Raw genomic sequence first — 72089 nt, forward strand, 5'->3', positions numbered from 1 at the left:
CTGATGGAGAGGACTGCACATCATTTGAGTCTGATCACTGAGCTGGACGTGAAGACTAGATAGGATCAGGGTGTGTTTCCCTTGAAGAAGAATGAGTGTAGGAGAAAGAATGAAACAGGTGTTTGATGACCAGAAGGATAGACTACGGCAGATACAACACTATGTATTCCCCAAATCCCATTTTTCTTCTCCCCCTGGACACAGAGCTCAGTTACGTATCCCAGTCTCCCCTGTGGTTGGTGGGGCTCTGTGAGTTCTGACTAAGGGAATGTGGGCAGAAGTATATACAACACTTCCAGGCTGGGCCCTTAAAAAGTCTTCTGAGTCATTCTTCTGGTTCTCTCTCTCCCCTCACTGGCTGTCCATATGTAGTGTATGCAGTGCTGGACTCAGTGGCCCAGGGAATTGCAGAGATCCCAGCAGGAAGGGGCCTGGGTCCCCGCATGGATCGTGCCCATGTGCACACACGCACACACACACACACACACACATACACATTGAACTATGGAGTAAGATAAAAATAAGCCTTTATTTTATTAAGCCACTGAAATTTGAAGATGTTTTTATAGCAGTTAGCCTGCCCTTACTAAAACAATTTAACTCCTCTAAACTGCAATTCTACTAAGAGTTGGTACCAAACTGTTTCACAATTACACACAGGCAACTCTTGACTTACAGAAATCCATATTTACAATTCTCTGACAACCACCCCCACCCCAATACTGGTTATGGTATTTAAAACCAGCAGAAGACAACCATATCTCCCAGGTCAGCTTCCACTTTTGTCTTGGCTTGGCACCACGTCCCTCCTTCAGTGCTTAAGAGCATAGACTCTGGAGCTCAAATTACTTAATGTAGTTCTCATACTCACCATGTAAGATATGTGTTCTTATCAACAGTTTGTTATATCTGAGAGAGCCAAGGCCCTGAGAGGCCTGGAGATTTGCTCAAAGTCATTCATCTGGTAATTTTGGAGCTGGTATTTGTATCCAGCTCCTCTGCATTCAAATCCAATGGTCTTTCTCTCGCATCACAACACACGGGGAAAAAAAGTTCGTCTGTGGCTTTGAATTTCTTTCACTCTGCAAATTTTATTAACATATGAGTTCAAACATGTGAGAATACCCAGCACGCCAAGCATGCAGAGATGATTCCAGGTCACACAGCCACTGGGCCATTCCAGAACTCAGATGACTCCATTCCCAGCTGGAAATGTTTTCCTGGAGTGGGAATAAAGAGCCCCTCTCATCTGAATTTCCCAGGAGAACAATGCTCCTACTCTTCTTTCTATGTGTAGAGTCTACAGTGCTTTTCTCCCCTCTGTTAGGCCTGGGGGAAGATCCCACCACAACATTCCCCTGAAAACTGCGGAAGTCTGGATCCCAATTGCTTTGAATGGTAAATATATATCTAACCTCCGGACACTAAGAAAATGAGCCAGCTGTTAAAATTGTCTTTCCCAGCTCCTGATCCAGTAGAACTTCTCTGTCCTGTGGTGACACTAGAAATACCACAACAGGTGGAGCAGGGTTCTCAGGGAAACCCAACTGTAAAACACACGACTTCAGTGTGCATCCGCAGGTGTTCTCAGCAGCCCTCACAGTGTGAATAGAACAGCATCCCAGGCCTGCGTAGAAGGAAAATCATGCCTTCTGAAACAGACGGATGCTAGAAGCTGGATAAAGCATCTTTCTGGGGTGTGTTGTCTCCCCCTCCCCAATGAAAAGCAATTTTTACACAGGCCAGGAGCCAGGGTTGGGTCTCAGAAGCCAGAGAACCAACGATCCTTTGCCTCCATGATGTAATGCTTCCAATATGAATTCTCATTGGCTGAAGGACTTGTCACTCACTCATCAAGCTTTACATGGATGAACTCTGTGGAATTTAGGTTTTTCTCCCATAATGGGAGGCTCAGTTAAGCTCTGGTTGAACTCAGTTGCTGTTTTTCTCTCCTACAGGTCACTTCTTAAGATATGCACACAGTTTGTGGGTTTTCTGGGCTTTTGTGCATTTTACTTTCATTAACCTAAAAGGTACTTCAATTAATAGACTTTCCAAAGCAGTAAATATTTTCTGGACATTAATGCTCCATCCTTTTCAGAGTCCTGCTGTTATTTTTATTACTTCCATTTTATCATTGGAAACAAAGAGTCCAGAGCAGAAAAACTTCCGGTTGCACTGATTCTAGGGAGGAGGCTGTTGGCCCAGGATACAGATTTGAAAAGCAGTAGAGAAAGAAAGGAGCCACAAGTCTGAGTGTGGCTCTGGCAATATTTTCTGGGCTGTCAATTCAACCACTCCTACTTGCACACGTCCCATTTGTCTTGTGCACAGTGACTCTGCAGCCTTGCTGCCACACCCAGGCTTGCGCTGGCCAGGGACCTGTGAGCAGGGCAGTGCATGGGCTTTAGGGCCGGCTGATCTGGGCTCCAATCCCAGCGGCCCTGTGACCTTGAGCAAGTCTGTATGCCGTGTGAGCTTCAGCTTCCAAGCTGTAAAGTGAGCCTAACAGTGTCTCCCTGGCAGAGCAATTGTCAGGATTAGAGGAGGGCGTACATGTGAGTCCCTAGCACAGAGTTTGCAGTTGAAAAACAGTAGGCTGGTTTCGAATGCTGTCAGTCCCAGGCAGCGTGCTCCAGGAGGGTTGGGGGTTCAGCAAGTCAGTGACAAGGTGTCAGGGAACACCCACGGGAGGCGGGCATGAGGCAACGTCCTGGTGTTGCCAGGGCCAAGTGCCCGAGGTGGCCTCAGGCAGGGTGAAGATCACTCTTCCAGGAACACAGATTCAGCATTGCCCATGTGAACTTCCATAGTGTCCCCAAGGCAGAGCCAGCCTACCAACATGGCGGTCACACTTCCCACAAAGGTCACAAAGGTTTTCCACCCAGGAATGAAGCAACAGGAACCTCGCTGACTCAGATTGCCTTGAGCACTTGAGATATCTCCCTGGCTCATATGAGGGTTCCCTATGCTTTGAGAAAAGCCAGAAAGAAGTAAAGAGAGAAAACATTCTTGGTCTCTTATGATCCAAAAAATGCACTTCTTCAGTTTAATGTGGCTTTAGATCTGGATATTCAAAAACACAGCAGGCAGATGTGGACTGGACGTGCATCCCTCCTACGGTACGAGGAGAAGACGAAGCAACAGCACAGAGAGAAGCAGCGTTGGAGCTGGACAAGCCCCAGGAGGGGCCTCCTGGGGGACGGAGGGGCTGGTGGCAGGAGGGCATGTGTCCCAGGGGTGGGGAAGCGGGTCTGAGATTGGAGTTCTCAGCCTTCCCCCTTTCCTCTGTCCTCTGCTCTCCTTCCACCCTCCCTCCACCCTCCCTCCACACCCCCAACCCAGCCACCAAGACTCCTGCCCTGTCAACCCTGTACCAGCTCATTCGGCCCAAGGAAACTAAAACGTGCTCTAATCACAGAGTCATCTCAGAAACAGGAAATCTTGCCAGCATTTTGCCCAGGGTGAAGGAGGAATGAGGTAGAGAGTACAGCCTCAGCTGCTCCCAGCGCCACCATCAGTGCTCAGGGGCCTGGGACATGCAAATACCGCACCTCAGGGAGTACAGACCATAAGGATGAAGCTACAGCATGTCACGTTCACCATCAGAAACTCATCTGAAAATCCCAAGATGCTCTCTCTAATACAGTCAATCTGGAAGATACGGAGGAGCTTCGATAACTTCCCCAAATGGTAAATTTCGTCATGGTTCACTGCAAGGCTGTTTTCAATTTACAAGGCTGCTTATACTCGAGTTTTCCCAACATTTAGCACGTGCATATTTGAGTGCCTTCTGCCTCTAACAGTGTGTCTCAGAGGTTTACTACTTGGGAGGTTTACTACTTAATTTCTTGCTCAGAGGAGACACAAAGACCACAGTATCAGGAGCTCTCCATCATAAAAGCCACTGTGTACCCCCTGCCATTCTGAGCATGACAGTTACCACCTCGAACAACAGAATATTTTTTTTCTTTCACAAATTGGGACTCTGACAGTTGGAGAAGACTTTCTTAAGGCTGCACAAATACTAAGTGACGGTGATGTGGGGTCGGTGAGCCAAGGAGTCGAAAGAAAGATTTCTTAGACTCTCAAGATCTGGCAGTAGTGCTCTTTTATTTAGAGAATAGAATAGCATGGGGACAGGACCCATGGGCAGTCAGAGCTTCTCCTGCTGCCCCCGCTGGCATGGGGACAGGGCCCATGGGCAGTCAGAGCCGCTGCTGCTGCCCCGGCTGGCATGGGGACAGGACCCATGGGCAGGCAGAGCTGGTGCGTGGGGACAGGACCCATGGGCAGTCAGAGCTCCTGCTGCTGCCCCAAGTTGAGGGTTAGGGCTAATTTTATAAGGCATGGGTATGTGAGTCATCTCTTTACAAGACAAAGGAAAGAACACGAAAAAAAGTTAAAATGGTATCAATGCCGGTGGGGTCTGGTCGTTGGGTGATCCCATGACTTTTAGACAAGAATCAAATCGGATTAAGTAAAGGTCAGAAGCCACCACCCTAAATCAGTTACATGAGATTGCCAGACAGCAACCAACTTAAGTTCTTGCCTTCCCCATTAAGAGTTTCTAGGGATAAGGTCATCTCTCTTCTTCTTCCTGGTACAGAGAGGGAGGCACCTTTTACAGATAGAGATTTACCTTACAAATGTAAATGTGTCCCAACAAGGGCAAGTTCCATTCCCCAGAGCCTCCTTCCCTGTCCCAGCTTATCGAAAGCAATCAGCCCCAAACAATCCCGATGCCAAAGAGACACATCCTGGGGTGGCCAATTTCAGGTCCCTACAAGGTCATCCCCCCTTCCTTCACAAATGCAAATGTCTCTCAAAAGGGCAAGCAAAATTCCAGTCCTCGGAGCCTGCTTCTCATCTGCAGTTTTAAAATTAACTGGCCTAAAATCCTCATCAACGGAACCTGGATTTCAGTCTGGACTGTCTGGCTCCAAAGCCAAGTGTTTTTCCCCTACTTAGCTACAAATCCAGAGGCAGAGCTGTCCTGACGCTGTCAATGAGCCTCCACACAGAGCTGGAGTCCCCCGCCCAAGTCAGGTCAGTCTCACGGGCGCTAAGCCACTCAGTCCTCTCTCACTTTGCAGCAATGATGGGCAGACCACAGATTGTAAATCGGCTCCCCCTCCAAGCTTCAGCGCTGTTGTTGGGTGGGTGGTGGCCACACCCCAGAAGGAGAGCCAGCTGGACAAGTCGGCTGGCAGCTGGTATGTCCCCTCCCCTCTGCTTCAGCAGTGGGTGAGGAGCCCTTTAGATGGTCTGAATGACTGTCCCTTGTCATCTTTTGGCTGAACCTTTCTGTCTTCAGTTCACCTTCACCCTAATTCAGCCACCCTAAGCCTGAGTCCCCTCTCCTGTGGCTGTCTCCTGCAGTGCTCAATGTGGTCAGACTCTTAACTAAGTCTTAAACCTCATTTTGAATTCAGAAACTCAAAAGGCATGAGGATAATCTGGGAAAGGCCTTCCTCCAGGCTGTGTGGTGGAGGTAAGCACCCGCCCTTTACCCCTCCACCTTCATGAACTGAAGAGGAACAGTGAGACAGGTCACTTCCCCTAGGGACGGCATGTGAGAGCACTCCCACAGTACAGGACCCAGCAGCAGGGCAGATTTCTTCTGGGAGCATCTGCCCCACCCTCTCTAGGCCCTAAGCAGCTCTCCCAAGCCATTTCCCAGAACAATCCTTGTGGATTTGGGCCAGGGGTCATAGAAATCTCAAACAACAACCCTTCACCCCTTTACTAAGCATCAGCCATGTGATAAATGCTGCACCGGATATACACTAACCCTCAGCTGGCCCATTATCTGAGTTTCAGGTGTCACCCCACCCACTGAGAACAGGCAGATTGCTAAGGACACGTGGAAGAGTGCTCTGTGGCCCCTGGACAGGTGAGCTTCCCAGTGGGCTGGCCTTACACGTGCTGCAGGCCTGGGTGAGCAGCAAGTCTCCTCTGACGTTTGACTGCGACCCTGCTCCTCTCTCCAGGCCAGGGTGGCGGTGTTTCTGAAATGGACATTAGTCTCTGCTACATAGAGAAACAGTAAGTGACGTCACTTCACTGCTTTTCCCAGGGCGGATGGTAGCACACTGCGCACCAGAGAAGAACAGCCTTTCCCTTCCCATCTGTTACAATGTGAATGTTGAATGCCAATCTTGTCCTCTCTTCTCCCCGGTTAATTAGGTTCTGTTCTCAAAGCTTTGGGAAGGAGCTTTATTGCGGATGGTCAGGTCCAGCCAGCAGGCACTTGTGGGATCAAAGGATCTAGGGCAGGATGTTTTTCCTACGTAAAGGCTGCAGCAATTTATTCCTGGTCAGACTCCTACTAAACCACAGAAAACCACTGCCGCCTTCAGGGTATCAGATTGTAAAGGGCGCTCTTGTAAAGATCTGTGCTGGATCCTATACAGCTCTACACACAAGAATTCTGACTTATTAGCCCTCTCAACTCCCAGCAACAGAGGCGCACACACCTGTCCCTGTCTGAAGATCGCCCAGTGACAACACAAATTAAGGACGGAGCCCAAAGAATAGCTAAAGATCCCACCACTTCATTAGCGAATCTTTTCTAAAGACTTTTTCTTAAGTAAGTAAGACTTTTCAATCACTTTCCAAAACTCTTGACTGTGGCCCAAAGATGAACTCAGTTGACTCCTGTCGAGGGAGGGAGGGAGGGGGGAAGACCGACTCATATTCTCCCTTCCTCAGCAGCATGAGTATGAGCCACTCCTGGATATCATCAGCTCCTCACAGCAGCTTAGAGCCTTAGTGGCTTCTCAAATGGCTATTTTAGAGATAAGTAAGAAAAGCCTAGGGAGGTTGAATGACTACTCCAAGTTCATAAAGAAAGTCAGTAGGTAAGGATGGGAGTCCTGGCTGGGCCAAGGCACCTCTTTGTCTATCCAAGATGGATTCACTTGGGAGAACTGAGTGTGCCAGGCAACTGCAGAAATATGCCGGTAGTGCTCAGGGCCAGGGTTATTAACAGGGGAACTCTGGAGAGGGCCTCTAGCACTCTGATATTACAGAGACGCACGAGCTCTTGCGAGCTGAGCCATGTCTCTCTATACCACTGCCTCCTTGCAGGAGTTATAAGAATAGTTCTGCGGGCTGTCCACTCCAAGGCTCAGCTGCTGTTCCTGCAATTTCTCCTCCTGTGACCCCAAAGCTCCTGCTGGGGCAAGATTAGTACAGATATTCCCTTCCCAGTGACTTTGGAGTTATCTTTCCCAAGGAAAGGGTGGTTCAAGTATGGTTGGGGCCAACCTTACGGCTTGAAGTTAAAACAGAGCATGCTGGTGTAACTGCAATAAATGAAGTGAAGAAAGAGGCTCTGGCTTTCATTCTCAGCTGTAATTAAATTGGAAACAATAGAGAGTTTTGATAATGAGGCTGTGTCATTTCTTGGCCTCATAATGCTTAGGTCAAGCAAGAAACCTGTTGGTCAGGAAAAGCAACTATGCCAGAGATAGCTCATTGGCTCTAACTCCCTTGTCCCCAGAACTCAGCTCTCTCATGCAACCTGGCACCGTGCCTGAAAAGTTTCGTGGGGAAAAGTGACTTAACAAGTCATCTAGGCAGAGGGGGTCCTAAGTAATTTATTTCTTAACAAACATTTACTTAGCACTTACTAAGTTCCAGGTCTCATCTAAGTACTTTGCATGCACTAATTCCTTAAGCCTTAAAAGAGTCCTGCTGGGGAGATCCTATTATTGTTTCCATTGAAAAAATAACAGATCCCCTCTCACCACTCCTTTCAATACTGTCCCAGAAGTCCTAGCTAAAGTAACAGGAAAAAAGGAAATAAAAGGCATAAGATTGAGTAGGAAGAAATAAAACTCTTTGGTCTTTGTTTACAAATGATGTGATTGTCTAGTAGAAAATCTGAAAGAACCAACAACAACATAAACTCCAGGAACTGATAAGCAATTTTAGCAAGACTGCAAGATACAAGGTTAATATAGAAAGGTCAATTGCCTTCCTATATACCAGCAATGAACAAGTGGAATTTGAAACTAAAAACACAGTCCCATTTACACTAGCATCCTCAAAAGTGAAATACTTCAGTATAAGTCTAACAAAATATGCATACGGTCTATATGAGGAAAACTATGAAAAATGATGGAAACTGAGGCACAGAGAGGTTGAGTAACCTGCTTATGGGAGGAAGGTAGGACTTGAAACTAGGGAGTCTGGTTCTGACATCCATATAATAACCCCATGCTACTCTGTCTTGCTGTTGAGCTTTCCTGGCACCTGGGCCTGAGGTACCGAGGATTTACACATATGCACTGCCCTCTACTGACTCTTAGCTGTTGAGTACAAGACCTGGGAGGGGCACTGGGGTTCACTGAGCTCTGCACTCTCATTTAATAGTTGAGGATGCTGAGGCCCCAGGAAAGAACTTCCCAAGCTTACGAAATAAGCTTCAGATCCAATCTTGAAGCCAGAAAGAATACATACACTTGCAGAGCGTCTGCAGCACTAAGCCCTCATATTGGTGAGTGCAGGCTTGACCATACTGTTCAAGCCACAGACCATGAAATTTCAATGGCTTACCAGAACAACAGTCTACTTGATCTTGTGTAGTCTGATGTGGGCTGGACACAGGGCAGAGTTTCTCCATGCAGAGGCAGAGGCTGCTTCCAGGGGTGCATGTCCTTCTAACATCTCAACACATGTCCCTGTTATTCCAGAGGAAAGGATAGAGCCTGGAGATGACTTTCATCCTTCTTGCCCACATCCAATTGGCCAGAACCAGTCACATGGCCCCACCTAGCTGCAAGAGAGGCTAGGAAATGTAGACAAGGAAGAGTAAAGGGAAACAAGATTTGACAAACACATAAAACAATGTCTATCACTGCCCTTTACATATATTATCTCATTAAACTGTCATAGCAGCACTGCAAGGGGAGCATTGTCTGCCCTCTCATGGAGATTAAATTTCCCCTGATTTATTCTATTAATGGATGGTGGGATCAAAATTAAATTCAAAGTCTTTAAGAGCCGGCCCTGTGACACAGCGGTTAAGTGCACATGTTCCACTTCGGCAGCCTGGGGTTCACCAGTTCAGATCCCAGGGCAGACATGGCACCACTTGGCAAGCCATGCTGTGATAGGCATCCCACATATAAAGTAGAGGAAGATGGGCACAGATGTTAGCTCAGGGCCAGTCTTATTCAGCAAAAAAGAGGAGGATTGGCAGGTGTTAGCTCAGGGCTAATCTTCCTCAGGAAAAAAAAAAATTCAAAGTATTCAGGTCTCCAAACTCTCTGATTTTTTCACTACACCAAACTGGCTCTACAAGTATTCCTTAAGTCCCATCTTAGTGCTCTTTCACTGCTGCATGCCACTGTGTGAGAGCATAAATAGGCAGAAAATATCTCCTCCTCAGCCGTGCAGCCAAGGATGGAGTTATTCTCTCAAATGTTGTAAGTGAGAGAATAAAGCAGCACAACCTTTTTGGAGAGCACTTTGGTAGTTGAAATTATAAATATGTATGTTTTTGACCCAGCAATTACACTTTCAGGAATTTCTCCAATAGATAAATTTTCAAAAATGTACAACGATATTTTTGCATGAGAATATTTATTTCAATATTGTCTTTAATAGCAAAAGAACTGGAAAAAACAGAAGTCCAAAAAGAGAGGATTGCTAAAACACAGAGTGGAGCATCCATATAGCAAGATCCTCTGCATCCATTAAAAACAACACGAGCTCTCTCTACACACCAGTAGGGAACATGGCTGATGGAGACAGATGCGTGGAAACAAAACAAGAACATGTATATGGCGGAATCTTAATTGTGGAAAAGAGCACAGAAATGATATAGATAATATATATTATGCATAAAGTATCAGAAAGGATTCTCAACAAGTGTTAAAAATGGGCAGTTTCAGAAGAAATTTTTACTTAATAACTTTTGGCTATTAATTTTTACAATAAACACAAATTATTTATATAGCTAAAACTTTTTTAAGGTCTTTGTGTTTTAAATTTTTTAATTTATTATTTAATTTTAATTAATTAAATTTGAATAATTTTAAATAAATTTAACATAAACTTATTAAATTTTACTAAATAAATTTAAATAAATTAAAATTTTAAAAGTTTTTTAAATAACTAATTTTTTAAAAATATGCTGCTATAGCTCTGTAATTGAATGCAATGTTCTGATTAAACCTGACCTCTGATAATGTCTTACAGGTACAATGTGAAAAATATAGCTAAATTCCCTCCGTTGATTGCTAAGTGTAATAACAGCTGCCTTGGTCAGCCTGGAATTGCCGCAGAGGACAGCCTTTGGTGAGTCGGCAGAGCCTCAGAGCAGCCACATAGCAGCTCACCCTACTGTCCTTTAGATTGGCTACTCCCAGTTCGTACTTGCTCGTTGGACCTTTTGAAAACAGCCCCAAGGCTGCAAAAAGCACTTGGAACTTGGCTTAAAAAGAGCCCTAAACCCCATGTCAGTTCCAGAATAGCTCAAACCTATGCCAGGCTTTCTAGAATGATAACTACATGAAAGAAGAAATGGTGACATTAGGGAGGAAGCAAGAACATGAGTAGAAACTGTGTCTATTGGAGACAGTGAGAAAACTGGCATATATATGCAGGGATATATAGATATGTATTTTATATATATTTATATATAGGTGTGTATGTATGGGTGTGTGTATATACATATATAAACATACATATATACCATTAGGATGTTTAAATATAATATTAGGGAATTATAATCAGGTTAGTGGGACCCAATTTTGGGGGGACTTGAAAACTAGCTGATAAGCCAGGTTTTGATGAAGGAGGCAAGTGGGAGCCACTCACCAGCTAATATTGAATAGGGAAGTGAGATGATGAAAGTGGCCTTTGGGGAAAATTTATTCCTACTGTGGTGTGCAGAGTGGATTGGGGGTGGGGAGAGGAGCCTGAAAGAATCTATTGTTTTGAAAATGAGACACTGACCCCATGACTGAAAAGGTCTGACTCTGGTCTCATCACTCTCAAATAGTCCTTCTCTGCCAAGGTCCCAGTCAGCCATTCCTCTTATCGGTGTCCCATGACTTCAAAGCCAGATGATTGTACCGGTTCCCTACTGGTTGCCCTTGATGTCAAAGCATCTTCCCTACCACATTGCAGTACATTCAGATTAATCACCACCGAACATGGATTTAATCTTGGAACAAACTTTCCACGGCTCATCATGATCCCTGAATTAAATTGAAGCTTCTTAGCCAGGTGTAGATGGGGTCCTGGCGCAGAGTCTAAGCAGTACCAAGCACCACTGTGCATTTGGGCAGTTTCAGGGTCTGGCCCGCCATAGAGGAAAGAGAAAGTGACTAGCCTGAGTTGGAGCTGATGGTGGGTGGCTCCCAGTCCCATCAGGAAACTGAGACCACTTCTTAGCCTTTTGAGTGTTGAACTGGATCCCAGCAGACATCTCCCATACCAGGAGAGTTGAGTGAGCTGCGGGATAAGGAAAGCAGGAATCTATAAAGAGGAGCAGTTATGAGTGGACAGCGCAGGGCATTATCCTTTCCCCCACATCCACACCCCAATGGACTTGGCCAGGTGTGGGGTAGAGGAGGGAAGTTGAGAAGAAGAACAGAAGAGAAACCTCTCAGGACAAACACCTAAGAGAAGATAAAGCAGATGAATGGGCTGTGAGAGGACCATCAGGGCCAGATCCATCGGGTGCTGGTTACTATGTGGTGCCAAGTCCCTGGTTCCCTGGCCTCCTCAGTCAGGAGCTCTGGAAATGGGAGACAAACTGCATTTCTAACAGGCATCCCAGGCTCTGAGACAGTGCTTCAGCTGAATAGCAGGAAAGAGGGGTCTTCTGACTCTATCAGTTTGTGGGTTAATAACTGATCTTAATATGGGGGGACGGGGCATTTCTCACCATTCAAGTGTGACTCCACAACAAATAGAGTGTCTAGCTGTGTCAGGGGTCCCCAAAACCACCCTCAGTTTCAGTGATTTACTAAGGTGCCTCACAGGACTCAGTGTATAGTTGTACTCATGAGCACAATCATCAAAGGGAAAAGGCGCATGGCGCAAAGTCCAGAGAAAACCAGGCGCAAGCTTCCAAGACTCCCAGGCGAGACACACAGGATTAATTCCCCCTGTGAGATCTGCCCACCAGGGAAGCTCAGTAGACACTCCGTGCCCAGGGTTTTCACTAGGGGCTGATCACGTAAGCTGCCTCTGCCTGGCAAGTACCCAAATTCCAGACCCTGGAAAGAAAGCAGGTGTTTAGCATAAACCATATTGTTTCTATGAACAGCTCAGGCACAGTGAGCCACTCTTAGCAGTTCTGGGCCTGGTGAGACACTCCTGAAATCCAATTCCTAGGTGGCAGCCAAGGGCCAACCTTGTAAGCAGACCTTTCCAAGGACAGGATTTCAGGTCTGCCATGTTAATTCTTCTCTGCATGCTAGCCAAAACAATTAGACAAGAAAATAAATTAGAGCTAAAAAAGCAGCAAAGGAGCTAACATCGTTTTCCAACAATATGATTGTTTACCTGAAAAAGAATAAGAGAATTTAGGGCCAGCGCATGGTTAAGTTCACATGTTCCGCTTCAGCGGCCCAGGGTTTCACCAGTTCAGATCCTGGGCACCAACATGGCACCGCTCATGAGGCCATGCTGAGGCGGCGTCCCACATAGCACAACCAGAGGCTCACAGTTAGAATATACAACTATGTACTGGGGGGCTTTAGGAAGAAGAAGAAAGAAAAAAAAAAGATTGACAACAGATGTTAGCTCAGGTGCGAATGTTTAAATAAATAAATAAGTAAATAAGAGAATCAACTGAAAATGATCAAAAGTAAAATTTGTACTTGGAATTAGCTAGTTTATAACCCCCTCTCAGTCCTAACCAGCAGAAGGCCCAGCAGGAGAAGCAGGTGTTGGTGCAACTTCGAATCAAGTTAGAAGTTTTCATTATCACACAAGCCGGGACACTAATTAATTACCTAGTTGAGATGGAGTTTGTGATCAAAAGTCACCAAAGGACCTTTGATTCTCTAAGAGAAACTAGGGAAGCCACAGGGCCTGTGCACAGGCAGAGGCAGAGCGTGCGAGGCTGGAGAGGCTGTGCCTCAGCCACCCACCCGTGCTGTCCTTGTGAGGCCTGTGAAGAGCTGCAGCCTTCATGCGGTTGCATGCTACTGAACCTTTGCAGAGATAATCTATCTTAACTGCGATCAGTTAGGACCCCCGTCTCTGTCCGCGCTGACTTGGAGCGGGCAGCTGCAGAACGGGCTCCTACATCCCGTGCTCAGGCAGAGGGGCGGCGGTGCGCTGTTCCCGGGAGGTGCTCCACACCAGGAAGCGAGCAGCAGCCGATTATACACAGAAGCGACTGCAAACCGCTAACCTCAAATCCAGGGAGTCCCCAGCTCTTATCAGAGGCTCAGAAATGAACTGTTCAAGCCGTGCGCATGACTAAACAACCTCTTAAGTACTCTAAAATGTATTTTCGAAGACAGGGAAGAGAATACAAAAAAAATGCAAAATGTTTGTTAAAAGCTTGTTAAAGCTTAAATATGCCGCTAGAACTTCAACTGAAAGATGTTTTGGAACATAATTACAGATTCCTGATTGGGACATATACGAAAGGGACTTTTTTTCTCATCTTTAAATTTATTTATTTAAAAACAGAAAATCCACATACAAATTAGTGGGACATGAAACAAAAGTGACAAGTAGAAGCAAAGAAATTGATAGAAATTGTTTTGATATCAAGAAGCAAATTGTAATCAAAAGAAACTTCGGACCGTACTGAAAGCTATAATTCATTAAATAGGAAGAAATAGATTTCTAGCAGAAATAATAGATTACGGTTAACAGGCTCTTGCGTTTGATTATTCAACTAATGAAGAGAAGTGAATCATAGAATTCATTGGAAAAATATTTAAACTTTTTGCTGATTTGACAAAAAATATTGGCATCAACATAAATAACATAAAACTCTTAATACACCAGTACAACTGGAAGGACATCCATGACAAGTCATCTAACAAGCTCCGTCAAAGTAAAGAGTACTCAACAGTCATCACTTGCACCAGAAAACTTGAACTGAATAGTGATAAAGAATTTACCCCATGAATAAATATTAAAGGGAAGAAGGAAAAAACTAATTTCTAATCATTAAAACTCCCTTTCAGTGTTTCTTTTTCACAAACAATAAGAAAATTCAGTAAGGAGAGTGAATTTTACATTTATACATGGAAATAATTAACTCAATATCCTTCAACATACACTAATCACAACCAACTAGAGGATATATTAAACAGAGTAATTTGCAATAGAAAAAAGAAAAAGCCCTTAGAAATAAACTCAACAAAACTCAAGTAAAAATCTATATAAAAAATTAAAATGTTACTGTAGTACACATAAAAAATATCCTGAGCAAATAAAAAGGCCTGTCATATTCTTGGATTGGGAAACATCATAAATGTCATTTCTCCCTAACTTCCTATACAAATAAATAGCACATAAATAAACAATCCAAATGAAATAGTAAGAAGATTAACTTGATAAGCTGATCCTAAAGATCATATATAGAAATAAGCAAACAAAGTAGTCAAGATATTTCTGAAAAAGAAGAGTAATAAGGGGCCAGCCCAAGCCCAAGCAAATATTGACATGTTAAAATTAATAAGCACTGATGAAAAATAGGCATATAAATGGGAGAGAATTAAAAGTCCACAAATAAACCCAAGTGTAAATGAAAATTTAGTGTATGAAAAGGACAGCACTTCAAATCAGTGCAGAAAACATGGTGTTGGAACAATTGGATAACCATCTGTGGAAAAAATGAAGTGGAATTCACACTTCACATCTTACACTAGGATAAATGTAGTACGGATTTCAATTTTTAACCCAAAAACTTAAATTGTGAAAGTGTTGGAAGACTCCATGGGATAATTTTTTTAAAATAATTTTGGCATAAAGAATACCTTTCTAATTATGAAACAAAAAAGAAGCTGTAAAAGAAAAGATTGATCCATTCAACTACATACAAATGTTTTAGAATATGCCTGGCAAAAACTAACATAAATAAAGCTAAAAGACAAATGACAAACTGGAAAATACATGTTTCAACTCACATCACTAACAAAGAACTAACCTGACCTAATATATAAAGAGCCCCTTTTTAATAAAAAGGAAAAAAAAAATAGCACCAAAGAAAAACAGCAAAGGATACAGAGGTGGAGGGGGGTGGGGGTGGGAGTCCTCCAAAATAAAAGTAGATCTTAAACATGAAAGGATGTCCAAATCCACTTATAATAAGAGGAATGCAAATTAAAATTTCAATAAGATTTTTTTTCACCAATAAAAATGCAAATATCCAAAACCTCGTGATCTTTTATGGCAGCAAGGGTGTGGTACAATAGGCACGTATGATGGTTGGAGGCCATGTCGGTCAGTACCTCAGTGGAAGGAAATCTGGTGGTATCCATCCAAACCACTAAAGCTTAGGGCTGGCCTGGTGGTGTAGTGGTTAAGTTCACATGCTCTGGTTTGGCAGCCAGGAGCTCACCAGTTCTGATCCCTGACGCAGACCTACGCACTGCTTATCAGTCATACTGTGGTGGCATCCCACATATAAAATAGAGGAAGATGGGCACGGATGTTAACTCAGGGCCAATCTTCCTCAGCAAAAAGAGGGTGAGTGGTGGATGTTAGCTCAGGGCTAATCTTCCTCAAAAAAAAAAAAAAAACCCTACTAAGGCTCATATCCTTTGACTAGACAATCTTACTTTTGAGAATTTAACGTGCATTATACTCATTTGTGTATTACAATGGGAAAAGTGTGGAAACAACTAAACCGACCATTAACAGGGAATCAATTAACTAAATCATAGGTCATATATACAGTGGAATACTATGCAGTGACATGAAGAACAGGGAAGTTCCTCATGGACTGTTGGGGCACATTCTCCAAGATATATTTGTAAATAGATGAAAGAAGCAAGGTACAAAGTAGTACCTAAAATGTGCTAGAATTTGTTCTTAAAGTGAAGAAAAATCTGTTCCTTAATGTAGAGAAACCAACTCTGGAAAGACACACCAGAAATGAGAAATACTGGGTGCTTCTGGGAGGACTGGTGACTGGGAGGCAGGCATGGCAGGGGCCCTATTCATTAGGTACCCTTAATACCTTTTATTTTTCAACTCCATGAGTGCACTATCTTCTCAACAAATAAGAGTTAAATAAAAGTAAGTAAATAAGAAACAAATAAATAGGACCGCTCTGGAGAGGACAGGAAGTTAGCTGAGACCTTCCTTACACTGGGCAGCAAAAGGCTGCCTGCAGCGATGGCGATAGGGAGCCAGCAAAAGAGAGGGGCCACTGTGGGGTAGAAGAGGGGAAGGCGCCTGCAGTTCTGGAACCCCTGATGATTACAAAGGCCACTGGTGAGAGCTTGAGACAAAAGCTGGAGTTTTTTTATAATTATTATTGGGGCACACACTGTGGTTTTTAGCTGCCAGGCTGACAGGACCTGCAGAAAAACGAGTTCCCTGATATCCAGGAATTCCCTCCTCATCCCACTCATCTGGCGCCAAACTTGCCAAACAGTGCTATTTCCCACTCACTTGTTCCCTTCCTAAGGCTCTATTACAGATCAGGGCTGGCCTTCCCACTCTTCGAACCCACCAGGAGATCCAGCCCAGACTGAGTTCAGGAGAGAAAAGGGGGCTGTGTCTGTTGTTGCCCTTGATCGTGTTCAGGTGCTCACACGTGTGGAACCAAAAAATATTCATTCACCGAACAAGCAAATTGATAGCTGCAAACCCATTCTGTGTTTCACCCTCGCACCCTGTACTTGTCTCTTCCTTTATCTGGTGTGCTTTATACCCACGCCCTCATTCTCAGCTCCTTCTTTGCCCAAGCACATCAATTACCAATGGTTACATCAGAGCAGCATCAGCAACACCAGCACCCTCATCACCTCCATGGCCTTTTATGGAGCCCTCCCTCGATGTCAGTAACATTATCCCCAGGCTCCTAGGAGGACTGAATGACTCTGAGACCATCTCTAGGGACACCATGTACACCACGTCAGTGAAGAGACACAAGGAGAGCAGGTATCCGGTCAACATGGGATCACGATGTGCTCTAGATTGGTGACCTAATCCTAAACCAGCCCCAGCTCTGCCTTCAACAGGGTTGGCTCAGAAGCAAGTCTGCACACTTACAATGAGCCAGGGACAATAGAGATGGGGGAGGGAGAGGCTCCGACAAGGCATACCCGGGCTAGATTGTAAGCACGTCCGCCTGGAGGAGGAAGTGGCAGCTGCTGGCTGCCTGAATCAGAATCTTGTGAGGTGCTCGTGGAAAATGCATGTCCTCAGCCTCATCCCAAACCTGCGGGAGGAGACTTCCCGTGGGTTGGCTCCCTGAGTCTGTACCTTAAACACCTGGGGAATTCTAACAGACAGCTGGGGAAGCACTCCAAGAAACATGGTCCTAAGAACTCCATACCCTCTGCTTTTTTATTTTGTAACTTTTTATTTTGAAATGATTTCAAACTTTACAGAAGCGATTCAGGAATAGTACAAAGGACTCCCTGATACCCTTTATTCGCCAATTATTCACAGTTTGCTACATTTGCTTTCTCTCTATATACATATATAAATATATACATACATATATACATATATAATTATCATTATTTTCTAAACCATTTGAAAGTAAGTTGCAGAGACATCATTCCCTTTTACCCCTAAATACTTCAGCAATTTTTCCTAAGAACAAGGATGTTCTTTCATATAATAGTAGTGTAATTTTCAAATCCAGGAAGTTTAAAACTGAAGCAATTATCTATTCTTTAATCCATATACCAGCTTCTTGAATTGCCCAATAATGTCCTTTATAGCCATTTTCCCTGACCCAGGATCCAATCCAGGCTACACGTGGCATTCAGATGCCACAGCCCTGTAATGGGGCACATTCCCCAGTCTCTCTCCATTCTCCTAACTTGGACCCCTGTGTTTGGGCCTGCCTGCTTTCTCCCCCTCCCTGTGCACAGATCCTGTGCCTCTGAGGACAGAAGATGGACACACAGAAGAGGACAGGAGCAGGATGACAAGACCCTGACCCTGAAGACATCTAGCTGTTAGGTCATTCCTGACCACTCTGCCAAAGCAGAGGGGGAGGAGTAGAGGGGAAAGGGGCGGGAGGTCAGGTCTGTACCGGCTGCCCCAGGGCAGGCTGGTTCCTAGAGTGCCAGGAAAGAGGAGGACATGACTGTGCCCCAGAGACATCAGCAGCAACCACACAACTTAGCTCCCTTCAAACCAAGTGCTTTCATTCTAGTGGGGCTCCCAGAAGTGAGCCGGCCAATTTCCTTCTCATGAATAATTCAGCCTCCCAACCTCCTGCTCTGATCTTAAGGAGAGGCCATTTTTAGCTCAGCCTGAAACCACTGACTTTTCCATTTTCTCCCACACCTGGAAGAATACTCTGCAGCCATCACCACTCTGCCACCCCCACCCAACCCGCAACCCCCTCTCTCTTTTTTTCTCTTCCCTCCCACTCCTGCCACTGTTGCTGTTTTTCTCATCTTTCTTCTTCAAGACCAAAGCACTTGGATTCACCTCTAAAAAAATGCTTTTCCTGGCCTTGGAGTAGGCAGTAAAGATGGGGAGGGTCCATGGATGTGGAGCGATTATTCATATCTAGTTGCTAGTTACCATTACAGTGTCTCATTTCATTCAAACTCAAGCACAATGGAGCAAAGTAGGTAATAAAGAGCACCCCTCAGGAGCCTCTAAATGGGGGAGACCTTACATACGCCCGGACACAGATTGCTAGGGAGGCAACCAAGCTCAGGCTTCGGGCGAGAACCTGGGAGGCGCTGGAGCAATGCATTAACACAGTCATGCTTCTGGAAATTTTTGTAAAGTAAGATTCTTTATATTTTTTTCTTAAAAAAGGCCACCTAGATTTTATCAGCTACCACCCTATAAAACTGGTATCAATTCCTGTATACACAGATAAGATACGTGTGTGTATGTACATGATATATGTATGTGTGTGCAATAGATGCACAGACATAGATAGCTGTAGCTGTAGTGTCCTCCAAGGAGTTCTTTTAAAGACAATCAAAATTTAAATAAAAACGATTACTCTGACATTTCAGTTTGTTTTCAAACAGGGGGGCGAGGAACTATCAAGCCGATGGAAACATGACTATTAAAAACTTGTTCTGAATCTTTTGAGCAAAATTCCAGACTGAAGGAAGTTTTTATCCTTTTCCTTTTTTTTTTTTTTTTTAACATTACTGGATTCTTTCGTTTCTAATCCAAAAATCACTTCTCTGGCTTTCTCTTTACCAGACACAGTATAAACCCTCACAGTCAATGTGGTACAGAAATCTACAGCTAAAATGCACAGCTTTTGGCTGAAGGAGCAGAGGACAGAGTAGAACTCAGCCAGCGCCTGGCTGAGAAATAGCGTGCACACAGCACTTGTTGGTCCTGCTTCTCACAGCCTCTTCCAGAATGTTACAGTCAGGGAATGATTACCATTTGGTCAGCTGTCTTCCTATCTAAAATCATGTTCATCTTGTTCTTTTCTCCAATATGCAGCCTCATTCAAGAAAATAAAGACCATTTTTCATCTTGCAAGTTATTCCATTTCAAATATTCTCTTACTAAATAAATTGATTGTGTGAATAAAGTTGTTTTTTCCAACATTTCCATAATAATTCAAAGATACATCTTGTGTTTAATCTCCATACCTTTTCTTAGAAGAGTTTATGGAATATAAGCAAGATATTCTCATTGTTCCTCTTGATATAGAGTGCTTATGTTTACAAGCCAGGTAATAAAACCAGTGAGGGAGTGGGAACCCAGGCAAGAAAAAGACTCTGACAGGTTATGTTGAAAGGACCTTCCTTTCTGGGGTGCCCTAAAAGCCACACCACTCCCCTCAAAAATCACAAAGCTTGGGCCAGTGTGGTGGCATAGTGCTTAAGTTCAGCATGCTCCACTTCAGCACCCCATAAGTCACAGGTTCAGATCCCGGGCACAGACATACACCATGCATCAAGCCAAGCTGTGGTAGCATCCCACATACAGAATAGAGGAAGATTGGCACAAATGTTAGCTGAGGGCCAATCTTCCTCACCAAAACATAAAAATAGAAATAAATCACAAAACTTGACATGACCCTAAGCCATTGCAGGGCCTTTCCAAAGTAGAACTGAACTCCATTCCGGTCCAATTGCACACCCTTGGAGTTCAGGGACCAGTGATCTACGAGGTGACAACTAAGCATTTGGGTGGCTTCTGAGGAAGTTATCACTTACTTAACTTCTATAAAATGAGAAGCACAATCTGAAATATCAAAAGCAGCTACCATTTATGGAGCCAGGCTCTATGCTAAGTGCTTTTCATATATTCTCTCATCTAACCTTCAAATAAAACCTGGAGAACTATAATAAAAAAAACCTCAGAATATAACAAGTATTGGCAAAGATGTAGAGAAACTGGAACCCTTGTGCACTGCTGGTGAGAACGTAAAATGGTGCAGTCACTATGGACAACAGTATAATAGTTTCTCAGAAAATTAAAAAAGAAATTACCATATGACCTAGGAATTCCACTCCTGAGAACACACCCAAAAGAAATGAAAGCAGCAATTTGATCAGATGTTTATACACTCGTGTTCACAGCAGCATCATTCACACTAGCCAAAATGTGGAAACAACCCAAGCGTCCAACAACAGATGCATGGATAAACAAAATGTGGTCTACACATACAAAGGAATATTATTCATCCCTAAAAAGGAAGGAAATTCTGACACATGCTACACCATGGCTGAACCTTGAAGACATTATGCTGAGTGAAATTAGCCAGTCATAGAAAGACAAATACTGTATGATTACACTTATATGAGGTACCCAGAGTAGTCAAATTAACAGAGACAGAAAGTAGAATCATGGTTGCCAGGGGCTGGGGAGAGGGGAGAAGGGGGAATTGTTTAATGGGTACAGAGTTTCAGTTTTACAAGGTGAAAAGAGTTCTGGAGATGGGCAGTGGTGACAGTAGCACAACATTATAAATGTATTTAATACCATTAAGCAATACACTTAAAAGAGGGTAAGACAGTAAATTTATCACATGTACATTTTACCACAATAAAAACAAAATCCCATGAGTGAGTTGCTATTATTTTGCAGATGCAGCAACTGAGACACAAAGCTCGTGCTGCAGGTAAGAGGCAGAGCCGGACTCTCGCCAGGCAGGGGACTCTCAGGTCTGGGATTAACCGCCACCATGTACCATCCACCATGGACCACCTACTTGATTAAAAAAAAAGAAGAAGAAGAAGAAAAGAATATAAAAACAATAAATATGTAAAATAATAAATAAAAATGTCCACCCTTGCTCTGGGCACTTAGGGACCCCCAGGGGCCTAAAAGAGTTGACACGGCCCTCCCAGGGTAGCTAGTTACAATCAGAGCCCAATCCTCTACCCCAAATCAGTTGCAATGTCACCACAAATTAGTAGTTGTTTTACTCTATAATATGAAATGAAATTTGAACACACAACTTACAAAACCAGAGTAAATTCTAATAATTCTTCAACATTCCCTGATTTTCCAGACTTCAGTGAGGAGACAGCTGCCACACCTGTCATTCCCAACTTGGTCTTTCCATCCAACACATCCCCACCAGCCCCCTCCTGTAGTCATGAAAGGTGTCCTGAGGGCAAACAACCAAAGGGAAACAGAATCGTCAGAAAGCAACATAAAACAACTCTTCTCATCCCTGGTGACACAGAGTCATCACAAGGCTGTTTTCACCTTGATCCTCTTCAGCAGGTCAAGGGCACTTGATGGCTTAATCTATGTACCTCGATTGAGCAACGATCCACATCCGTCCTGGTGGTAGCAGTAGCTGAGACCCCTGCCATCCATTCACCACACAACAGCCATGCTTCTGTATTTTCAGGTCCTGGATACAAGCTTCACCGGCTCTCCACTTCTAGAAGAGGAAGGGGCTGGGGAGCCCCACGTCCATGAAGACAATCCACCACCCAGGGTCACGGAACACGGCAGCTAACTTAAACTGTGGTATTTAAAACCAAAGGAAAGGCGGAAGTAGCCAAGTAGAGAATGCTGAAAAATAAACATTACAAAACCTCCAAAACCAGAAGCCCGGAGGCATATTTTCTTTGGGGATAAGCCAGCTGTTTGTTCTTCCTTTGGAGGGTGTGATGTTTATTTAACTGGAAAAGAGAGCTTGACTTACTTGTGTGTGTATGTGTGTGTGCATATGCACGTGGAAAGGGGGAAGGATGGGGGCCTCTATAGCTAGTCTGGACGTCTGCTCTCAGTGTCAGAGACACGCCAGCACTCTAAGGGCAATGACAAATGAGCATGATCTGTGTTTCTAGAAAAGAAAAGAAGGAAGGGTATAAATAACCATTATTAAATGCCTACTCTGACTGGGCAGATGTAGGCCAATGACTTTACATTTTATGCAACAACCCAGAGTTAGAAATGCATTTTATTGTAGCCCAGCACACACACACACACACACAGAGACACATTTACATGTATATGTCATAAAAACAATGCTTGCCCTTACTACATTTGAGGTATTCTGATATTTTCTATCCTATTTTTATATATTTAACTTTTAATTGAGGTCTAACATACCATAATAAACTGCACAAATCTCAAATGGACAGCTTGGTGGATTTTTTTAGGGCTCGCTAATCTTTTTTTATATGTAGTTTTATTGAGATATGATTTACATACCACAAAATTCACCCATTTAAGGTTAATCTCCATAGTATATAAGGAACTCACACAACTGAACATCAGAAAAACAAATAGCCCAATCAAAAAATGAGCAAAGGATATGAACAGACATTTTTCCAAAGATACACAGATGGCCTATAAACACATGAAAAGATGTTCAACATTACTAATCATCAGGGAAATGCAAATCAAAACTACGCTAAGATACCACCTTATGCCTGTTAAAATGGTTATAATAACTAAGACTAAAAACAATAAATGTTGGAGAGGGTGTGGAGAAAAGGGAATCCTCATACACTGCTGGTGGGAATGCAAACTGGCACAGCCACTATGGAAAACAATATGGAGATTCCTCAAAAAACTGAAAATAGAAATACCATATGACCCAGCTATCCCACTACTGGGTATCTACCCAAACAATTTGAAATGAACAGTCCAAAGAAACATATGCACCCCTATGTTCATTGCAGGACTATTCACATTAGCCAAGACATGGAAACTACCCAAGTGCCCATCGACTGACGACTGGATAAAGAAGATGTGTCAATGGAATACTACTCAGCCAGAAAAAAGACAAATTCATCCCATTTGCAACAACATGGAAGGACCTGGAGGGAATTATGCCAAGCAAAATCAGCCATCTGAGAAAGACAAACATCAGATGATTTCACTCATATGTGGAATATAAACAAGCACATGGACAAAGAAAACAGTTCAGTGGCTACCAGGGGAAAGGGGGTGGGAGGTGGGCACAGGGGGTGAAGGGGAGTACCTGTGTGGTGACAGACAAGAAATAATGTACAACAGAAATTTCACAATGACATAAACTATTATGAACTCAAATTTAAAAATTTTTAAAAATAAAAAACTAATTTAAAAAGTCACAATGAAAAAAAATTTCACCCATTTAAAGCATATGATTCAATGGTTTTTAGTATATTTCCAGAGTTGTGCAAACACCCCATAATCTACTTTGGGAACTTTTAGAATTCTAGGATTTTCATCAGCCCAAAAAGAAATCTTGTACTCAATATTTATTCTACTTTATTTCTTTTTTTTAATGCTGATCACAACTCACCAAATTTATTTCATTAGTGGGTCGCAATGAAGATGATAAAACCAGTTTCAGAAGTTTTACTAAAATCTCTCTTTTACAGCTCACAAGAGGACTGAAAGACACACCTGAGTCCCAGGGGAACTGAGGGGCAGCACACCACAACAATGCTAAGCTTCAGCACTCAGCAGTGACAGAACTAGAAGTCAAAGCCAGTCTGGCAGGCTCCCCTCTGAGCTCTTCCCATTACGTTGTGACAGCGAGAGCCACTGTTGTCCCCTGAAGGTGAAGGCTGGTCAGGAGGACAAGCTGGCCCCACACAGAGCCCCCATTGCAGGGAGATGCTGGTGGCTTGGTCAGCAGGGTGACTCATTGCACAAAACAGATCACAATCAGAAATGTGGTCAGATAGGCTGAATTCAAACCTCACTAATGCAGAGCTCAGCGATGACATTCATAACTTGGGTGGGGCTGGCGTGACACTCACCATGGCAGGATTTAGGAGATGAGTTTGAGAAGCAAACTAATAACATAAAAAAGCCATCAGGGATACTGCTGTCTCAAATTCTTTAAACATGAAGCAAATGACCATGTTTCAGAAGCTGCAGACGATAAAAAGCATACCTATTTTTATAGCATTAATCTATTGTTATCAGTAAAACTTAGAGCAATTTCAATGACACACATTGAAAAATCCTACAGCACAATTGTTGTACAGCATGTTGTGATTAAGTACAGATGAAAAGTGCCTATCTTCTCTCACAGCCCACCTCCTCAACCAGTGGCGGGGAGCGGGTATGTATGTGTGTGTGCATGTGTGTGTGCATGTTTGTATGAGTGCGTAGTGTGAGTTTCTGTATATGTGTGTTTGTATGTGTATGTTTGTGTGTGTGTGTGTGTGTGTGTGTTAGGGGAAAAGGGAGTGCTTAATCGTCACCTCTATCTTGGATGATCTAGAAGCTGGGGATATGAAGCAACAGGCAGACATCCCATCTCAAGATATCACAAATTATGTGAACACAGATGCCACATACTAGCCCACCGGCTGCAGAGGGGCTCAGGCAAACGCTGGACAAATGGAAAACCCAGAGGGCCTGCCTTCTGGATCTCTGACAAACTGAGCCACCCTGAGGCGATTTGATCCCTAAGGCATCAAGGCTGAGGGCTGAGGGGAAAAAAGTAGGATGCAGGGAATAGAGAAGGTGCTGGCCAGCCTTCCACTGTAAATAAACATCGTGCCATTTAACAAGCACCTGCCTCTTGGTCTGACGGGTAGTAGAGGAGAGTGAAGGTCACCACAGGGAGGAAAGTGTATTTAAAAAGAGTTTTCCCTCCAGTCTAGCCCTATCCTGTGTCTAGACACCTTCGAGTAACTAAACCAGGTCCCCTTTCCGGATCCCAGTTTCCTGTTCTGTAAGTGGAATTTACTCATCCATTCCAACAAGCATTCCTTAGACACCTTGTAAGTGCCACCAACTGGGATAGAAAGCAAGAGCTCTTTCAGTTTCCCCTAGAAATTCTCTATTGGTCTGAAGTCTAGGGGAGCAGCTAAGATGTTTATACACCAACAATACCAGCTTGGATGCTGGGGAAGAATCAAGTCCAATCAATGCCTAAGAGCTGCGCCTATGACCCTGCAAACCCTACTCCCAGCCTGAACACATCTGCGCCTCAGGCTCAGATAAGCTTGCCTGTGTGCCACCTGCCAATCAAACCCAGGGGCCAGGGTCTCCAGAGAAGAGCAGGAATGCAATTGGTGCAGAGCCATAAAGGCAGCGTGTAACCAGAGCAGGGCTGGCCCCTCGCCGTCGTTGAATTTAGCTTCATCACACGCTTGCTCTAGGATGGGCTTGACATCTGTTTCATGGCCTCCTCCGTGGCCATGAGGGTTCCTGCTACAGGATGCAGCACAGGGTTAAAGGGCACAGCCCCATCCCATAAAAGAGAAGAGAGCTGGTCTTGGGAAGGGCTGGACCTCCCCTCCCCAGAGCACGGGACGCTGACACTGACAAGCAGTACAGGGCAGGGGGGCACCCAGAGTCCTTAGTACCCTCAGATCCAGGTGCTTTTGCTGCCAGATCTCCCCAGGATACGGGTTCCTTTGAACTTTCAAAGGTATGGAAGAAAGCCTGGCTTTTTATGAGTTCTGCTGCAGGCAGAGGAAGTGACTGCTGAAAACGCAGCCAATTAGAGGGAAAGGTCCACAAGCTGCTCTCCAGCAGGGCTTGCTGCAGCCTGCCCCAGGTCGGGGTGCCGAGGTTCCAGTGCCTACTCCTGGGGGCCAGGGGCGGTGGAGAAGGGGCTTCTGGACAGAGGCAGGAAGCCATTCCAAGTGTCCTCTTTTGGCATGAGTCCTCCTTTGGCCTTCTCACTACTAAACTCTGGAAGACAGTGGCTTGGCCTGGCTCCCTTATTCATTGGCCTGGCTCCCCCATCAATTCTAGTGGTGGGAGGAGATGGCACGGTTATTTCTTCTTGAGCAGGATTGTGTTCCCTGGTGCCCCTGTCATAGCCTGGAGCCATACAGCTCTCTGGCAGGGATCTCACCTGAGATTAAAGCCTTATGTGCCACGTCTGTGAAGGAGCCAACCCTCCCTGGGACCGAGAGGTTTCCTGGGACTTGGGACTTTCAAGACTAAACCAGGACAAGTTGGTCACTCTACCCACAGGCCCTTTTGCCTCCACTAAGAGACCCAAGGTCTCAATGGGAACAAACTAAACACACCGCTATGGACAGAAGATGTCAAGACCAGCCCTCCAGTTGCAGGATGGACCCAGCCTCTTGTAAGTTCCGGAGGATAGGAGGCATGGAGACTTCCAGACCCAGCCCAAAGCAAACCAGTGGCATCAACCCAGACCTGAGCAGGTCCCTGAGTCAAGCTGAGCCTGGACACTACTCCTGACCCTCCTCTGACCCAGCTGGGGCTGCACCCCGCAGTCCCCAACCCATCGCCGCCAGGAACCCAGGCCCCTAGTGCAGCCCTGCTCACAGCCACCTGGCTGCCCAGGTGTGGTGAGGACAGACACCACCCAGGGTGATGTCCACACAGCATTTCCAGCTCTGTGCATTAGGCCATAAGGAACTCTCTTCTGGGGTTTTATTCTTGCTGACATCCCATATCTCTGGCGGTGTGGAGTGGGGGTGGGTTTGCTGAGAGGCTTGTGGTTAACTTTGCCTTCCAAGGGACCAAGAGCCCAGGTGAAGTATATATAATGCATCTGAAAAGTGAAGGGAAAGCAGGCAAGTGTTCACAGTGGCCTTCTTCTTAACCCTCTGGTTTCTCATCTCCTCCTCTAGCTATCCTGGCCTGTGGGGTTAGGCAGTCCCAGGCCTCAGATACAGGCAGTGAAGGGGAGGGAGGGAAAGCAGAGCCCCAGGGAGAGGAAAAGGAAGTGGATGGGCAAGCAGAGAGAAAAGGCAGGTGTGAACTGTTGGGGTGCCCTGAAATTGCCTCAGTGGCCCCCAAGTCATAAGACTCAGCATTTCCTAAATGCCTCCATGGCTGAGATCTCTGTTAACCACACAGTGACCCTTTCAACATCCCCATGAGGGTGAATTGGGTTATCCCCATTTTTACACACAAAGAAACCATGCCTAAGGGAGGTTAAGCCAGTTGCTCAAGGCAGCACCACTGAGTCTCATCACAGCTTCGTATGACTGCAAAGCTCTCAGCAGCTCTAATAGACAGCTTTCTCTCTCCTAAACGTCTATCTGCGTAAGTACACAGAGAATCTCCCTGCCAAGGGAGTTTCCTATCTTTCCAACAGAAAGATCTATAGGTACTGTCAGAACTCAGAGAGAAGCACTTGCCTGGCCTGAGAGCTTGGAAACAGCCGCTTGGCTCCCTCTGCTGGCTCTTCTGAGCCCACATTAAATCACGTTGGGATGGCAACATGGACATAACAATGATGCTTCACAAAGAAACAAGAAAACGGCAGCCATACTGGAGATGGTTCTGTGTTTGGAATATATCATTCGGGAGGCGTAAGAAGGGAGAGGGGAACAGTTCCAAGCAGCTGGTTTCCTGAAGGAATGCTGAGAGAATTGTTCCCAAAATGCAAGTCATCTTTCAGACTGAAAAGTCTCAAAGGCAGGCAGATTGAGTTCACACTGTCTGAATTCAAAACACAAAGAAAAGACAAAATGAGATCTGATCCTTGACTAAAAACAAAAAAAATAAAAATAAAAACCACACACAGATATACAGAAAATGTTAACAAAAACAATATTTGAGCACTTACTATAAGCCCTGTTCTAAGAGCTTTACCTATATTATCTCATTTAATCTTCACAGCAATCCTATGAGATAATACTATTATTAATTAATTTATTAGATGTGGAAAATGGGATACAGAGATGTAAAGTAAATTGTCCAAGACCACACAGCCAGAAAGTGGCAGAGCTGGGATAGACACAGTAAGCAAAAGGCCTGTGGGAGACAGACTACATGCTGAGGGAACAAATAATTCTGCCCTCCCATCTGTGTGCACTGAGTGTTTCCAGGAGTGACAAGCTGCTTGGTCTGTCTACTGCTCCTTCCTTATTCTGATTCCCCTGGAAACCAAAACCAACAAAGCTTTAGGGTGAAGGTGGTTCCCGTCTCAAATTCTTGCTCCAGTGGGGACCCAGGTTCTGTGTTTGGAGGGATCTGACTTTGCCAGTGGTGGCGATGAGAGAGTCTTTAATGAAACAAACTGTCGCGTTGGAGGAACACAATGGAGCTCTCTCTGAACAGTGGACAAAAATGGTTTGGAACCATTTGTTCCAGGTAAAGGAACAAGCCCTCCCAGAAGTAGACTTTCTGCCCCTGCCCCATGAAAACATCATGTCCCTCCATGCGTGCGCGAGCAGCCCGCAGAGACAAAGGGGTGGGCTAAGGAACCTTGGGCTTGGGGCAACTTCACTGTAATAAGTCTCCTCTCATGGGTGGGAAAAGGCATTTGGCACTTCAGGGAAGAGAAGAAAGCCAATTGGCCAAGGTACAGAGACCTCTGAACCTGAGTCCTCAGATCCTAAGAGTCACTCGGAGGTCACATACCCCACTCTGTTCCGTCCTCAGAGATAAGGCTGTGCTTACTTGCCTAGCAGAAGCAGTAAAGGAGTTCAGGGGTAAAGTTTACCCCAACTGACCTTGGCCCTTCCACAAAATGTAAAGCCTGCTGGAGCACAGAACTGAAGAGAATAATGAGAAATAACCACGTGACTCCTGGTTACGGTGGGATGTTCTTGTCTTATAGAAGGACACTAAAGACTCTTTGAATCCCAGATTTCTACCCTAGCTACAGGGAGGAGTTGATGAACTGGGATGGAGGTGAGAGGGTGGCCACAGGGAACAAGTTTAAACCTTAAAACTAGACACCCTGAGGATCTTGGCAGGGTGTTAGCCCTTCATTTGCCTTCAGATGAGGGACTTACAGCCGACCTTCTGACAGTGTCCCCCAGGATTATGCAAGGACACAGCCAAGCTTTTGGCAGTATGCTGGGGCACAGATGTGCCAGGGAATTTCTGTTAACAAAGCACAAAGAGGAGAAGGAAAGAACAAACCATTTTTGTCCACTGTTCAGAGAGAGCTCCATTGTGTTCCTCCAACACGACAGTTTGTTTCATTAAAGACTCTCTCATCGCCACCACTGTCAAAGTCAGATCCCTCCAAACACAGAACCTGGGTCCCCACTGGAGCAAGAATTTGAGGCTCTGTGTCAGGAGGCAAAGCCGACAGCTCCAGCGGAAACCCAACTGCTCAGATCTACAAGCTCAGGAGCCAGCAGGCCACCTTGGCCACATCCCGCCCACTCAAGGAGTCCTTTCTTTCCACTTGTCTGAGCAGAGTGGGAAGGAGGCCTCCAGAAACCAGCTGGAAGGGAGTTTGCTGGGGCTCTGCTGTCACTGATTGATGGAGGCCTTTCAGGGTCAGAATGACACCATCCACCCTCAACCTACCTCCTACTAATTTATGTTCTCGAAGCTTTAAATCATGGTGACAGCCCTGCAGGCACTTCAACCCATCAGGGCTTCCAGGGCCCTGCAGGCTGGAGCACCAGCTATGCTGCCCTCGCAGTGGGCTCTGACAGGACCACACCCTGACCTGCTCCGAACCACACTCCCAGCTCCTGCAGCTCCCAGATGACCAGCAGAGCCGTGATTTTCCTTTCACTGACTTAGAAGCTCCCTCAACTGAAAAATATTATGGAAGTTAGAAGAAAATGATTGACATTATGACTCATCCTTACCTCGTATTATTACTAAGCTTCAGAGCAAACACCTGCTACTGTCAACAGAATAAATGCTAAATCACTAAGATACGGAAGTTCTTTTTTTAAACAAATTCTACACCTCCACTTAAATCTTGCCAGGCTAGAGGAATTGTCTGAGTGCCCAAGGCATCTGAGTGCTCATTATTTCCACTCCGCCTTTAAATGCTAGACCAAAACTTTGAAGTCTACTGCCTCCTGCAAAGAAAAGAAATAAAAACCACAGCACACTAGAAGGTCTTATTATTTGTGAGGGCACCACAGTAGCTCACTCTCCATATGGTAGCCATAGTCAAGAGCACAAAAAACAAAGCAGGCAGAAGCAGAAATCAGGCAGGCAATGAAAACCAGGCTGGCTAGACATTGGAGAAAGGCTTTCAGAAGCAATGTGACAAGGAAAAGAGAAACTTGCGGATGATTTCTTCTCTGAGATCAGAGCTGTGATCCACAGCTGAAGTTAAGGGGAGCCACACAATTTTCAGAGAGCCAGTAAGCATATATTATGCTCCCACTAAATGCCTGTCATTATGTTTGGAATCAGAGGTCGTCTTGGAGTTTATATAGGCTTTTCTAGAAAAAGAAATCCACTCTTATCAGTCTAAATCACCAGATTGCCTACGTGGCCTCTGCTATCCTGCTTCTCATGTTTCTGACACAGGGAGACCAGAAATGGGATCCACTGTGATCACTGATTCAACTGAAGGGAGAAACTCCAGAGCCTGGCATCACGGATGAGACGCCCCCTACTCACTTCACATACACGAGGCTGTCACACCACTGTTTCCTCCAAAACTCCAAACAGGAAGCAAGGGTGTGACTTTCTTCCCAGGGCACAGTGGGCGCCCACCCTGCCTGTGAGCACACTGCCCAAGGAGCTCCGTCCTAGGGACTGTAGCACTTGCTTGCCCCATAGAGTTTAATGCCGAGTTTTATTCTAATATGATCAAAGCAGTAGTTGGGGGTCCCATTGTAAAAAAAGGGGTCTGATTAGCACTATCTGAATTTATATTCCAGCTGGGGAAAAATACATCTGAATCATTGACAACTCCAAAATTCTAATGAGTCCATGAGCTATGGGAATTAGTAAGAGACGTATCATACCAAGAATAATTAAATGACCAATTGCAAGTGGCTGGGGCTTTAGAAAAAGCAGAGGTCAGAGCGAGCAGGACTGAGCGTGGCCTTCTCACTGCAGTGAATGGGCTGACTTTGGACAGGAAAAGGAAAAGGAAAAAGAAGAGGCACCACTGTCAGGGGACACTAGGAGAAAGAAGTGGCACTATGAAGTGGAAATGGAACTAATGGGTTCCAGAGGACATCTGATTAACCCAGCAGGCAAGGAAAGTTTGCTTGAGGGAAAGATAGAAGATGAGGTAATCAATACTGTCAGGGTCTTTGGAGATCTATGAGGGAAAAATCAAGATACTGAAATAGCTATTTTACCAAAATTAATCTGATATCAGAGTATAGACCAGATAGGAGTAAAGAAAGAAGAAGGCAGAGAAAGCTTCTAGGAAGCCTCTAATGTCACCAAGACCAGCCCTGAGGAACTGGACGCAGGAAGCAGTGGTCAACGAAAAAGGCTCCAACATCAGACAAGGCAAGATTCAGTGTCTGGGTGGCTGTAGAAGACAGAAGGAGGAGTGGAAATGATGTGGAGATTTTGAGCCTCTGTGTTTCATGATTCATGGATACTTCCCTCACTGCCCCCACTGTTGCATCCAAATTCTGCCCTGCAAGTGGACTAAGCTCTGAGGCAAAGCTTGGGGTAAACTGGACCTCTCTGGTGGCTGTTTTCATTAGGATAAATTTCAAGTATTCTAAGGGAGAACCAAAATAATCAGGATGTAAACAAAGCAGACATTGATTTCTCTCTCCCATAGTCATCCAAGCATGTGAAAGCCCAAGGCTAATATGACAGCTCATGTGTCTAAGACCAGGCTCCTCTTTTCCAGTTGCTCTGCCATCCCTGTGGTGTCGTCCTTGTTGGTATTCTCCAAACTGACTGGCTCCACCCTCAACATGGTCTAAGCAGCAGGGTGGAGGAAAAAGTAGAAAGAGATCACAGCCCTTCCCTTTAAGGATATCACATAGAAGTTGCATCTAATAATTTCGCTCACAGACCTTTGGCCAGGACTTAGTACTGCATGTTGCCACACCAGGGACAAAAGAATCTAGGAAATAGAGTCTTGATCCTGCGCAGCCCAGATGAAAACCCTATTACTATTAAAGAAGAAAGGAATGGATAGTGGGGGGGTGCATTTACTGTTCCTGAAGCACTCCACCTAAAGCAATAAATGACACCTTTTTTGAATAGTGTGGAAAGAATGGCCCAAGAAAATGATGGTACCTCAACAGAAATAAGAAGAGTGAGGAGGGGAGCTGGCAATTGAAGTGAGAAGACTAATTCATTTTGGAATGTTTTAATGAGCCTCCCAAGGGGCATTGGCTTGGGGCCATTTAGAGACCTGGCACTGTAGCCAGGGGAGAGGACAGACTTGGAAACCCAGGTGACACTCATGAAGGCAAAGCCCAGGAATGCCCTCCAATGGGGCTGAGAGGATAGGGGATGTGCCTACCTGGGACTATCCAACAGGCTTCAGTCACGGTGCTGTAGGTTCCCAGACTATCTCCAAAAGTACTCTGTAAATCCTCCTCTCCATTAGCATTCCTTGTTCCAAACGGAACTAGTGTTTTTTCCCCTGGGAGGAAAAGTGTTTATTTTTCCCACTGAGTCTATATTTAAACCCTCGATGGACAATGACTTCTCCTTACTAAGCAAGCTGGTACCTTCTTGATGCCAGTCCCTTTTAGCTTCTGTGTGCAAATTGCAGGGAGGGAGAGGGGCAAAGACAAGAAGGGAAGAGTCGACAATTTCCAAGTCACCTACTACAGCACAAGCTGCCTCTAATTTGGCAATTGTTAGCATTTTTGAGCATCCTGAATTTTTCATTTCCCGTTGTTCAGCCATCCATTTTTAAAATGTTTGCATCAATAAGTATGCTCAGAGGCCAAGTGGACTGGGCACCAGCACCTTCACCTCAAGGAAGAGCTGGATCTCTGGCCATTGGGAATGAAGTTGGCTCCAGAACATAAAGTGGTCCCCCATTCCAGGCTGCTTGGCAAAGTTCTAGCCGAACTGAGGAGCCAGCAGCCCGCCCCTATAGTAGATAGATGTAAATGTCAAGTGCCAAAGGGATGTGCACAAAATGAGGCAAAAAAAAAGACAATATTCCAAACCATAAATCCGTGGAAGGCTCTCAAAATCCCAACTGCAAGAGTACTATATTGATTGGTGACATTCTGAGCATCACAAGATAAAGTTTTATATTGGATTATTCCTGTCCTGGAGCAAGATCAGAAATGTCATATAGGATGTTTAGATTCACCTGGGGCACAGGGTAAACCAATAGTAAAACGAAGTCACAGTGATGCTTAGCAGTTTGGCCTTCTTGCCAACCAGTTAGGTACAGTTAGCAGATAAGTAAGGTAATGCCCATTTTTAATAGTTTTGTGAACTAACGAGGCAAAAGTAATAAAGAGGCACCTGATGTCTTTGCTTTCAGCGCAGAAGGAAACTAATACTTACCAAGCATATGTTACACATTAGACACTTTAGATATGCTATCTCATTTATCACCACAACAATCCTGAGAAACGCATTTTGTTATTCCTACTCTGCAGATGGGGACCCTGAAACTCTGAGGGTTAAGTCAGTCACCCAAGGTCACACAGCTAGTAAGTTGTGTGGCCAGGATATGAGCCAGGGTCAATCTTTACATGTAACTCACTTCTGAAGAAAAGAGGTTTAAGAAGAATCCATGCTGAATTTGTTTCAGCTTAATATTTACACCAAGTCATCTTAATAGAACAGCATAAGACAAAACTTAGGAGTGAGGTGTTGGATACCATCTCCTAGGTTGAATAGGAAGTGGTAACAACACACTGTCAAAAAGAAACGTGCAACGTAGACATGAGGAGGAACTATTTGTACGTAGCACATAAAAGGGTGAAAATGATTGTAAAGGAAATAAACCCAGAATTTTTTCTTAGAAAGTATTACATAAAATCTTGAAAGAAGGGTGTGCCTGTAAAATGTAATATCTACAGAGTAGAAAGATAAAAAGATCTATTTTAAAATTAAACTAAATGAAAAGGGGAAAAGTAAAAATATAATATTATATGTGGCATCAAATTAGCTTAGTAAAAGAAATACGAAACCTACCAGAATGACTAAAATTAGAGGACTAAAAATGCCAAATTCATTGAAGATTTAAAGCACCTGGAACTCTCATATACTGCTTGGTTGGAGTGTAAATTGAGCTTTCTTGAAAAAATTTTTGTTTAACGTTATCTACTCAAGCTAGACATACACCTACACTCTGATCCAATAATTCCACTCCTAGGTAAACACCCAAGACAAAATAAAGGCACGTGTCTACCGAATACCTGAGCATTCATAGCAAGTTTGTTTATAATAGCTAGAAACTGCGAACAACCCAAATGTCTCTTCACAGTGGATGGATATTTCCGATCTCTTGCCTTTAAGGCCATCCATGATTTCCTATTCTTTTACCGATCCAATTGTATTCTCCATTCCTATTACAGAAAAGCCTACAGTTCCAAACAGGCGAGGTACCTCACAATACTAGGTCCCCCTGGGTGTGGGAGGAAAACTACAGGAATATGCTGGTGATTCTGTACCTCAGGGCAGCCTGGGTGAAAGGAATGAATGAGCACAAGACCTGGGAGGTGGAGACAGAGAATTAATTACCCTGGGAAGGTTTGCTCGTGTTTACATTTCAAAGGGTAATAAAACCTGGATCCATTCACTTCCCTTCCAAAGGACTGTAATGATCCAGGGACACTAGTGTTGGGACTTAAAGAAGTAAGCAGTTCATTCACAAAAGAGCTAATACACATTAAAAAATGTCCAAGCTCACCAATGCTTAAAAGAAAAGAAATGCAACAAAATTCAGTACCATTTTTGTTTATCAATTTAGCAAAGAGTTTTTACATTTTCTAAAATCAATTGTTGAAAAAGTGGAGATCAGTCTTCTCACACACCAAGGGTAGAAGGCACGTTGGCAGTAAGTTATTAAATGTCTTAACTCATGCACACCCTTTGTCCCCTTTTAAAACTATCCAAAGGAAATAATAGTGGATCCGAGCAAAATCACAACTCCAAGGGCTTCATCACAGGGTTACTTTTGGTAGAAAAACCTAACAGTTCAACAATAGGAGATTGGTTAAATAAATTGTGGTATATGTGTATCTATCCATTTTGAAATACCATGGGAAAATATTTAATGACATGAAAAATGTTCACAATATATTGTTAAATGAAGAGCAAGTTATAAATATTATGCAAAGTGTATGAATATATATGTAAAGACGTGTATATACACATGCATAGAAAAACACTGGGGGAAAAAAAGACACTGGAAGTCTATATACCAAACTAGTGAGAAGATGGGATATTTAAATTTTCTCCCTTCTGCTTATCTATATTTTGCAAGTTTTCTAAAACAAATACTCATAACTGCTGGATTAAGAAAAACAGTAAATGGTATTATATTTAATAACATAAAGGAGTCAGTTGAGAACTGGATGCAGCCTCTGGTTCCCCAGGCAGGACCTCTGCCCACACACAGCTCCTCCCGCTACTTTCCTGGGGCCCAAGCCAGCCCTTCCTCCTCCTGACCCCTGGGCTTCTGGGTCTTGGCAGCCACAGCTAGTTGTGGGAGGTGGGGGTGATGCGAAGGGAGGGGGCTTCTGATGCTCTTGGGGGCCAGAGGGATGTGATCCCACCAATGTTTGCTGGCTCCCCAAGGCTCCTTACACACACAGCAGGTTTTACAGTATTAATAGATCAGTTCTCTGCGAGTTAACAAGGTGCATGTGAGCTGGCGGCCACCTCACCACAATATACTGCATTGTTTCTGTGAGAGTACATTCCAGGCTCCAAATAACTGACTTACTACTCACTTTTAGCACCTAACACACATGTCAGTTGGGAACTGCCAATTTCCTCTGTACTGGTCTGTGACAGAAACCCAGAGCCTATAAAGAAGAAGATCCGTGGCTGCATTAGGAAGGAATCAATGGCACTCACTGACCTTGTCCTCTGAGCCTAGTAGACATGGTAGCCCATTAACCACTGCCCTAATCACCACCTTGTCAGAGACACTTAATGCAACAGAGATACCACATGACCCCATTGGAGTTGTTGTCTCGGAGGGCCTTGTACCCTGGCCAGCAAAGCCATCCTGAGGTCAGCACCATAACGGAGCAGAAGGAGCTCAGCCTGAGCTAAACTATGCTATCAGCCCCTACTCCCAGCCCCCACCACTCTGGCAGGGTTGTGACACTTCCCTCCAAGTACTGGCTCTCTGAAACCACTCTCTCACCTCCCCTAAGTGGCTCCTGCAGGACCACCCACCCACATGAAAATAAAGTTTTTCTTTTTTCCCTAAAGAAGATAAATATGGAAATGAAAGGTGGACAGCAGTGTAAAATTGAAAAGGATCGGAGACAAGTGGTCTGTGCAATGGGGTTCTCTACCCACTGCCAGTGTTCGGTACAGCCCTGTAAACCAGTTGCTTAGAGTTTATTTTTCCCCATTGACTGTTAGTCGACTGGTCAAACCTAGGATCTTAAGTTCCTTAGTTGCTTGATAATGAATAAACCTATACTGACACAACATCATCCTAAGAAAACCCTAATTTATCAAAAAAGGGAGGGGCTGGCCCAGTGACCGAGTGGTTAAGTTCGCACGCTCCACTGCAGGCGGGCCAGTGTTTCGTTGGTTTGAATCCTGGGTGCGGACATGGCACTGCTCCTCAAACCACGCTGAGGCAGCATCCCACATGCCACAACTAGAAGGACCCACAATGAAGAATATACAACTATGTACCGGGGGGCTTTGGGGAGAAAAAGGAAAAAATAAAATCTTTAAAAAAAAAAGGGAAAGGAGTAATTATTTAGCCCATGAAGAAAGAATCCCAGAGGCCTCTTTTAAGTGTTAACTTGTCTCCTACAGCTGGTTTAGAATGGCTTAGTGAGATGAGACCCCAGGTGAAATCAGGGCCCTGGAACAGTCCTCTAGACTAGGGGGCCAGCAAACTATGGCCCAAGCGCCTTTTTGTAAATAAAGTTTTATTGACACACAGACACCCTCATTTGTTAACTATTGTCTACGGCTGCTTTTGTGCTACAAAGGCAGAAGTAAGCGGTTGCAATAGAGGCCATATGGTCTGCAAAGCCTAAAACATTTACTAACTGGCCCTTTAGAGACAAAGTTTGCCAACCCCTCCTCTGGATAGTGGAGAGCAGCTGGAGCCCATCCTGTTGCCAGAGCACAGCCCCCAACACCTGTATCACAAGAGGAGCCACGGCTCTTCAAGGAGAGATGCAGAGAGGTGCGGAGAGTGGGGAGTTTAAGGGAGAAACAAGTGGAAGGGAGGTAAAAACCATTAAAGAGCTTCAGAAAAACAGACAGCATCTCAAAAACTATATAAATTCATAAGAATGTATAATTAGATGTACAAAATTATGAGCCTAACCTAAAGTTTTAGCTGGTGCCTAAATCAGAGTACATTTGTTGCAAGCCAGCAGGTGTAATGAAACTTATAACAAGAATAATAACCCACCATGAATTACTAGAGTGACTAGCAAGTTCAAAGCACTTTCTTCCCATCTTTCGTCTACCTTCATAATGTTTATGAGAATTGTTGTTAGACTCATTTAACAGAAGAGAAAACAGATGAAGCTAGAACAAAATTGTATTTGAGGTCCCTTAATTTCAGATGACCATACACTGTTTTATCTAATAAGCTTTTTTGTGAGTGAATGGGGGGGACAATTAATAATTACACTCAGACAACAGGTGTACACCAGAACTGTTCTCAGGCACCCATTAATTCTCACTTCAAAAGCTGTACTCCAGAGAGAAAGCGGAATGAAGAAACTGCAGTTTAGATGATTTTCAGCAAGTCAAATACCACCAAACTTAATCTGGGGGACTTTGGAATGCAGAAGACAGAAAAAAAGAGGTTGTTGTTCAGAAACCTCCCAAGCTCAAAATCCTAGGTAGTGCCTGAGCTGCCCAGTTCCAGGCCTGGGGCCACAAAGCAATTAGCCCATCATCCTGTCATTGGACTTCCAAAGCAGGGAGAGGTCTGAGGATGGAAGGAAGCGAAGGTAGGGAAGCAATACCTGTAGCCAAAGACACTCTGAAATCCACAGGTAGTCCTGACCTTCACAGGGGCCCAGGCCCAAAGCTGAAAGTTTGTATTCTTAGACAAGTAGGTGGAGTGGTTGCAACTGATTCTTCAAATTCTTCCTGTGTGCTGGCAGAGAGAGGAAGGAGAGATGGGGGAGGGACAGGTGTTACTAACCTTTGTTGGCTATTCATCTTTGTCCCTTCCTGCCACAGTGGAGACATCCCATAAAGGTTTAATGAACCAAGAAGTTCAGAGAACCCCAAGCAGGATCAACACAAGGGTAAACACAACACACCTGACACATCATAGTCAAACTGCTGAAAACTCAAAGAGAGAAATCATAAAGGCAGCCAGGAAAAACAACTACCTAGATGAAGTAAGAAATGATAATAATTATAGCTGACTTCTTGACAGAAACCATGGAAGCCAGAAGACAATGGAGATACATCTTTATAGCACTAAAAGAAAAAAAGCTGTTGACCTAGAATCCTATACCAAGCAAAAATGTCTTTCAAAAATGAAGGCAAAATAAAGAGTTTTCAAACAAGCAAAAGCTGAGATCATGCGTTGCTGGCATACCTGCTCTACAAGAAATGTCATATTTTTTTCAGGCAAAAGGAAAATAAGACCAAATGGAATTTGGGACCTCAAAAAAAAAAGACCAAGTAATGTGCAGGTAAATATTTTAAAAAAAAAAAATCTTATTACTCACTGTGTAAGTTTTAACTATTTAAAGCAGGGGTCACAAACTATAACCCATAGGTCAAATCCTGCCTATTATCTATTTTTGTAAATAAAGTTTTATTGGAACACAATCACACTCATTTATTTCCTTATTATATACTGTTACTTTTATGCTACAATGGCAGGGTTAAGTAGCTGCGATAGAGATTGTATAGCCCTCAAAGACCAAGATATTTACTGTCTGGCTCTTTACAGAGAAAGCTTGCCAACCCCTGGTCTATCACAAAAAACTCCAAAGTATTATGAGGTTTATAACATATGTAGATGTAAAATATATGACAACAACAGCACAAAGGATGGGAAGTGGAAATGGAAGTGTTTTGTCACACAGTTCTTACACTACACATGAAGGTAGACTGCGATAAGTTAAAGCTGCATGTTGCAGAACCTAGAGTGACTGCTAGAGAACAAGAATAAAACAAAGAGGTGTTGCTAATAAGCCAAGAGCAGAGATGAAGTAGAACTGTAAAAGAAGTACTCAATTAATCCAGAAGAAGGCAGAAAAAAGGAAAGAAGAAACTTCAAGAAAACATAAGATGGTAGATTAAACATAACTGCATCAAGAATTACAAAAAAATGGTCTAAACACTCCAATTAAAAGAGAGATTGTCAGGTAGATTTTTTTTAACAAAGCAAGTCTCAATCTATACTGTCTATAAGAAACCACTTTAAATATAAAGACATAAACAGGTTGAAAAGAAAAGCAGAAGGTTGGGAAAAGATACGCCATATAGACAACACTCATTTAAAAAGCTGGAGAGGATCTATCTATAGCAGACAGAGTCGACTTCAGAACAAAGAATATTATTAGGGATAAAAGATGACCATTATATTATGACAAATGGATCAATTCTTCAAGAAGACATAACAAGGCCAAATATGCATGCCCCTAATAACAGAGCTTCAAAACACAGGAAGCAAAAGCTGATAGAAAGGAAAAATAGACAAATGTAAAGTTATAGCAGGAGATTAAAACATTTCTCTCTCCATAATTGATAAAACAAGTAGACAGAAAATCAGCAAAAACATAGAAGATTTCAACAACACTACCAACCAACTTGACCTGATTGACAGTTACAGAACACTCCATCCAACAATAGCAGAATACACATTCTTTTCAAGTGCGCATGGAACATTCACCAAGATAGACTACATTCTGGCCTGTTAAACAAATCTCAATAAATTCAAAAGGATTGAATTCATACAAAGTATATTTTCTTACCACAATAGAATTAAACTAAAAATCAGTAACAGAAATAAAATTTGATGATAGCCAATGTTGTCTAGAGTGTAGAGAAACAGCATTCTCATACATTGCTTACAGGAGTGGAAATTAGCATAACTATTCTGAAGGTTAGTTTGGCCCCATGTACCAGGAACTTACAATGTGCTTTAATCCAGCTATTCTATTCCTAGAAATTATGATAAGGAAATAACCAGAGATGTGGATAAAGACTTCAGTACCAGAAGGTTCAAAACAGTGTTGTTGCTAATAGCAAAGAAAAATGGGGGATGGGAGGTATCTTAAATGTCCAATAATAGCAGGTTAAATAAATTCTGATATAGTCATACAGTAGAACACTATGTAGTAATTTAAGATATTTTAATAGAAAAATATTAGTGTGGTAAAATGTTCACCATAAAATGTTAATGTTAAAGAAGTAAGTAAATTATGAAACAATACATAGGGTATATCCAAATAGCGTGTGTGTGTGTGTTTATGTATGTAAAAGACTAAAGATAGATATCACAATGTTAACCTCAGTTCTCTCTAATCATGGAACAACAGATAACTATAATTTTCTTCTCTGTGCTTCTCTATAAAATCCAGATTCTCTGAAATTAATATGTATTGCTTTCAGAATCAGGAAAACAAGTTTTATTTAAGAAACATTTTCTGTTATACCCAGTTTGAAATACCTTTTGTTTAGACTGAAGTATACTGCTACATTATGCATAGGTTTTGTTTCTTTTTGTTTAAATGACACAAGTAACTGTTCAGCATCTGCTAATACTATAATAACATCTGGAGTGGGAGTGGGTATGAAGTTAGGGAGGAAAGAGAAAAAAGAGCTTCTAAGAAAGAGAGAAAATCTCTTCTAAGGAGAGATGCCACCGGTGCAAAGGGGGACTTCAAAATGTAGACACACACACACACACAAAGACACACACAGGAGTGGGGGTGAGGACAGAGAGACTGAGACAAAGAGACAAAGAAACAGACTAGGACGGAGAGCACTCCTCGGCCAGCGGACCAGTTAAGTCCCTCTCCTCCTCCTGCACTGGTGCCTCCTCCCTACAGAATCGCCTGTGGTTTGTGGGACTAGCTTAGCTCTGACTCAGGCACTCCCACACATAAAACTCTACCAGCAGAGTCTCTCATTTAGGTTAAAGAGTTACTTTCTAGAGTGATGATTCTCTCAGTCCCATTTTAAAATGTGAAGAACACCTGGACCCAGTGAGTTGATGAGCCTTCTATTCTTCAGGGTGAATTGATTAAATCAACATAGTTAGAAGTCCTGCAGGAAAGACACTGAGTTAAGGGGGGGAAAGATACCAGGATTCTTGGGCCTGATAGAATCCTCAGGAAGCTTACAATCCCCTTTAGGATTAATTAACTTATGAGAAAATTAGCTGACTTAGAGTTATGAGAATTAGCTGACATAAGAAAAAAGAGCAAATAGGAGAGATGCAGAAGCATGGCAGGAAGGGGGAAGACGCTTGACAGAGGGCTGTGGGGGCCTTAAAACATTTCCACAAAATCTTTGAGACTCTTCCCTTCAAGGGGTGGAGCTTATTGCCCACCTCTTGGGTATGGGCAGGATGCATTTACTTGGCTCCGATGAACAGAATAGGGCAGAAACGGCAGAGTAGGATTTCAGAGACCAGGTCATAAAAGGCACAGTAGTGTTCTCCTCTCTCCCTCCCTCCCTCTCTCTCCCTCTCTCCATCCTTCTCTCTCTCCCTCTCTGTCTCTCTCTCAGACCACTTGCTCTGATAACAGCCAGCTGCCATGTTGTAAAGACACTCAGGCAGTGAGAGGCCCACGGGGTGAGTCAACAGCTGTGTGAGTGAGACTTCTTCAAAGCAGCTCTCTCAGCCTCAGTCAAGCCGTCAGATGACTGCAGCCCTGGCCAACAGCTTAACCTTGTGAGAGACCCTGAGCCAGAACCATCCAGTTAAGCCGCTCCTGGATTCCCAACCCTTGGAAACTGTAAGAGATAATATTTGTTGTTTCAAACTGATACATTTTGGAGTAAATTGTTTCATAGCTAGATAACTAATACAAAGGAAAGAAGGGAAAAAACATGAATGCTGATTTAGCCTGATTTCAGATTCATTTCCTCCCCCCCCAAACCCCACCCCCACCCACAACATCTTTGCCTGTGTTTAGGGAAGAGGCTGAAGGGAAGAAAGAAACTCAGTAATCTGATATGGGGTAGCCTGAGTAATGCATCTCACAATGCAACCACTAGCCCCACCTGTTGGAAATAGGAGCCAGACTCCTAACATTTAAAGCTGTGGGGGTGAGAGCAGAGTGGAGGGGTCCATTCACTCATTCAACAAATGTATACTGAGCATACAGTACCTGGCGCTGTGCTATCCACTAGAGATACAGGAAGGAGAACTAGACACAGGGCCTGCCCTTATGGCATTTACAGACTAGCGTATGAAAATCCCAGTCTCCTCCTCCTTTGTCTAGTCATGAGCATACAACAATCCAAAGATGGAGATATCGTCAAGATTTAAGGATGGAAGTCTCAACTGCTGGTTGCTCCTTAGTTCAAACAGGGCTCCACAGCAATAGAAAGGCAAGCATGTTTTATCTCCTAGAACAGACGTCAATCACATTCTGGAGGCAGAAACACTTCCAAGGACTTAGTGGGAGGAAACTAGCAAAAAAAATCCAGCATTCAGCCTGCTGGTTACCCTCTCTTCCCACCACAGCACCCTAGTTCACATACAGGGGTGTGGACTCACCATCCATCTCCTGGATGGGAGACACCCTCCCCAGCCCCATTCAAGTCTACACATCTATCACTGTTTCAGCTCAGGGTGCTGCTGGTGAATGAAGATGAAGCTGAAGCTGAACACTGGCAGGGAATTCAGCCAGCACATGACTGCCCACCCTGGCACTGTAAGCCAAGGCTGTCCCTCCCTGTCAGTCCCAGATGGAGCATCAAGACAAGGCTTAAGTCTTGGTGAATAATCCTGGGAAGCCCCTCAAGATGCCCACTTCAGTTCCCACCTTCTCCCACTGGATCTGACTTCCCTGGTTCCAAGTTCTGGCTCCATCACCGTGTTTCCTTCACTCCTTTTCTCCAGCTTCTTCCCCCAGATTCTTCCCCACCTGCATTTAGACGTTGGATTCCTGGGACTGTCTGTGCTCACTTTGCTCATCACTGGAGCTTCAGCATTGCCAGTTACGGTGATTAATAATTACCCACCAGGAAGCCACATGCACCAGAAGAAGAAGGGCTACTGGATTCCAGGGAGAATCTTGAGATTGCCCAAGAGCCCAGGAGATAAGCAGGCTGGAATGAACGGTAAACTAGACTGTGAAAGGTAAACTCATCACCCACGCTGCTATTGAACCAAAATGAATTTGCTCCCTGGTAAGTTAAAATCAGACCCTCCACCAGAAGTAGCTGTCACACAAAGCAAAGTATATTTGCAGCAAATAGGAGACCACGCAGAATCATTTCCAAAGTCATGGCTCTCTGAACAAAGGGAAGCAGGTCCTTTTATTTTGGATGGGGAACGAATATTTAGAAGGGAAGTTTTGTCACAACATGTAGAGGCGGATATTAGCTGGCGCAGGACAGTCTGAAAACGTACTCTTGCATACATCACATGTTATCTAATAAGCCCTAGACTCCTCCTGGGGCGGAAATTATAGTATTAAGATGAGGCAAAGAGCATTTTCTGGTCATCTTCAGGTCATTTGCACAGGCGCTGCCCTCACGGTGGGGCTCAGTCTGGTTCCGGCCAGTTGATGCTAGTATCTCTTCCGGATACAGCTCTGAAAAATAACCTTGAGAGAGTGGTAAGCACCTTTAAACTTCCTTCAAGCTTCTTAGGGAATGCACTGGTAACAATGCCAGGACCTTGTGCACCTGTATGTGGTCGGCGACGAGAAATACTGGCATTGTTGTAAAGGAGTTTGTGTAACTCAAAAACTGATGTTTCTATGACAACAGCAGAGGAGGGGAACCCCTTATTGTTGTCCACTTGGAGGAGAATTTCCCTTTATTTCCTAGTAGTGATGCCCACTGCGAGATATAAAAAGGGAAGTCTCTGGTACATCTATTACCCCTTCCCCCAAAATCTTCAGCCTTCTGGGGACAGCTCATCCCACACGTGTACAATCAGAGGATATTAAGACAGTTACTAGAAGTAACTGTCTGCAATGGACTTGAAGGGCCTTCTGCTATCATCTCTTATGCTACAGTGGCGCTACTAAAGACAAGGTCACTTGTTCTAACAGCTGTATCGCTTCCACAAACTACTACAGTGTACATCTTCTGTCCTTTTTCCTCAAGCTTCATAAAACTACATTAGGACCAGCTTCTGTAGCCAGTGCATTTAGGTGATCAAAATAGTTTGTTAAACACACCAATTCCTGAGAGTTCAGATTCTATGAACAGAAGTCAACAGACATGCTATGGTAGCTCAAGATAAGACCCAGCCTCCTAAGTACTCTGGAGATTGGTGAGTATGTAGGGCTCCCTAATCCCTACCTGTGAAGTACACAGAAATAAAACCCAGGGTTTTGGGATAACACGGTCCTCCTGCCCATGCCTGAGGGCTGCCTTACAGGTAAAAGATTTCAGACAGAGGAATCAGTCCTGCCTGATCAGGCACTCAGGCAAGTCTGGAAGAAACAGGAGCAGAAACTAAGTGCTGTTTTATACCAAAGAGCATTGTTAAAGTTTTGGTGTATCTATTCCAAAAGCAAACAGTGTAGTGACTCTCTGTTCTGGGTCCAGCATTGCCAGGCTCTGGGGCTGCCAAAAAAGCACCAGGGTTTCTGCCCTTAAGGCACTGTCTGCTGGTACTAAACATTACAGAGCTACCAAAGCCCAGAGGAACACTGAAAAGGATGACCACAACCACCTGCTTTGTAGAGCAGATGACAATTAAGCTGGACTTTGAAGGATGAGTAGGAGTTTGCCAGGAATAGAAAAGGGGAACAAAGCCACAAACAGGTGAAGAGACATGGCATGGTTGGAGGATTTTGGAGTGGAGTAAGCATAGTGTAATGGAGGTTGCTCTTAGACGAGGTTGGAAAGGAAACTGCCAGATGATGAAAGGTTTTATGTGCCAAGCTGAGAGGCTTATGTTTTGTCCTTTTCTGACAGTCTGGCATTTACTCTAATCATAAAATAAGGATCTCCTGATGCTTAACCAGAGCCTACGTTCTAAGCTTCATCTGATAGGTTAGGGATGAAAAGTGGCTTTCTTAACTCATTTCTTTTCTTTCTTTTTTTCTTGTTTTAACCTCTAGGGAATGCTTTAACCACCATAATTTCTTGTTCTCTCTTACTCTAACGTGAAGGTGCTTAACAATGGAATAATTCATTTCTTTTTTTCTCAATATTGCCCTTTTGAAAGTTTTTAGGTTTTATTAAAATCTGAATCCTTTTGGCTATTTTTATGCAGGGAAAGCCTGAAGGCATTCCAAAGCACAGCAGAGAAGCCAGTTTCCTGAGGACAAAAGAGACTGTGTTAGATATAATCATGTGCTCTGCACCAAGAGTGCAGGGAGAAGGTAAAAATGCAGAGTGCAGAGTCTGAAATGGAATTGAATTCTACTTTAATATAAGAAGTGAGTGACATCAGCATCATGACAGAGTGAGCTGTTCACTTAGTCTCTCCCATCTAAGTTGCAACCAAATGGACACTCATTAACCAAGAGAGGATTCCCTACAAAGCACAATGGGATGTCTGACAGATCCATGCAGCCACACATCTGAAGGTGGGGGTACTGGATCCCCAAGCAGCAGTGGAAGGAGATGAGCAGATCTCCTCCCCACCCCCAGAGGCAGCAATCTAAGTCATGGATCCTCACGCAGCAGCCAACACGTGACTGTAAGACAAGGTGGGGGAGCAGGCAGGCCTAAGCATAAAGACTTTTGTTTTTGGAGTGACTGCTAGGCCTGCAGGAATGCTCCACACTGAGTGATGTGGCTCAGCCACTGGGTGGGCACCCCCATCAAGCACAGCAGCTCGGGTGAACCACTTGTGAGCTCACAGTGAGCCAACATGCATGTGAAAGAAAGTACCCATCCCCTGTGCCTAGTGCACTAGCTTGGCCATTCCACAGGCAAGGCAGCAGATCCAGACCAGAGGGCCTGCATAGGCATGTGTGACCCACCAAGTGGCTGCAGTGGGTGGACAAACACAGATGACCCCTATCAGCACAACCTTCAACAGATGCAGTGGGTTCAGAAAACACAGCTCTTGCCCCTCCCCCAGTGGTAGTAGATGGAATCTACAACCCAATACTACCACTACACACTGGCAGAGGATCACTTAATCAAACACAATGAAGAACTTCATTAACACTCCAGAGCAGAAGGAAAATGATAAGTTTCCAGAAACCAATCCTGAAGTCACAGAAATTTATAATCTAAATGACAGAGAATTCAAAATAGTTGTCATAAAGAAACTCAACAAGTTACAAGAAAACTCAGGAAGAGAATTCAATGATCTCAGGAATTAAATGAATGAGCAGAAGGAATTCATCACAAAAGAGATTGAAATTCAGAAAAAAATCAAACAGACATTCTGGAGATGAAGAACACAATGAATGAGATAGGAAAAAAAAAATCTAGAAATCAAAAAAACAGAGCTGATGTTAGGGAGGACAGAATTAGTAACTTAGAGGACAGAAACATAGAAATGCTTCAAGGGGACTGATCTTGTCAAGATGGCAGCGTAAGCAGACTCTGAACTCATCTCCTCCCCTGAACACAACCAGATACAACTATTTCTGTAAAAATTACCCTGGATAGAAAACTGAAAACTGGATAAAAAGAAGTCCCACAACAAGGGACAATCCTGACTGAGGCAGAAGAGGCAGAAATTTCTGCTGGAGAGGAAAAATCCATCCTTTGGGAGCAGCGGAGCTTCTCAGCTGGCCAGGCAGAAGCCACCCTAAGGTACACAGCCCTCCCTGAAGGAGTGAGGTCCGGAGCAGGGGCTGATACTGCTATAAGCATCCTTCAGACTCAGCCCAACTGAGAAGGGCGTCTTACTGTCTGGTTTTGCTGGCTATTCACTGCAGTGAGGATACCCCAGAAAAGCTATCAGCCAAAAGCCAAAAAGATCCAGGTCTTAAAGGGCCCACGCACAAACTCACATGTTGCAGCAAACTAAAATCACCAGAGAGAAGGCTGACAGTCCTTTGGTGAAACAAGACTGACCTGGTGGGCTCTGGGGGCATCTTGGTGAGAGGAGGGACCTCTCTAGAGACTGAGACATTGGTGGGGGCCATTGTTCTGAACTGGTCCAGGTGTGCTGACATAGACATGGTGGGTGCTATTGAGGTTCATCCCTTGGCCTGTTAGCCCAGGGTCTGCCACACCCACTAGAGCACAGATTTAATCCAGTTCAGCCAGGGCAGGCAACTTGCCCTAGGGGCTGACCCCACATAACAGCAAGCCCTCAGGCTACTGTTCAGCCTGCATTGACTGGGTGCCTTGATCCTCTACAGGCAAGCAAGCGTGTCTGCCTCTGTGGGGCAGGGCCTGTGTGAGGACTAGGTGAAATGTGAGGGGCATTGGTGGAGAGGTGGGGGCCTCTGCAGTGCAGCATCGGGGTATGCTCCAGGGGGTTGAGAAGTTTGCACAGACCAGGACTGTGTTATGGTGTGTGTGGTCCTGTGGGGGGTGAGGCTTATCAGCAGCAGAAGACCTATGCTTCACAAATAGCCATAAAAAGGATCAGCCCCACCTTCCAAAGCCTGAAACAATTGAGTGCTCTCTGTGTAGGGCCAGCCCACACAGCTGCACTCCTAAGAGAACTGACAACAGCCTTTTAGGCCTGAGGCCAATCACAACAATAAGCCCCTGAGCCTAGCAACCAGCTACATTGAGTACCAACCCAATTAAGAGGAAAACTGCAATAGGAGTGTGCTGATAGACTTTGTAGTCAATTATGCTGAGGTTCCCCAAACTGGATTTATAAACAGCTGGCCAGGGAAGGAAAGACTAGACTCACTGGGTACCTGCATTGGGAGCAACCCTGCCACAGCAGAAGGACACAAGTAGCCCACAAAGAGTTCACTCCTGGATCTTCTGGACTAGTGACAAGAGGGAAGCACACTACTGGGCCTCATAAGACATCTCATACATCAGACCACTTCTCCAAGATCAGGAGACATGACTCACCTAATACATAGAAATAAGCACAGAGAAAGAGGCATAATGAAGAGACAAAGGAATAGTTTCCAAGCAAGGGAACAGGACAAAATCCCAGAAAAAGGACTAAATGAAACAGAAACAAGTGACCTACTTGACAAAGAGTTCAAACCAAATATCATGAGGATGCTCACAGATATTGGGAGAAGACTGGATGAACACAGTGTGTTCATCAGCAAAGAACTGGAGGATATTAAAAAAACCAATCAGAAATGAAGAATACAATATGGGAAATGAGAAATTCACTAGAGGAACTCAATAGCAGAGTAGAGGATGCAAAAGAATGGATCAGTGAGGTAGATGAAAGACTAGAGGAAATCACCCAAGCAGAACAGAAAAAAGAAAAAAGAATTAGACAGAATGAGAACAGTCTAAGGGAATTCGAGGACAATGCCAAGCATGCTAACATTCAGATTATAGGTGTCCCAAAAGGAGAAGAGAGAGACAAAGGGGCAGAAAATTTATTTGAAGTAATAATAGATGAAAATTTTCCTAACCGGAGGAAGGAAACAGACGTCCAAGTTCAGGAAGCACAGAGAGCTCCAAACAAGATAAGCCCAAAGAGGCCCACACCAAGACATATTATAATTAAAATGCCCAAAATTAAAGATAAAGAGAGAATCCTAAAAGCAGCAAGAGAAAGGCCACAGTGACATACAAAGGGAAGTCCATCAGGCTATCAGCGGACTTCTCAGCCAAGACTCGACAGGCGAGCAGAGAATGGCACAACACATCTAAAGTGCTAAAAGGAAAAAACCTACAGCCAAGAATATTCCATCCATCAAGGCTGTCATTCAGAATGGAATGAGAGATAAAGCGCTTCCCAGACAAGCAAAAATTAAAGGAGTTTATCACCAAGAAACCAGTTCTATAATAAATGCTGAAGGGACTTATTTAAGTAGGAAAGCAATGACCACAAATAGAGATTAAAAAAATTATCAAAAAAAACACAAAGCAACAACAACAAAAAACTTGTAAAGGTAAAAATATAGTAAAGGTAGCAGATCAACTCCTGTGAAGGTAATATGAAGGTTAAAAGACAAATGTACTAAAATCATCTATTTCAATAAGAGGGTAATAGATAGACACTCATTAAACAAGAGACTATAAATGATTTGAAAAACATAAAATGTGGAAGGAGGGGAATGAAAAAGTAGAACTTTTAGAAAGAGGTCAAGCTAAAGAGTCTATCAACTCGATATAGACTGTTATATACACAAAATATTAAATAGGATCCTCAGAAACCTATAATAAGCAAGAAAAGAGTAAGACAAAAGAAATCAAACATATTACTAAAGATAGCCATCAAAACACAAGGGAAGAGAGCAAGAGAAAAAGAAAGGAACAGAGAAGAACTACTAAAACACCCAGAAAAAAAGGGAACAAAATGGCAATAAATACATACTTATCAATAGCTACTTTAAATGTCAATGGACTAAATGCTCCAATCAAAGGCCATGGGGTGGCCACTTGGATGAAAAAGCAAGACCCATGTATATGCTGCATACAAGAGACACACTTCAGACCTAAAGACACTCACAAACTGAAAGTGAAAGGATGGAAAAAGATATTCCATGCAAATGGCAAAAAAAAAAGAAAGTGGGGCAAAATAGACTTTAAAACAAAAACTGTAATAAGAGACAAAGACGGGCACTACACAATGATCAAGGGAACAATTCAACAAGAAAATATAACACTTGTAAATATCTATGCACCCAACATAGGAGCACCTAAATATATAAAGCAATTATTAACAGACATAAAAGGAGAAATAGACAATAACACTATAATAGTAGGGGACTTTAACACTCCACTTACACCAAGGGGTAGATCATCCAAACAGAAGATCAATAAAGAAACACTGGCCTTAAAGGACATACTAGACCAGATGGACTTAGTAGATATATACAGAACATTCCATCCAAAAAACACAGAATACACATTCTTTTCAAATACACATGGAACATTTTCCAGGATTGATCACATATTAGGCCACAAAACAAGTCTCAATAAATTTAAGAAGATCAAAATAATACCATGCATCTTTTCTGACCACAAAGGTATGAAACTAGAAATCAGCTACAGGAAGAAAACCAGAAAAGACACAAAAATGTGGAGCTTAAACAAAATGCTACTGAATAATGATTGGGTCAATGAAGAAATCAAAGGAGAAATCAAAAAATTCCTGGAGACAAATGGAAATGAAAATATGATATGCCAAAATCTATGGGATACAGCAAAAACACTTCTAAGAGGGAAATTTACAGCAATTCAGGCCTACCTCAACAAAGAAGAAAAATCCCAAATAAACTATCTAAAAGCCCATCTAAAGGTACTGGAAAAAGAACAACAAAGCCTAAAATCAGCAGAAGGAAGGAAATAATAAAAGTCAGAGCAGAAATAAATGAAATAGACTAGAAAACAATATAAAAAATTAATGAAAGCAAGAGCTGGTTCTTTGAAAATATAAACAAAATTGACAAACTCTTAGCTAGAGTCATCAAGAAAAAAAGAGAGACGGCTCAAATAAATAAAATCAGAAATGAAAGAGGAGAGATTACAAAGGACACCTCAGAAATACAAAAGATAATAAGAGAATACTATGAAAAGCTATACACCAACAAGTTGGATAATCTAGAAGAAATAGATAAATTCTTAGAAACATACAAGCTTCCCAAACTGACCAAGAAGAAGTATAAAAAATTGAATAGACCAACCATCAGTAAGGAGATTGAAACAACAATCAAAAACCTCCCAAAAAATAAAAGTCCAGGACCAGATGGCTTCCCTGGTAAGTTCTACCAGACAGTCAAAGAAGACTTAATACTTATCCTTCTCAAACTCTTCCAAAAAACTGAAGAGGAGGGGAGGCATCCTAATTCATTCTATGAAGCCAACATTATTCTGATACAAAAACCAGACAAGGACAACACAAAAAAAGCAAATTACAGGCCAATATCACTGATGAACATCAATGCAAAAATCCTCAACAAAATACTAGCAAATCGAATGCAACAATACATTAAAAAGATCATAAATCATGATCAAGTGGGTTTCATTCCAGCAATGCAGGGATGGTTCAACATCTGCAAATCTATCAACGTGATACACCACATTAACAAAATGAAGAATAAAAATCACATGATCATCTCAACGCATGCTGAGAAAGCATTTGACAAGATACAGCATCCATTTATGATAAAAACTCTAAATAAAATAGATATAGAAGGAAAATACTTCAACATAATAAAGGCCATATATGACAAACCCACAGCAAATATAATTATCAACAGAGAAAAACTGAAAACTATGCCTCTAAGAACAGGAACCACACAAGGATGCCCACTGTCACCACTGTTATTTAACAGAGTATTGGAAGTCCTAGCCAGAGCAATCAGGAAAGAAAAATAAATAAAAGGGATCCACATTGGAAAAAAACAAGTGAAACTGTCACTCTTGCAGATGACATGATACTATATCTAGAAAACTCTAAAGAATCCACTAAAAAATTTTTAGAAACAATAAAGGAATATAGTCAAGTTGAAGGATACAAAATCAACATACAAATATCGGTTGCATTTCTATACACTAACAACAAAGTAGCAGAAATAGAAATTAAGAACACAATCTCATTTATAATTGCAACAAAAAGAATAAAATACCTAGCAATAAACTTAACCAAAGAGGTGAAAGATCTGCACACTGAAAACTATAAAACATTGTTGAAAGAAATGGAAGAAAACACAAAGAAATGGAAAGATATTCCATGCTCTTGGATTGGAATAATTAACATCATTAAAATGTCCATACTTCCTAAAGCAATCTATAGATTCAACACAACCACTATCAAAGTTCCAACAAGATTTTTCACAGAAATTAGAACAAAGAATCCTAAAATTTATGTGGAACAACCAAAGACCCTGAACAGCCAAAGGAATCCTAAGAAAAAAGAACAAAGCTGGAAGTATCACACTCCCGGATTTCAAAATATACAACAAAGCCATAGTAACCAAAACAGCATGGTACTGGCACAAAAACTGACACACAGATCAATGGAACAGAATCAAGAGCCCAGAAGTAAACCCACACATTTATGGACAGCTAATATTCTACAAGGGAGCCAAGAGCATACGATGGTGAAAGGAGAGTCTCTTCAATAAATGGTGGTGGGAAAACTGGACAGCCACATGCAAAAGAATGAAAGTAGACCATTACCTTACACCACACACAAAAATAAACTCAAAATGGATTAAAGACTTGAATTTAAGACCCGAAACCATGAAATTTCTAGAAGAAAACATAGGCAGTATGCTCTTTGACATTGGTCTTAGCAGCATGTTTTCAAGTAGCATGTCTGACCGGGCAAGGGAAACAAAAGAAAAAATAAACAAATGAGACTACGTCAAACTAAAAAGCTTCTGCACAGCAAAGGAAACCATCATCAAAACGAAAGACAATCTAACAATTGGGAGAAGATATTTGCAAACCATATATCACATAAGGGGTTATATCCAAAATATACAAAGAACTCATACAGCTCAAAAACAAAAAAAACCAACAATCCAATTAAAAAATTGGCAAAGGATCTGAACAGAGATTTCTCCAAAGAAGATATACGGATGGCCAACAGACATATGAAAAGATGCTCAATATCGTTAGCTATCATGGAAATGCAAATCAAAACTACAATGAGGTATCACCTCACTCCAGTCAGAATGACTATAATTAACAAGACAGGAAACAACAAATGTTGGAGAGGATGTGGAGAGAAGGGAACACTTGTACACTGCTGGTGGGAGTGCAGCCACTCTGGGAAGCAGTATGGAGTATCCTCAGAAAAATTAAGAATAGATCTACCATATGATCCAGCTTATCCCGCTGCTGGGTATTTATCCAAAGAACTTGAAAATGTAAAGATATAAAGATACTTGCACCACTATGTTCATTGCAGCATTACACATAATAGTCAAGACTTGGAAGCAATCTAGGTGCCCATCAAGGGACGAATAGATAAAGAAGATGTGGTATTTATACACAATGGAATACTACTCAGCCAGAAGAAATGATGAAATCCAGCCATTTGTGACAACATGGATGGAGCTTGAGGGTATTATGCTGAGTGAAATAAATCAGAGGGAGAAAGTCAAATACCATACGATCTCACTCATAAGTAGAAGATAAAAACAACAACAAACAAACACATAGCATTGGAGATTGGATTGGTGGTTACCATAGTGGAAGGGGGGAGAGCAAAAGAGGTGATTAGGCTCACATGTGAGGGGATGGATTATAATTAGTTTTTCAGTGGTGAACATGATGTAATCTACACAGAATTTGAAATATATTATGATGTACATCCAAAAAAAAAAAAAAAGAAATACTTCAAGTAGAGGAGGAGATAGATCTAAGGTGTAGAAAAATGAAGAAATTCTTTGAAAAATATCCAACTCAATCAGGAAATGTAACATAAGGATTATAGGTATTGCAGAGGGAGAAGAGATGGAGAAAGGAGCACAGAGCTTGTTCAAAGAAATACTAGCTGAGAACTTCCCAAACTTGGGGAAAGAATTTGACTTACAAATATGTGAAGCCAATAGAACTCCTAATTACATCAATGCAGAAAGACCTTCTCCAAGGCATATAATAGTAAAATTGGCAAAAGTCAATGACAAAGAAAAAATGCTAAGGGCAGCAAGGCAGAAGAGAATAATCTACAAACAAACGCTTATCAGGTTTTCAGCAGACTTCCCAGCAGAAACCTTACAGGCTAGGAGAGATTGGAATGATATATTCAAAATACTGAAAGACAAAAACTTCCAGCCAAGAATACTCTATCCAGCAAAACCACCCTTCAGATATGAAGAAGTAATAAAAACTTTCCCAGATAAACAAAAGCTGAGAGAGTGCATCGCCACTAGACCTCCCACACAAGAAATCATCAAGGATTCCCTCATACCTGAAAAAAAAAAGGCAAAAGTTTACAAAGCCTTGAGCAAGGAGATAAATAGACAAACAAAATCAGAAAATTGTAGCTCTCTATCAGAACAGACTAGCAAACACAATTATAACATAAAAGATAAAGATAAGGAAGGCATCAAAAGTAACTATAAACACTTCATTTTAATCACAAACTCACAACACAAAACAGAATAATTTGTGACAACAATAACTTAGATGGGGAAGAGCAAAGTGATGGAACCTGCTTAGACTAAGGAAATAAGAGGGTATCAGAAAATGGACTATCTCATCTATGAGATCTTTTATACAAACCTCATGGTCACCATAAACAAAAAATCAGAGCAGGGACACAAATCACAAATAAAGAGAAAACTGAAAAAAAATCATAGAAAACCACCAAACTGAAATGGCAGTCAGAAACATGAGAGAAGAGAAACAAGGGAAATAAAGAACAACCAAAAAGCAAGAGCTAAAATGATAGCATTAAGCCCTCGTATATCACTAATCACTCTAAATGTAAACGGATCGAATTCTCCAATCAAAAGACTCAGAGTGTTTGGATGGATTAAAAACAAGACCCAACAACATGGTGTCTCCAGGAAACACATCTCAGCTCTAAAGACAAACACAGATTCAGAGTTAAGGGATGGAAGATGATACTTCAAGCAAATGGCAAGCAAAAGAAAGCAGGTGTTGTGATACTTATATCTGACAAAGCAGACATCAAGATAAAAAAGCCAGTGAGAGACAAAGAGGGGCAGTATATAATGATAAAAGGGACATTCTACCAAGAGGACATAACACCTATGAATATACATGCACTGAACACAGGAGCACTGAAGTATATAAAGCAACTATTAACAGACCTAAAGGGAGCAATTAACAGCAACACAACAATAGTAGCGGACCTCAACATCCCATTTACGTCAATGGATAGATCATCCAGACAGAAAGTCGACAAGGAAATAGTGGCCTTAAATGAAAAATTAGGCCATATGGACTTAATAGATATGTATAGAACATTCCATCCAAAAATAGAAGAATAGACATTCTTCTCAAGTACACATGGAACTTCTCAGGGATAGACTATGTGTTGAGAAACAAGTCAAGCCTCAATAAATGTAAGAAAATTGAAGTCATATCAAGCATCTTTTCTGACCACAATGTTGTGAAACTAGAAATCACCTACAAGAAAAATCTGGGAAAGTGACAAATATGTGAAGACTAAATAGCATGCTACTGAACAACTAATGGATCGAGGAAGAAATTAAAGGAGAAATTAAAAAATACCTAGATACAAACGAAAATGAAAATACAACATACCAACTCTTATGCAATGCAGCAAAAGTGGTTCTTAGAGGGAAATTCATAGCAATGCAGGTCCACCTCAACAAACAAGAAAAATCTCAAATAAGTAATCTTAAACTATACCTAACATAACTAGAAAATGAAGAACAAACAAAGCCCAAAGGCAGCCAAAGGAGAGAAATAATAAAAATTAGAGATGAAATAGAGACCAAAAAAGCAGTAGAAAGAATCAATGACACTAAGAGCTGGTTCTTTGAGAAGATAAACAAAATTGACAAACTCTTAGCCAGACTCACTAAGAAAAAAAAGAGAGAAGGCTCAAATAAAGTTAGAAATGAAAGAGAAGAAATTACAATGTATACCACAGAAATACAAAGGATTATAAGAGAAGAGTATGAAAAACTATATGCCCACAAATTAGATAACCTAGAAGAAATGGATAAATTCTTAGACTCATATAACCTCCCAAAACTGAATCAAGAAGAAAGAGAGAATCTAAATAGACCAATCACAAGTAAAGAGATCAAAGCAGTAATCAAAAATCTCCCAAAAGCCAAATGTCCAGGACCAAACAGCTTCTCTAGAGAATTCTACCAAACATTCAAAGAAGATTTAATACCTATACTTCTCAAACTATTCCAAAAAATTGAAGAAGATGGAATACTTCCTAACTCATTCTATGAGGCCAACAATACCCTGATACCAAAACCAGACAAGGACAACATGAGGAAAGTTACAGACCAATACTGCTGATGAACATAGATGCAAAAATCCTCAACAAAATATTTGCAAACTGAATACAACAGTACGTTAAAAGGATCATACACCAAATCAAGTGAGATTTATACCAGGGACACAGGGATGGTTCAACATCTGCAAATCAATCAATGTGATACACCACATTAACAAAATGAGGAATAAAAAACACAAGATCATCTCAATAGATCCAGAGAAAGCATTTGACAAGATCCAACATCCATTTCTGATAAAAAAAAAACACTCAATAAAATGGGTATAGAAGGAAAGTACCTCAACATAATAAAGCCATATATGACAAACCCACAGCCAACATCATACTCAAGGGTGAAAAGCTGAAAGCCATCCCTCTGAGAACAGGAACAAGACTAGAGTGTCCACTCTCACCACTCCTATTCAACATAGTACTGAGGTTTTGGCCAGAGCTATTAGGCAATAAAAAGAAATAAAAATTATCCAAATTGGAAAGGAAAAAATGAAACTCTTTTTCTCTGCAGATGATGTGATCCTATATATAGAAAACCCTAAAAAAATCCACCAGAAAACTATGAGAAGAAATCAACAACTATAGCAAAGTTTCAGGGTACAAAATCAACTTACAAAAATCACTTGCATTTCTATACACTAATAACAAACTAACAAAAAGAGAAGTCATGAATACAATCCCATTTACAGTCACAAGAAAAACAATAAAATATCTAAGAATAAATCTAACCAAGGAGGTGAAAGACCTATACACTGAAAACTATAAGATATCATTGAAAGAAATCGAAGATGACATAAAGAAATGGAAAGACATTCCATGCACATGGATTGGAAGAATAAACATAGCTAAAATGTCCATATTACCTAAAGTGATCTACAGATTCAATGCAATCCCAATCAGAATCCAAATGACACTCTTCAGAGAAACAGAACAAAGAATCCTAAAATTTATATGGAACAAGAAAAGACCTTGAATAGCTAAAGCAATCCTGAGAAAAGAGAACAAAGCTGGAGGCATCACAATCCTTGACTTCAAAATATACTACAAAGTTATAGTAATTAAAACAACACAGTACTTGCACAAAAACAGACACACAGATCAATGGAACAGAACTGAAAGCCCAGGAATAAAACCACACATCTGTGGACACCTAATCTTCGACAAAGGACTCAAGAACATGCAATGGAGAAAGGAAAGTCTCTTCAATAAATGGTGTTGGGGAAACTGGACAGCCGCATGCAAAAGAATGAAAGTAGACCATTATCTTACACCATACACAAAAATTAACTCAAAATGCATTAAAGACTTGAGGGTTAGACCTGAAACCATAAAACTCCTAGAAGAAAATATAGGCAGTACACTCTTTGACATCAGTCTTCACAGTATCTTTTCAAATACCGTGTCTACTTAGTCATGGGAAACAAAACAAAAAATAAACAAATGGGACTGCTACAGAGCTTCTGCAAGGAAAAAGAAACACAAAACAAAATGAAAAGGCGGCCCACAAACTGGGAGAAAATATTTGCAAATCATATATCTGACAAGGGGTTAATTTCCAAAATATATAAAGAATTCACACATCTCAACAATAAAAAAAAAACCACCCAATCAAAAAATGGGGAGAGGATATAAACAGACATTTTTCCAAAGAAGATATACAGATGGCCAACAGGCACATGAAAATGTGTTCAACATTGCTAATTATAAGGGAAATGCAAATCAAAACTACCATGAGATATCACCTTACAGCTATTAGAATGGCTATAATTACCAAGACAAGAAATAAATGTTGGAGAAGATGTGGAGAAATGAGAACCCTCATACACTGCTGATGGAAATGCAAACTGGTGCAGGCACAATGGAAAACAGTATGGAGATTTCTCAAAAAATTAAAAAGAGAAATACTATACAAGCCAGCTACCCTACTACTGGGTATTTGTCCAAAGAACCTGAAATCAACAATTCAGTATACAATGGAATGCCACTCAGCCAAAAAAAGAAAAAATTGTCCCATTTGCAACGACATGGATGGACCTTGAGGGTATTATGTTAAGAAGATAAGCTAGAGAAAGACAAACACCGCATGATTTCACTCATATGTGGAAGATAAAGAAGAACATGGATAAAGAGAATAGATCAGGGCCTGTCCAGTGGCTCAGCAGTTAAGTTCACACAGTCTGCTTCGGCAGCCCGGGGTTCACTGTTTCGGATCCTGGGTGTGGACATGGCGCCATTTGGCAAGCCATGCTGTGGCAGGCATCCCACATAAAAAGTAGAGGAAGATGGGCATGGATGTTAGCTCAGGGCCTGACTTCCTCAGCAAAAAGAGGAGGATTGGCAGCAGATGTTAGCTCAGGGCTAATCTTCCTCAAAAAAAAAAAAGAGAGAATAGATCAGTGGTTAACAGGGGAGGAAGCGGGTTGGGGGGGTGGGCGAAAGGGGTCAAGGGGCACATATGTATGGTGACAGATAAAAATTAGACTATTGGTCCTGAGCACAGTCTATACAGAAACTGATAAATAATAATGTACATCTGAAATTACACAATGTCATAGACCATTATGACCTCAATAAAATAACTGAAAATATATGTATATAAGGAGTGAGCATTACTGCCTGATATCCACAAAGTATCTCCCACAATGCTTTTAAGTATATAATCACTCAATAAATAGTAAATAATGCAATGTTTAATAATGCTTAAATGATCAATGCTTAATGACCCTCCCTCCCCTGACCTTTTCCTCTCCATCTCTCCACTCGTTCCAGGTGGCTTTAAACACCAGCTATATACTAACGCCTCCAAAATTTGTTTCTCTGACTCTGACCTCTCTTGACTCATACATCCTACCTCCTACTCAGCATCCCCACTCACAATTTACAAATTTTGATTTCTGTGTCCCTCCTGTGGCAGACTGTATTTCCCAAAGATGGATACCACAATATCTCCCATCGTGTATGCTCTTCTGCAATGTGACATTGACATCCTCCATTGAGTGCCAACATTCATGTCCCCTCCTCTTGAACCTGGACCAAACTTTGTGACTCCCTCAAGCAATAGAGGACAGTAGAAATGAGGCTATGGGAGTCACGAGGCTAGGGCATAAAAATGTCATTCACTTCCACCTTGGTTTTTGGGAGGCTCACCCTTGAAGCCCAGCCACCATGCTGTGAAGGAGCCCACAGCTGCATGGAGAGGCAAGATGTAAGAGTTCTAGCCGATGGTCCCAGCTGATGGCTCAGTCGACAGCCAGCATCAACTGTGGCATGTGAATGATGAGCCTCAGGTAGTTCCAGCCAGCATTTGAGCTGCCCCAACTAATGCCACCTGTGCCCACTAAGTCCCCACTGAGCTCTGCCCATATTGCAGATTTGTGAGCAGAACTCATCATTGTTGATGTTTTAAGCCACTAAGATTGGGATGTTTGTTACTCAGCAGTAGATAACTGGAGCCCCCCCAACCAGCTCTTCCTGCAGTCCTCCTTTCCTCAGATAATAGTACCGTTGTCTACCCCATTGCTCAAGTCAGAAGCACAGATGCATTTTCTCTCACATCCCACATCTCATCCATCTGCAAATCCAGTTGATTCTGCCTTTAAAATATATCCAGAATCTACGTACTTCTTGTTACTTCACTGCCCCTACCCAAGCCTCCACCATCTCTGGGGATTGTTGCAACAGTCCCCTCCCTGTTCCCCCTGCCTCCAGGCCTTGCCCTTCATGGCCTATTCTCGCACAGCTTTAGCAGTCTCAGTGCCTCTTGTGAGTAACTCACTCAGGGTAAAAGCAAACCCCACTCAGTGGCCTACAAGACCCGTGCTCTCCCCTCACCCTTAGCCCACTCAGCCATGTTGTGGTCCCCTGGTCTCCTGCTGCTGTCCCCAAACGCTCAGCTCACTCCCATCTCAGGGTCTTCCCCTTGCTCATATCTCTGCTTGGAGGGCTTTCCCAGATATCACAGGGTGTGCTCCTTCCTTCCCCTTTCAGGTCTCTGCTCAAATGTCTCCTTATAGAAGAAACCCACCACTCTACATAAAATTGCACCCCCCCACCCCTCCCCAGCATGCCAGACCGCCATCTGTATATATCACCTTCCACTGTACCTATCACTCCTGCCATGTTACATATGTACTTATTTGTTCATGTTCTGTTCCCTCCCACAGACAACTATGCTTCATGAGGGCAAGAACTCTGCTTTGCTACTGCTGCATCCCCAGGAACAGGAACCAGGCGAGAACCTGGAATTAATTGGCATACAATGAAGATTTCCTAACCAGATGAATGAATGAATGAATGAATGAATGAATGAATGACTTTGAAACTAGCACTGTCAACACAGAGACGAATGAACCAGAAGAGCCCACCTTTGTTTCTGCTCCTTTAGCAAAGATCCTTTTTTAATGGACAACACAATACAATTTGAGTTCTTTAAAAGAAAATCCACCAACAAGTTAATAACAAGGGAAATACTGAGGGATTTTCCTCACTGCTGGGCACTCAGTTGTTGAGTAAAACGTTTAGAAAATACTCTGCATCTTCCACCTCTAGGCTTCCTGACATTCCTTGAAGACACTAGATCTAAACAAGAAGCACCCAAGTCAACCAATTCACTGGACTGAACATTTATAAATATAACCTTGATAGAGTCACCTTCCAGCTGGAACAGTACCCACTGAAGTCACCTGGAATGTTTTCTGCTCTAGAAACCACTGCCTACATTACATGCAAACCTTGCATGATCTTGTCTGTGTTAAGAAAGAAAAGTCACAAATTACATTAAGAGCTTATCTTATCACAGGCCATTATTCTTTTGACCACTAGAAGACTTTTTAAATCACCTAATTCATACACCTCATAGAAAAACTAGAAAACATAAATTAAAAAGAAAAAAATAATTCAAAATTTTACCATGCAGAGATAACAATTACTACCATTTTGATGTATATCCTTTCACCATTTTATCATTGTATTCAAGTGCATGTTTATATTTTTTCTTATTAAAATGGAACCGTACGAAAAGAAGTACTTGAAGTATGCTTGAAATCTGCTTTTCTCCTTAACTTGCAGGAAGATTTCAAAGCTGGGCGGACCTTTCACAAGTCCTCAAAGCAGCTTGTCACTTCTTCCTGTATAAATCATGATATGTTTCGAGAAAAAACCCAAGACATCGGCTTAGGGCATCTGGATCCTGGTCCCCATTCAACAGAGCATCAGATGATAGGACACTGGGTAAAGACACTGTAATTTTCAGAGATTCAGCTTCCCTTTCTGTTAAAATGGGACAAATAGCTACTATATCTAGGCACAAATAAGCTCTGTGGCTTTTCCCTTTTGGTGCTGAAATGTTAAAGAATAGAAAATGGCAGAGTATTTTCAGGTGTGGCATTACCCTGCCACCCCTAGGCTTAGTAGAGACGTCCTAGAAAATGCTGAAGCCTCAGGGACTGCCATAAATCCCTGCCACAGTGATTCAAACCTGGATAATTCACATGCTGGCTGAGCATTCTTTCAGGAAATGCCATTCATTCATTCATTCCTTCACTCACTTAGCAAATACGCGTTGAACATCCATCCTGTGCCAAGTGCTAGGGAGAAAAAGATTGGCAAGACATGCCTGATATCTACCTTCAAGGAACTCAGTCTAGTGGTAGCAGATAGTTGAGTAAATGAGAAATTATGACACGACCTGGTGGTTGTCATGGAATACATGAAGGGCTATCCGGCTGTGACCCTGGTGGGGTGCCAGCTGTGACCAGGGAGTCCATGGAAAGCTTCACAGAAGAAGTGACATCCTGAGTCTTGAAGAAGAAACAGGATACCAGACCACAGTGATTAGGGAGGAAGATTGGAGAAGGGAGACAGTGAGATGGGAGGAAAGGATTTTAAGGAAGAGAAAACGACCTGTGCAGAAACCCACAGCAGGGCTGGAAATTTTAAGTCAGTCTGAAGCCCCAGAGCAAGGAGGGTGCAGTGTGTCTAGCAGCAGCCATGTCAGGGCAGAGAGTGGGGCAGCAAAACTGACAGAGGGACACTGGCTTTAGGGTCAGAAGAAACCAGGCTCCATCCAAACACAGCCATTCACTCTAGGTAGGGCCTTGGACTAGCTACATCTCATTGCTGAGATTTTCCCATCTCCAAAATGGGAATAATAAAACCCACTCCCTTGGAAGGTTCTTCTAAGGATTAGAAAGAGTATGAAAAGCGCCTACTACACAAAAGACACTCAATGTCATGTTGATGTTGTTGCTGTTATTAAAAGTGAGTTGGGGTCAGATTATGACATGCTAAGGAGTTTCTTTAGCCTATGGGCAATGGGGATCATGTAAATATTTTAAACAGGGAGCTACATAATTAGATTTGTGTTTTACAGGGCTCTCTGTGGACCAGTGGTGTTTAACCTGGGAGCCTCTTGAAATTCTATCTAGGATGTTATGTGTAAATGCATGTGTGTGCTTTACTGGAGGGAGGGTCCCTAGCCCTCAGTCAGTCTGCGGCCCCATAAAGGTCAAGAACCACTGCTGAAGAGAAGTACCTAATGAGGGAGGCAGGGGGAGGTGGGAGGAATGAGGAGATGCCACATCATGAAAACACTTAAGCAGGCTGTGGAGAGGACCACAGAGTAAGGAACTGAGGCCCCTTGCCAACAGCTGTGTGAGGGAGCCATCTTGGAAGTGGGTCTAAACCTCAGATGATGCAGCCCAGCCAACTTCTTGACTGCTACCTTACAAGAGACCCCAAACCAGAAGCACCCAGGGAAATTGCTCCAGATTCCTGACCCACAGAAACTGTGTGAAATAATAAATGTTTATTATTTTAAGCCACTAAGTTTTGGGGGAATTTGTTACAGAGTAAGAGATGACTGATCTCGTTAACTCATTAAAACTCCATTCCTGGACATCACTGCCTTTGTCTCATTCAAGATTCAAATTTTCAAGATATTCTCCTTGCTGATATTTCCACACATTGACCCAGGCAAACTGACTTCAGAGCCTAACTCTTAGTCACTACACTATACCACCTGCCAGCTTCCTTTACGTCATAATATAACACTTGCACAGCGCTCTACAATTAACAACATGCGTTTACATATGTGATCACATTTTATCCTCACTGGAACCTTGGGGTAGGAGGACACTTACTTTGCATTTCTCCATTGTGTAGTTAATGAAATTGAGGCTCAGAGAAGTTGCAGTGATTTCTCCAAGATCACATAGGTAGTAAGTGGTAGCTGGGACTCTAACTCAGAATCCCAGACTTTTTCTGCATTAGTTTGCCGAGGCTGCCAAAACAAAGCAGCACAAACTGAATGGCTTAAAACAGTAGAAGTTTCTTCTCTCACAGTTCCGGAGGCTGGAAGTCCAAAACCAAGGTGTCGGCAAGATTAGTTCCTCCTGGAGGCCCTGAGGGAGAGTCTGTTCCACGTCCCTTTCCCAGCTCCTGGTATGGCTGGAATCTGGCACGTTCCTGGGCTTGTGGCTGCATCACTGTCACGTCTGCCTCCCTCCTCACATGACTTCTCTCTCTGTACGTCTCTCTCCTCTTCTTGTAATGACACCAGTCATATTGGATTAAGGGCCCACCCTAATGACATAATTTTAACTTACTTCTTAATTACATCTGCAAAGACTCTATTTTTAAATAGGGTCACATTCACAGGTACTAGGGATTAGGACTTCAACATATCTTTTGGGAGGACACAAATTAATCCACTACACTTTCATAAATTACATTCTTCCCTAGTAGACAATCCATAGAGAATCATCAGACTGGGCCTAAACTGGAAATTCTTAGGATGGTCCTTATTGATGCCGTCTTCATTTGCCACAGTCAGAGCTCAGTCTGGGAAACAAGTATCCTGGAGAGTACATCAAGGCCCCCCACCAGGGGGCACCACTTGACCAGAAAATAACAAAAATATTTGTGGTTTTATTAAATTCCTCAATGAATTTGTTTCTTAACTTTATTTCCTAAATTAGGATCTTCAAATTCAATATGTGAGAGAGATTCAAGGATTTCCTGATTTTTCCAATTACAGATTTCTGAGCAGCTTTAAAACTCATTGTTCCCACGTGTGCGGCAGTGGACTCGGAGTTGCCCCGTGCTGATCAATTCTTCAGGAAGAGATAGGGAGCTCTTCACAGTCTTTACAACAGGGCACTCTCCTGGGATGCCAGGAGAGCTAAATTAGAGGGATCAGGAGCTTCCTCTGGGTCCAAGATTCAAGTGAAACCGTGCATCCAAAAGTAAGTTGAAGAGCAGGATGGCCAGCTCCCCAGGCTGGATCAAGCTCCTCTCTCTCAGGCGGTTTTCAACTCTAAGCAAAGCTGCCCCAGAAGGGAAGTCTGCATTAGACCACGACTTCCTCATTGGCCCCATCACTCCACCACTCCTTCCTGCTCATACATGTCCCACAAACTTGCACCAAACCCCACTGCATATCAGTTCCCAAAGAGCCCCGAAGTTCCAAAACCCCACAAACAGAATTTCCAGTTCCCCTAAGATCAGTAGTAAGAAAAGGCCCCTCTTGAATCAAATGAAATGTGCAACTCTTAGGCTGAGCAAGAAGGGGGCTGGAAGGAAAACCCACGAAAGCAGCCTTGGTATAAACAGTCCCTGACCCTTGCCCGTGAGTGAGTCACCTGTTCGTTGGGATTCTGGTGCTTAGCCTTCACGCAGATTGTGGACTCATCTGAGATGGTTTAAAGGTTCAACATATTAATCATGGTCATCTTTACTGTTTCCTTACAGGTGGTACCAGCATTCATTCATTCCACAACTATTTTGGGGCATCTAAAATGTGCCTGGCACTGGGGCAGGTGCTAGAGGGGAGAAAAAAGGAGAACAAGAAAGGTAAAGCTTCTGTCCTCAGCGAATTTACATCCTAGTGTCTGAGAGCACCAAACTCTGTTCCCAGGTAATACTGAACCACCACTAAATTACAGAGGTGGGGAGAGGGCAAGAGAGAAAGGGACCAAACAGATTGTGCTTTAAGAAGGAAATCAGCCATTTCAACAGAGAGGATGGGGAGAAAATCCTTGAATCAAGATCCTCCCTAAGAAAGGTGAGAGCATGAAGGAAGGATGCTGAGCCTCAGGAAGAGGAGGGCATTGCAAAGCCATCCTTTCCCTTTGGAGGCAGCTCTTGCCTCTGAAAGTTGACTCTTTCCCTGGAGAGAAAGCTCTGTCTGACTGGAGGAATGAGAGATGTTTCCTGAGGGGCAAGGGACTGGCCCACAAAAAAATATGTCTCACTTAAAATTTAGTGCATGGCATATTCCTAACCCACCCATAGTTCTAGTGAGTAAGGTACCAGAGAAATACTTATGAGCAAGATGCCTTCACTACTCAGATATAAAGATCCTCCTACCCACCATGTTTAATGTCCTCCTCAGTCTCTGCTTCTCTCCCTTCCATGTTCCACATACAGCTAGTGCCTGAGTCCTTTAGTAATAAAACCCCTCCTCAGCCCACACCAGGATTTCTCCAAATTTGGGGACCACCTGCCTTAGAAACACCTGAGGTGCTAGTTAAATAATATGGATTCTTTATCCCTGACCCAGATGCGGTATATCAGACCCTCTAGAGATGGGATCCAGAAGTCTGTGTTTCTAATAGGTCCCCAGGTTTCACATGTGGTCTACAGTTTGAGAATCTGCAGAAGTCTGCACTTCACCTCTGAGAAGATGCCAGGGCCTACACCAATGCAAAGCATTATTGTTATATTGTGTTTATCATTTTTGTGGGGCATTTGGGTAGTGAAGTGTTATGGGTTGAACTGTGTCCTCCCCTCCCCATTCATATGTTGAAGTTCTAACCCCCAGTGCCTCCTAAAGTGACCTTATTTAGAAATAGGATGGTTGCAGATGTAACTAGTTAAGATGAAGTCATTAGAGTGGGCCTTAATCCAATATGACTGGTGTCCTTATTAAAAGGGAAAATTTGAACACAGACAGACACACACAGGGAGAAGGCCACATGAAGATGAAGACAGAGATCAGTGTGATGCATCTAAGGATGCCAAAGATTGCCAGCAAACCACCAGAAGCTAGGAAAGAGGCATAGAACAGAGTCTCCTTCACAGAAGGAATCAACCCTGCCAACACCTTGATCTTGGACTTCTAGCCTCCAGGACTGGGAGACAATAAATTTCTGTTGTTTAAGACACCTAGATTGTGGTTCTTTGTTACAGCAGCCCTGGCAAACTAATAGAGAAAGGTGAAATGGTGCAAACACTACACAGTGTTTCATCACACATCTGCCAGCCTAGTCTACATGATTTCATGGAAAGAAAGAGAAATTCTCATGACTCAGACTTAAATCTCTCTCTTGTAAAGCCACAGGGAGCATCAATAAACCAAGGAACCTGCCTCTCTTAGGTCTCATTAGTCATCCATTAGAAGGCACAGTTCACCAAGCTGATGGATGGAAATGGTATTGGCTATTGTTTCGGTTCACATAATGAGCTGGTGGCTAACACACATGAAGGAGTTTGAAAGAAGAAGGACAGACTTCAGAATGCCTGGAGATGGATGATATGGTGGGTGTTACTTGCAGTGGAAAAATCCCTACCCCAATCTCATGGGACATATATTTTCCCATGTGGCAGCCAATATCGTCTATTGAAACTTCTTAAAAGTCAGCCTATAGAGGACTGCAAAAGGGCATGAAAGAACTTTTGGAGGGGTGATATAAAAGTTCTATATAGTGATGGTTGTGGTTGTTCGTTACTCGACTGTGGATAACTTTTCAAAACTCATTGAATTGTACACTTAAAATTGGTAACTATTGTTGCATGTAAATTTACCTCACTAAAGCTGATTAAAGTAAAAAATCAACCCATAAAAGAAAATTTTGGTGAAATGTGTCTGGTGGTCATCAGGGAGAAAATCCAAAGAGAAAAATATATATATATACTTGTTTTGCAAAATATCTTTTTAGTAAGAAACCAGGCTAAGAATAGGCTATTTGATTTGAAACACAGTACATAAGAGAAATAGAAAAAAATAAAAGAAAGATAATTCCCTGATACTTTCATCAGAAAATGGGAGGGAAACACAAGTATTTTATTATCCTTAGTCAGATAGTTAATTTGCTATGTAAAGTTATGATTACAAGAAAAGAGGAACCAAAAAATCCTCTTTATCTGAATACAGAACAAAAATTAAAAGGACTCACAAATATCCCCTGAGTATAAATGCTGTTAAATGCAGACAGAAGCAGAGAAGTGTTCCCACTAGCCCTCATGGAAGATTTGCTTGTAACTTTCAAATTAAAAGATGAAGGTGGGGAGACCTTACATAAAGATGGCAGCATAAGTGGACTCTGAACTCACCTCCTCCCATGGACACACCAAATTTACAACCACTCTTGGAACAATTACCCCTGAGATAGAACTGAAAACTGGATAAAAAGAACACTCTCAACAAGGGGCAGTCTTGACTGAGGTAGATGAGGCATACATTCCTTTCTGAAGAGAAAAAAAGCCACCTTCAAAAGTCATGATGCTTCATGGCCCGCTGGGAGCAATCCTAAGGTAAGCAGCCTTCCCTAGAGGAGTGGGGGACCTGAGCAGGGGAACATTACCACTATAAGCATCTTTTGGACTCAGCACAACCAAGACAAGTGTCATAATATCTCGTTTTGCTGGCTGCTAACAACAATGGGGAATATCCCCAGAAAAAGCTGTGGGACATAAGGGGGGAAAAGCCAGCTCTTAAAGGGCCCACACACAAATTCACCCATTCCAGAAAGCAATCAGAATTTTACATAAAATCATCAGAAAGAAAGGTGCAGTCTTTTGGTGGAAAGAGACTCACTTGATAGGCTCTGGGTGCATCTTGATGAGAGGTGAGAACTTTCCAGAGACTGAGACATTGGTGGCAGCCATTATTGTGACCTACTACAAGTGTGCTGACACAGATGCGGGCAGATACCATTGGAGTTCTTCCTCTGGCCTGTTAGCCCAGGGTCTGCCCCACCCACTAGAGCCCCAATTTAGTCCAGCTCAACCAGGGCAGGTAGCTCACCCTAGGGACCAGCCCCATCCGAAAGCAAGCTCTTGGGCAACTTGTGGGCCTGCATAGGCTGGGTGCCTGGATCCTCTGCAGCCGGGTGACTGGGTCCACCTCTGTGGGGCAGGGAGTGCATGAAGAGTAGGTGGAATGTGTGGGGAGAATTTTGGTGGAGTGTGTGAGGCCTCTGAAGTGGGGGGACTGGGTCTGCTTCAGGGGGAGGAGGCACAAGCACAGGGCATGACTGTGTTGATGGTGTGTGTGGCCCTGCAGGCAGTGGGGCTTGTCAGCTGCAGAAGACTTATACTTCTCAAACAGCCACATAGGGGATCAGCCACACCTTCCAAAGCCTGAAACAATAGGTGTTCCTGTGCCTGGCACCAGCCCCACTCAGCTGCAACACTACACTTACACTAATGGATAGATTATCCAAACAGAAGATCAATAAGGAAATATTGGCCTTAAATGACACATTAGACTAGATAGACTTAGTAGATATATATAGAACATTCCATCCAAAAACCACAGAATACACATTCTTTTCAAATGTAAACGGAAAATTCTCCAGGATTGATTCACATATTAGGCCATAAAACAAGTCTCAATAAATTTAAGAAGATTGAAATAATATCAAGCATCTTTTCTGACCACAAAGGTATGAAACTAGAAATCAAGTACAGGAATAAAATTGGAAAAGCCACAAATATGTGGGGATTAAACAAAACACTACTGAAGAATGATTGGGTCAATGAAGAAATCAAAGGAGAAATTTAAAAAAATACTTGGAGGAAAATGAAAATGAAAATACAACATGCCAAAATTTATGGGATGGAGCAAAAATGGTCCTAAGGGGGAAGTTTATAGCAACAGAGGCCTACCTCAACAAACAAGAAAAAACTCAAATAAACAATCTAACAATCTAATCTAATAAAATAACAATCTAAAGGAACTGGAAAAAGAAGAATGAACAAAGCCCAAAATCAGTAGAAGGAAGGACATAATAAAAATCAGAGCAGAAATAAGTGAAATAGATACTAAAAAAAAAAAGCAATAGAAAAAAATCAATGAAACCAAGAGATGGTTCTTTGAAAAGATAAGCATAATTGACAAACTTCTAGCTAGACTCACCAAGAAAAAAGAGAGAAGGCTCAAATAAATAAAATCAGAAACGAAGGAGGAGAAATTACAATGGACATCTCAGAAATGAAAGATTATAAGAGAATACTATGAAAAGCTATACGCCAACAAATTGGATAATCTAGAAGAAATGGATAAATTCCTAGAATCATACAACCTTCCAAAACTGAATCAAGAAGAGATAGACAATTTCAATAGACCAATTACCAGTAAGGAGATCAAAACAGTAATCAAAAAATCTCAAAAAATAAAAGTCCAGGACCAGATAGCTTCCCTGGTGAATTCTACCAAACATTCAAAGAAGATTTAATACCTATCCTTCTCAAACTCTTCCAAAAAATTGAAGAGGAGAAGCTTCGTAACTTATTCTACAAAACCAACATCACCCTGGTACCAAAACCAGATAAGGACCATGCAAAAAAGAAAATTACAGGCCAATATCACTGGTGAACATTGATGCAAAAATCCTCAACAAAATACTAGCAAATCAAATACAACAATACATTAAAAAGATCATACACCACAATCAAGTGGGATTTGTTCCAGGGATGCAGGGATGGTTAGACATCTGCAAATCCATTAACGTGATACATCACATTAACAAAATGAAAAAAAAATCACATGATTATCTCAATAGATGCAGAGAAAGCATTTGATAAGATCCAGCATCCATTTATGATAAAAATTCTCAATAAAATGGATATAGAAGGAAAGCACCTCAACAAAATAAAGGCCATATATGATAAACCTACAGCTAATATCTTTCTCATTGGAGAAAAAACTGAAAGCTATCCCTCCTAGAACAAGAACTAGATGAGGATGCCAACTTTCACCGCTCTTATTTAACATAGTATTGGAAGTCCTAGTCAGAGCAATCAGGCAAGAAAAAGAAATAAGAGGGATTCAAATTGGAAAGGAAGAAGTAAAACTGTCACTATTTGCACATGACATCATTTTATATAAGAAAATCCTAAAGAATCTACCAAAAAACTTTTAGAAACAATAAATGAATATGGTTAATTTGCAGGATACAAAATCAACATGAGAAAATCAGTTGCATTTCTATACACTAACAACAAAGTAGCAGAAATAGAAATTAAGAATACAATCCCATATACAATTGCAACAAAGGAATAAAACACCTAGGAATAAACTTAACAAAAGAGGTGAAAAATCTGTACACTGAAAACTATAAAACATTGTTGAAAGAAATTGAAGAAGACAAAGAAATGGAGAGATATTCCATGCTCTTGGATTGGAATAATTAACATCATTAAAATGTCCATACTTCCTAAAGCAATCTACATATTCAATGCAATCCCTATCAAAGTTCCAACAATATTTTTCACAGAAATAGAACAAAGAATCCTAAAATTTATATGGAACAACCAAAGACCCCAAATAGCCAAAGGAATCCTGAGAAAAAAGAACAAAGCTGGAAGTATCACACACCTGGATTTCAAAATATACTACAAAGCCATAGTAACCAAAACAGCATGGTACTAGCACAAAAACTGACACACAGATCAGTGGAACAGAATCAAGAATCCCAGAGATAAACCCACACATCTATGGACAGCTAATTTTCGACAAGAGAGCCAAGAACATACAATGGAGAAGGAGAGTCTCTTCAATAAATGTTGGTGGGAAAACTGGACAGCCACATGCAAAAGAATGAAAGTAGACCATTATCTTACACCATACACAAAACCAACTCAAAACGGATTAAAGACTTGAATGTAAGACTTGAAACCATGAAACTCCTTGAAGGAAACATAGGCAGTACGCTCTTCAACATCAGTCTTAGCAGTATATTTTCAAGTACCATGTCTGACCAGACAAAGGAAAAAACAGAAAAAATAAACAAATGGGACTACATCAAACTAAAAAGCTTCTGCACAGCAAAGGAAACCATCAACAAAGCTAAAAGACAACCTAACAATTGGGAGAAGATATTTGCAAACCATTTATCTGATAAGGGGTTAATATCCAAACTATATAAAGAACACATACATCTCAACAACAAAAAAACCTAACAACCCAGTTAAAAAATGGGTAAAAGATCTGAACAGACATTTCTCCAAAGAAGATATACAGATGGCCCAAAGGCACAAGAAAAGATGTTCAACATCATTAACTATCAGGGAAATGCAAATCAAAACTACAATGAGATATCATTTCACTCCCGTTAGAATGACTATAATTAACAAGACAGGAAACAAGTGTTGGTGAGGATGTGAAGAGAAGGGAACTTTCATACGCTGCTGGTGGAAGTGCAAACTGGTGCAGCCACTATGGAAAACAGTATGGAGATTCCTCAAAAAATTAAGAATAGAACTACCATATGGTTCACCTATTCTACTGCTGGGTATTTTTCCAAAGAACATGAAAACATGAATGCATAGAGATACACGCACCCCTATGTTCATTGCAGCA

The 72089-nt window shown here is 42.5% G+C and overlaps 1 long non-coding RNA gene across 1 annotated transcript; it reads right to left on the minus strand.

Moving 5' to 3' along the window:
* Positions 1–20946: 20946 nt before the first annotated feature.
* On the minus strand, positions 20947–22098 carry LOC124236441 (uncharacterized). Its single transcript, XR_006887724.1, has 3 exons — positions 21885–22098; positions 21586–21733; positions 20947–21327 (listed from the first exon to the last, which is right to left on the minus strand). It is a non-coding gene; the product is annotated as an uncharacterized LOC124236441 (long non-coding RNA).
* Between the last annotated feature and the right edge of the window lie 49991 nt (positions 22099–72089).

The sequence above is a fragment of the Equus quagga genome, chromosome 2 (assembly GCF_021613505.1).
Source record: "Equus quagga isolate Etosha38 chromosome 2, UCLA_HA_Equagga_1.0, whole genome shotgun sequence".
Lineage (NCBI taxonomy): Eukaryota > Metazoa > Chordata > Mammalia > Perissodactyla > Equidae > Equus > Equus quagga.